This window comes from Malus domestica, chromosome 06 (assembly GCF_042453785.1).
Source record: "Malus domestica chromosome 06, GDT2T_hap1".
Taxonomy (NCBI): domain Eukaryota; kingdom Viridiplantae; phylum Streptophyta; class Magnoliopsida; order Rosales; family Rosaceae; genus Malus; species Malus domestica.
The window spans coordinates 6,094,859-6,166,947 of record NC_091666.1 but is presented as its reverse complement, the minus strand read 5'-3'; the positions used below and the strand labels follow the sequence as shown (position 1 = coordinate 6,166,947).

The following is a 72,089-nucleotide window of genomic DNA, read 5'->3' as shown; positions in this document are numbered from 1 at the left end:
TTCCACCAAATGTCCTTTTTCCTTGCAGGTTTTTGATTCCAAATATCAAAGAGAGTGAAAAAGACATTGTGGAAGCTCTTCCAAAGGTGCAAAGTGATATCCCAATTCTTGGTGCACCAAAACAAGTTCCCGATGGTATTGAAACGTTCAAAGAACCTTGCACACCAAGAAAAGGGATTCAAGAAAATGAAGTGGTTGAAGCATATCAAGAATACATCCAAGAGGCTGTGCATGAGACAATCAAGCCCAAAGCAGTTGAGTTTGATAACACGGGATAAGCCACAACCATCATAGTAAACCTGGCCAAGTTCAAAGTCCCGGAAATGTTCAAAGATGTGGTGTTTGTCATTGAGTTTGTGTCGGAAAAAGAAAGTAAGCCATCTTCTCCAATTTTAATTTTAATTTATACTAACATGTTTCTGATTTTGATGATTCAGGCACCCACTCTTGAATTCAAACCATTGCCGAATCATTTCAAGTATCACCTCCCATTAAAAGATAAATTCCATGCTTTGGAGCCGATGGGAGTTTAAAGGAAAGATTCGTCCGACTGCGGACGTTAAAACAAGCACTTCTTGGGAGGCAACCCAAGCATTCAACTTACACCCTTATCTTTACTGCTTTCATTTTGTTTTGTTTAGTTAGTTGTGTTATTTGGTTGATTTCTGTGAGTTTGTGTTATTTAGCTTAAGTGTGGGGGAAGGTTAAACAAAGTCTTTTTACATTAATTTACATATTAAAAAAAAAAAAAAACATAAAAGTAAAAATATTTTACAATGATGTGTAAACTAATAGCATTCATTGGTCAGGTGGTGCTTCAGTAGTCGGCGGAGCTTCAGCAGTCGGCGGGGCCACAGAAGGAGGAGGCAACAGAGGTTGATTCTTTGGAGCTTCAGCAGTCGGCGCAGCCCCAGAAGACGAAGGCAGATGCTGTTGGAACAAACCCACAAACCTCCGATGATCAAGTAAAATCTGACCATCAGTTTTCTGCATCTGGTCAATTTTCCTCTTCATGTTGGTGGCATAGCTGTGTGCGAGCTTGTGCAACTTTTTATTCTCATGCTTGAGCCCTCTAATCTCTTGCTTGAGACTCATCACTTCAGCCGCCAACGATTCAACTTGACGGGTTCGGGCAAATAGGCGTTGGGCCATGTTGGACACGGAACCTGCACACTGCACACTGAGAGCCAGAGACTCCTTGACAGCCAATTCATCAGACCGTCTTGAAAGCAGTCTGTTATCTTTAGGAGTGACAAGGTTCCGGGCCACCACCGCAGCTGTCATATCATTCTTCATCACCGAAGCCCCAACGGTAAGGGGACCAGTAGGGGATATGAAAGATGGGCGTCATATGTTGTCTGGTGAAGACGGAGCTGCCTCTTCACCAATGTTCAAGTCAAAACGACGATCGGAAGGGTCAGACATTTTTCAGAATGGTAAAGAAAGAAGAGATCGGACAGATTAAGATTTTGGAAGTGCAAGAAGGGAGTGTTTACAGGAGGGAGCTTAAGTGTGTTGTGGAACAAAATTAACGCCTCTATAAAAAGAAGAAATCAAAGAGGCGCTCCTCAGAAATCGAAAAGGCGTCCTCTCGCAAATCGAAGAGTCGGGACTCCTTTCTCAAAAGTCGGATTCTTTTCTCAAAAGAGGCGTTTCATTTCTTAAAAGTTGGGCTTGCTCAGAAACCACGAGCCGAACCCCGGATTTCAAAAGATCAATTTGTCCAGACGTGTCGTCACTCGTCACATGCAACTGGCAGCTTTGCGGAAATTACGGGCAGCTTTGTCAGAAAGCGCGTAATTTGTACTATTCATCCATCCACCGGCTGCCGACAATGAGTGAGGGAATAGTTTCGGTTGTGAAGAAAAGTCCTATAAGTATCTACCTTCGCCTTCCACAGCAAAGGCACACCCTCTCAGCACTTCTTCATCTCCGAGAATGTATTTCCAACACACCCTCTCGAGTCACTCAGTGTTCCTTATTCCTTGGGGTACCTCTGCAAACAACCCATCCAAAGCAAAAGTATTTCATATCATGAAGGTTGAAAGCAAGAGTATCTCATATCATGCTTTCTCCCTGTCCTTTTCCTTGTCTTTGTTTTACGACAAGGAGAAAGCAAGCAATCAGCCAGCACTTGGTATAAATCTTCCAATCTGGAGCCAACTGCCTGGAACCCCTTCCTGATTGCTTACCTAGCCTTGCTCTCGAGTACTCATCTTCATCATCTTATGCTTCCGTTTTGTCTACCACATCTACTTGGGGGACAAGTAAGGGAAGTGAAAATGATACCTCGAAGCATGTGGAGACAATTTGCCAATTCATCTTCAGCTAAGGACAAGGAGAAAGAAAGCAAGAGGTGGGCACTTGGAAAGATTGAAGAAAGAATCAGACCAACACAGCTACCTTGTGCCTGCCTGCCATATAGAAGAATCAAGCAGAGAAGAACTCAGCAAAAGGAGTGCGAGTTAAATCCAAGAACTCGAGAAGCTTCAACAACATTTGGAGGGCACCTTCGCTAAAGAGCAAAGCCTCGCCGTACAATATCATCAAATCATCACTTGCAAGTAAAAAGCTAAGTGTCACCCCGTTCAAGAGGAAAGCTGTGGAAAGTCAACAAGCACGACCAATGATCACTTATTAGTTATATTCATTGTCTTTTATCGTGATTTTCAATTTTTTGTTTGTTTTTTTTTTTTTTTTCATTTTCTTGCGTTACTTAACTGAATTATTTCTTTTCTTTGCAGGAACTTTTGGTTATTTCCACCCTTGAAGTTGATTGCAGAATTTTAGCTTGGGGGGTCATCGCTTGGTTTTACTGCAAACTAGGGAAGTTTTCAGTCCAATTGCTTTATTTTGTTTCTTATTATTTATTTATTTTATTTTTATTTGCATTATAGTGTTTTCTGACATTGGGGACAATGTCCAGTTTAAGTTTGGGGGTAAAGAGTATAAAAATGACCAAATTGAAATTTTTTTGTCTTCTGCCGTGCATTTTCTTCTCCCTTCACAACATGAATCATGATGATGTTTCAAACATCATCATGACCAATTGCTTTTTTTATTTCTTTTCTTATCTTCTGCCGTGCATTTTCTTCTCCCTTCACAACATGAATCATGATGATGTTTCAAACATCATCATGACTTATCATTATTATTATTTTTCTTTTTTAATTTAATTTAAAAGCTGATCTACACAGACAGTTTTGACGAATTTATTACATAAAATTTCACTTGTTCTATTTTTATTTTCTTTGCATAACAAATCCTATAAACACAAAAATAACGTAAATAGCTCAAAGATATAAGGAACTAACTAAGAAAAGACGAGTGAATTCGAAGTAAAAATATATATAAATATGATCCGATCAAATACCCCCACACTTAACTTTTGCTAGTCCTCGAGCAAAACAAAGAAAACAAGAACAAGAAGTAACAAGAAAAACATTAGCTTCCCCTTATGTGACCCTCATAGAATTTCATTCGAGAACACAAATCAACAAGAACCATAGCTGGCACCAAACAAGCTAATCCAAGTTCATCTTCCTTATTCAAATATTAGCAGTAATCTTTAAATCATCCTTGAAGTGTAGTGTGTGAGATAGCCATGCTAATGCAATTTCAAGTTTTTTTTATTTTTAAAATCATCATATGCAAACTAGCGACCTTCTCACGGGATATACACTCAATCACACATGTGTTTAGTTTTAATGTGTTTCGCTCAAAGAATCAAATGTGAAAGTTCTACCATAAGCTTGCATAAAGATCACTTCTCCACAGTCATAATTGCAAAACTTAAATCAAGAGGACTTTTATTGGATGTAATGAGGTTTAGGGAGAGGGTTATTGAAATGAAAGAATAGGTAAACACAAGTTCCAAGCTACATTGCAAGCAATTCTTTTGTTTAGATTTATAAGAACTCAATCTTTCCAGCGATTCTTCTAGCACCTCCAACCACACCCTTAACTGAAACTTGAAAAACTTTTTATTTTCTTTGTATACAATCTTTCTTTTTCTTTTCTTTTTTCTTCTCTTTTCTTTTTTTTTTTTTTAAATACAAACATGAAATACCCCCACACTTATTCTTTTGCCAAACACCTTCAAAGTACTTCACAAACATTTCTCATAAGACAATCTCACATTGCTCACTAGCTTGCTTGGAAAGGGTAAGGAAAAATGTTTCAGGTATAAGGGTAGACATATCTGGTGATAAGAAATAAAAGGCTCAACATACACGGCTCAAATTGGCAATCTAATGATATCATTTTTATTTGGGAAACATGGTTATTTGGGCCATAGTGGTAAACCTAATGCCTCTATCATTTCCAAGTTCATGCAATCAATGACAAACATTTCGAAAGATCGTTACGCAAGTTCTAGAGATGTATCTCACATAAGTTCATCACACATGAAAGAATAGAAGTGTATGAAAAATGCACACACTTTCAATCGGCTCAAAAACTCACATAGGATGTATATGGTCACTAAATTCACATATGAAGCTTTAAGTCATACTTTAGTTTCACATTAACAAGGCTATGTGCATTTGGTTTTTCAAAGATGGTCAAACATGTACAAAACTAACAAGAGAATTAGGAATTTCACAAAACACATGTTAACTAAGTTCTTGATGATCATGGTTCAAATACTAAACACATGGTAATTGCTACATCGGGTAAGGACTTTCTGAATGCAAATACTAAACACAAGCCTACCATCTCTACAAAATCTAGGTGGAAGGCCCCACAAAAGGTTCATACAAACTAAACTTTGATGGCTCTGGTGTGGAGTCCTCAGCTGTTGCGGGATTTATCATCAAAAACCACCAAGGATCTCCTTCTATTGCTGATACTCGTAAACTAGGTCCTAACACCATCATTATGGCACAATAGCGCTATGTGATACCCTTTTTTGGCTAGGTAGAGGAACATTAGAAAGATCGTGGTTGAAGGGGATTCAAAGATTGTCATTGATGTTACTTCAGGAAAGTGTGCAGTACATTGGCGTATTTGAACCATTATTGAAGACATCAAATGGCTTGCATCCGCCTTTGATTCAGTGGAATGGAACCATGTTTTTAGATAAGCAAATTTTACAGCAGACACCATTTCTGCAATAGGGAATAATATTAGTAGTATGTGTATTTAGACAATCTCCAACCTTTAGGATAAAGCTTAAAATTTAAGCTTTAAACCACCCCTCCCCCAGAAAATAAAATTTTGGGCCAAATTTCCCTCAAAATATAAGCCAGGATAGTACAATGGGCCCAGCGCAACATCAATTCACTCCCAAACACGCTACAAGCTCTACCAAAAGACAATCTTTCAGCATGGTTCCCATGGATTTAATAGCTTAGTCGACCACTATCACTCTTCCAACGACTCTTTTCTTGGATGGATGGTGGAGATGAACTGGCCGTTGGTTAATCCAACGGACCAATGTAAACCTTTTTAATTTTATTTTAATTACATTACATCAAACGGATAAGATCCAATATATACAAATCTAACAGTGAAAAAAAGATCCTCGACCCAAAAGTAAATCCAACGGCCAAAAGATCCTCCATTTTTAAGTTGTTTCATGTTTGGGACATCCTCAAGGATTGTCCGAGGTGGCAAACTAATGTAGATCAATAATAGGATAATTATTTGCTAATGAAGGCTCAAAGGTTAAGGTTGGTGATGATATTGATGAATTGGTGACCATATCTTCATCTATAACTAGACCGTAGGGACGAGATAAGCAAAATGAAGCAAAGAAAAAAGGTAAGATGCAAGATTCGATTGATGCCAAGCTTTGTTCTGAAGTTGAGAAAATAATTGAAAAGCATGATGATGCAATGGAAGAAAAGGTCTCCATGTGCTTACTCATGGAGAAGCAAATGGAAAAGGAAGATGAGAGGTTCGAGTTTGATGAAATGAAGGGCATCACCCACCCCCCACCCCCCAAGACACACACACACACACACACACACACACAAAACAAATATACTCGTAGGAGGAAGAAGTTCTTCCGTGATAAGCAAGATGAAATTCTCTAATGATCCAAATAATGATCTATCTAATGACTATTGCCCAAGTTAACCAAATCCCTATGAATATTAGTCTTAGTAATTATTGTAATTTTTATTTTCTAATGTCTATTGTTTTAATTATTGTGTTTTAATTTTAACGTAGTGTTTTAACTATCGTTTGTATTAGTAATTGTTGTAAGAATGGATTATGAATTTGTGTTTAAGAATTGGGTAAGTTGTGCGTTTTTTTCATTATTCATTGGAATTTTACAATTTTTAGGTTAAAATGTCTACAAAAAAAAAGAAAAGGATAATCTACATAAATTTTATTCCTAAAAAAGTTATTGGAAAAATAAAAAGGCTAATATCATTATTTAATAATCTTGGGCCAAAAGTTTAAGTCATAAGGTTTGGAGGAGAAAAGCAGTTTTTGGGTTATGACTTAAAATTTTCTGGTTCAGATACTTAGTACTACGGTCTAGTGGTATTTCTCTTCATTCGTAAGTGAGAAGTCTTCGGTTCAATTCTCGCCAAAAGCGAATTTGAACCATATGATTACTAGCCCATTATAAGGTTAAGCCTACTCCCTCTCCTTTAGTATAGATAAAATCATTTGTTAAAAAAAAAATTGTTGTTGACACACCCCGACCCGGAACTTCCCCCTGGAACTTTGAATTGAGCTGTGCTGGCCGACACCTAAAAGATGACGAAGCCATAAAGTGTAGTGATGTTAAAATGTGAATAAATTTAAACCTAAAAGTGCCTAAATACAAGAGTGCGTCGGTGAGCAGGAATGAACTCATTTCACATGTGACGTCAAAGCATAAGCAAAGTGCAGTATAGTGGATTGAGAATTATACCCTCGAAGATAACCACTTATACTGAGATTTTCCATGAATCCTCGTCGATACGAAAGCTCAGCTACTAAAACCTGGAGAGGCATAGAAGGGTGAGCGGGCACAAAAAGTAAGAATTTAGTAAAACCATTTGTCTTATGAACATACTAACCTCTTGCTGTAAAACAAGTATAGTTTCTCGAAAATCGTACTATGTATAAGTATGAAATCAAATGCACGTCCACAATAAATTTAGAAATATGCCACTGCAGAATATCTTAACGGCAATATGAATATAATCAAGTGCTCAACAAGCTATACTAGCACGCAAGTCGGAGTCACCTAATGTGACCTATACGACTGCACATATTGCTCATCCATTTATTGTAACACACGAGTCGGAGTCACCTAATGTGACTTGTACAATAGGGCTAGGTGTAATAATATACGCTCTAGTGCTATGATCACGTGAAGGTTAGTGCTATGCGCGTCACCTACAAGTCGGAGTTGCCTAATGTGACCTGTATAACAGGGCTAGCACCTACTTGGATCCAAGGCGAGCGTGCGGTACGAGGTGAACATCACGTGAAGGACTGGCCCTGGCTCGGGGCGGGAGCACTAACACTGGGTGTAGCAATGATGAGCCACTATATGAAAATAAGCATGCCATAACTTAAACATTCCAAACAATATAATAAACTCACCTGAACTAACTTGCGCGTCCCGTAGAATTACTTAGTATTTCACAAGAGCATAATATTTATGAGCAGGTAAAATGCATATGAATATGCCATGATCAAATATAAATCTCAACCAATATGGCATTATTTTAAAATTAAGTAAAACATGGCATAACATGCATAAATCAACTTAAAAGCATTTGTGGAATCTATACAATATATATATAAACAAAATGCCCACTCACCTAAAGTATGCGCTACAACTCCCTAGCATGAATATCGAGGCGTCACGAACGATCTTCGCCTAGGATAAATATCAAATCACGTCTCAGAATTTTTATCGATAGAACACATAACTTACATAAAACACATCCCCCAAGGACGTTCTAGAATTATTTGAAACCCATTGACCAAAAGTCAATCGTCGGTCAAAGGTTGGTGGTAGGGTCCATAAACCTACATAACTCGATCTGAAAAATCCACACCTTGGATTTTCGATCCGTAACTTCAAAAGATCCACATTATGCTTCTAGAACATCATACTAATGTTTCGTTATGATCCAACGGTTGGATCTCGGCCAATTACAAATTCAAGTGACGGTCAACGTTTTATTTTAGGAACTTACAAATCCAATTCGGGAAGATCCATTTGTCAGATTCCTAATCCATAAGTTCCCAAGATCCTCAATATTATGAATAATAACCTACTAAAGTTTGGTGATGATATAGTGGTCGGATCGTCGATTCAAATAATGACCAAGTGGCGGACCTTAGCGAAATTGTACCCAAACAATGGAATTTCATTAATTAGACTTCACATATGGAATTGGAGTATCAAATTTAGCCTAGAAAGTGCAGGTGGGTTCTCGGCCCATGTGCTGCTGCATGTGGTGGCCGGCCGTCCCGACTCATCGAAAAATTCAACTATTCTAAATATTCCCAAAATTTACTAGAATGAAGATCTCAATGAGTAGAGCAAGATTTATACCTGTGGCCAAGTCTAATTTGGCCAGGAAATGCTTCAAATCATCCTCAAACAGTCGGAAACCTTAGAAAGGGTGAGCTTCAATTTGCTATTGCCGGTGCTCCGCTGCCCCTACCATCAGTTGGGTCTTGTTCCTAGGTCCAAAAGGAGTCTAATGGTGGTAGAGATGGTGGTCGGAACTTGCAGAATCTGCGGTTCTTGTCGTGACCTTTTCAGAACACACGGGTTCCGTTCTATTCAAATTGAAGTTTAAACTTCTCGGGTCTGGGGTGGAAATCACATGAGGGATGACGAGAAGATGTTTATAGGTGGTGGCGGACTTCATCTGGCTGGAAAATCGCCTGAAATCAAGGTTGTTGTCGTCGGGTCAACAGTCGGGTCACACGGGTTGAAGAGGAACTTGGCCGGTTCCTCTCATTCTCTCCTTCCTCATTTCCCTTCCTTTCCCCTTTCTGATACGTCCCTCACTTCTCCATTCTTTTTTATTGGGCAGCAGCCCCCTCTGCTTTCTCCTCCAGTTGGGCAGCCTTTCTTCCTCTCTCATCTTCCTTTTTCTCACATTTCTCTCCTGCCACTATCTTCTTTTCTTTTCTGATTAGGCAGCAACCCATCATTTCTTTTCCTTAACCTTCCATTCACAGCCACACACGTGGCTCCCTAAGACAAGTCGCAAAATATCTCCCAAATATGAATTTATCAATTTGCCTTCAATACTCGAAGTTTCGTAAAATTTTAATCGCAACTCCGATTCTAATTCCACTTACACCTACGCGTTCATATCATCGAGTATGTCAAGAATACGATAAAAGAATATTTCGTACATCTCACTATATGTTGGTCAATGAAAGTCAATACCCTTACCTCTAGGGCATTTTCGTAAATTCACTCTTTTAAAATGAATAAAAACGTAAAAATTAGGGACGGGTTGTCATAGTTGTGGCCTATATTTAACTGATAGGGAGAGGAGGCTGGTGGCTCAGAGAAAATATAGAGAGAGATAGATGTGTTTGTAAGGTTGTGTAGAGGATGTGTTATTTTCCCTACGCAGTGCCTTTATTTATAGTAATAAGAGAAAGAAGAAATTCATCTCCTCCAAGGAATACAGGTTCTAATAGGAAAGAATAACTAGAATCAAATCTAATCTAGGATTTACACAATCACACTCCAATAAAAAGTTTATAACACTCCCCCTTGAGTGTGTAAATACTCAAGTAGATTCGACATCATGTAGAGGTTGAGGAAGTCAACTCATTGGCACTGATTATGGGAACACACTATTCTCAAATAAGGTAAGGACTTGCATAAGGAAGTAAGTCTCACAAATAAGTCTCACAAAAAACCCTATGGTTATGGTAAAAACTCGAGTAAGGATAAAATCCATAGTCTAAGGAAAAATGCGTGAGTAATGCAAAGTCAAATGAAACGTCTACGAGACGTCATCAGGGATGTGATCAACCCAAAGTAAACCTAATGGGAAAAATTCTTTTAATCATAGGGAAAAATAGTACATTAAGATTAACCAAGTGTACTTCAGGATACTCACCTTGAGTTTGACGCAAGAAGAGTGAATCGGTCCACAAATGTCCCCCTGAATCCTTTGTAGAAAAATAAGAGGATTCGAATGAATCTTGTCAGAAGAAGGCTTAATAATAAGCTTTCCTATAGGACAAGTTTGACATGCGATTCCTTGAATCGAACCTAAACTTTGGGTTAGTGGATGCCCATGTTAAGATTTGAGGATACGGCGTATTGCTGTTAGTCCAGGGTGTCCCAAACGATCATGCCAAAGTGTAATTTCGTGTGAGGTCCCAGAGGTAGGGCTGGCTACATAGTGGCTTTCTATAAGGCGTATGGTCGTAGTATACAGACCACTCGGGATACGCTCTATCTTCTCCAGAATACGCTTCTGGCCATATTCATAAGAAGTTATGCACATAAATTCTACTCCATATTCTACATAGGTTTCAGCGTGGTGATTATTACTTCTAATGTCCTTGAAACCGAACAACGTTCTTTCAAAACGTGGAGAATAGAGTTCTTTCGAAACATGGAGAATAGAGTGTTTCATCAGTGGTCAAAATTGTACGATTGAACAACATTATACGTGCCTTACTGTATCCTTCGATTAAGTTGGATGGGCTTGAGAGGGTTGTCAGAGGTGCATTCTTAGGTATGAAGTTAGTGAAATAGATGCATTCATGTAAAACAATGTGCGTGGTTGCACTATCTGCCAGATAACTAACTTTCCCACTAGTCATACCTAGAAATAAAAATTCATTTGAATCGGTCACATGCATAAAAGTTCTAAAAACAAATATCCATTCAAAATAATTTAAATATTCAAAGGTAGTAATTAATTAAAAACTTAATATCCAAAAAATAAAGCACCAACAAATAATCCAAACATAAAGGAAAATTGTTCAAAATTAAACAAAAAAACAAGGGGGGTTCGGCCACTTGGTGGAATTCGGCCCCATTGTCTAAATTTCAACTAAAAAATAGTTTATGTCTAAGATTCTAATCTTCCATAGGGAGTGGTATCTTCCTGAAAGTCAGAAACCTCCATCTTAGTACTCTCCGGTTCATCCACTTGCACAAAGTTTGATTCAAACTTCTTACGACGATAATGATATTCAGATATAACATTTTTGGGAGCTCGGAAAACACGGGACCAATGGTCCTTTGAAGCTTTGCCCTTATTCTTGAAGTTTGGGGCATTGTGAACGAGGTTAAGGCGTTTTTGGGCTCGATTTCCTCCCTTAGATGAGCCTTGGCTTTGTTGACCTTGACGGGTGGCTTTTGGCCACCCCTACCACGCTTATTTTGGTGTTTTGGACGTTTGTTTGTGCTAGAATGTACTTTAAGCACAACAGTCACCCCAGTAGGTCGAGCTTGGTGATTTTTCATTAACAGTTGATTCTGCTTTTCAGCAAGAAGTGAAACAGAGATCAAATCCAAAAACTTAGTGAACTTATGAGCTCTATATTGTTGATGTAGGACCAAGGTATAAAATATCGATGATATCGGAAATATCGGTAGTCCAAAAACACAGAAATTTCGATGGAAATATCGGGATATTATCGATATCGATAAAAATTGAATAAAAACCACGAAAATTGTAAGAAAAACTTGGTAATTTTTATTAAAACTTTGCAGGATGTTTATTTAGTCAATTATCTATTAGTTTATCATAAAAAATTGGAAGGAAATGCATTGCATGATGGATTTAACTGATTTAAGTTGATTATATAGCAAGCTGACAAACATTGTATGTGTAGAAAATATGTAGTAATTAATGAAAGAAGTTTAAACATACCATAATCATTTATATATAATGAATTAGTACAATATAAGAAAGACATGAAAAATATGTTATTTGTTTTACAAAAAAATAGTATATGTGACGTTAGAGTTTCAAGTATATAGCATGATCTGATCTTCAAAGAGACTTTCAAGGTCTCAAAGATGGATTTCCCAAATAAAACAATTTAATTTAAAAAAATAAAAAAATAAATATAAGATATTTTGAATGAAATTAGTGTTTAACATTTTCTTTAAACCACATGGTGACCCCTCCACCTCACCTCCCTCACATAACCCAAGGTCCCAAATTGAGACTCCCAATCCTATATCTGACATTTTCTTTTTCGTATCCCGTTCCTCCTTTCTCACTTCTTCTTCCTCTACTTTATTTTCTTCTTTTTCGTATCCCATAAGTCTCTCTCTCTCTCTCTCTCTCTCTTATTTCCTATCAGCCCGTGAAACTAAAAATCCCAGAAATCTTTTTCTTTCTCTCTCCCTCTCTCTCTCTCTCTCTCTTTCTCTCTTTTCCAGAAACCTCTAGCAAAGTAACCATGGCTATCTCTCTGCAACTCTCTGTCCCGGAGCACAGACCACCACACCCTCACCCGTCGAGCACCACAATGGCGCACACTCCGGTGAGCACCATCACCACCTGTGGATTGTTCCTCCTCCATTTCTCACCTTCCGGCGACCACCATCAGGCAAAGGGATCCATCAAACGGTTTGATTCAAACCCGAGTGGGTTTTGGGATCCGGAGAAAATGGATTTTTCATTTTCGACGACGGAGGTGCAAATCTTGGGTCTGAGCCTGGATTGCAGAGAGAGATCTGGGCAGCTGCGACGACACAGCCTTGGCTGCCTTTCCGACGACGAAGCCATGACGATTGTTTCGATAATATCGAATATATCGCGATATTATCGATAATATCGTGATATTTTGACGACAATTAGGAGGATACGTGGGAAAATATCGGTCTCTCTGAAAAACGATAATATCGGCGATATTTCACTGATATTATCAATATTTTAGTCATTGTGCAGGACAATATGAGTAGCAAAAAAGGTCGAATAGGTCTTTTCCAAGAGATCATTTTTGATCAAAGTCTCGTTACAGAACTTGAGAAGTGATCAGATTCGACAAACTTCAGAATTATATTCATTCACAGAATTAAAGTTTATAAAGCGTAAATGCTGCCAATCATGTCTTGCTTTAGGCAAGAATATGTCTTTTTGGTGATTAAAGCGATCGGCCAAAGTGACCTAGAGTGCTTGTGGATCCTCCTCAACAAGGTACTTGGTTTGTAGTACGTCATGAATGTCTTCAATCATAGCGGTGGCTTTCTTAGCTTCGCCAACCGGGTTTTTCGTCTCATCTTCAATGGATGTACGCAAATTCTTTGCAATGAGGTGGAGCTTCACATTTTGGACCCACTTGAGGTAGTTTCTTCCAGAGACCTCAAAAGCCGTAAAGTCGAGTTTGTTCAAATTCGACATGATCCTATCACAAAATAAATGGAGAAGAAATCAATCCATTCACATAAGAGTAGAACATTCAGGTTCTAATAGACATGTATTGGTTTAAATTAAAAAGCTTCGGGTTTTCATGGGTGATGTTTTTAAAGAAAACTTCAGGTTTTCAAACAAGGCATGTTTCTAGAAACTTCAGGTTTTGAAATATTTATGAACTTCAGGTTCATGTGTTCTTACAAACAAATGCAAATATATATACAAACAAACGCAAATATATATACAGAAATATGTAACAAGAAAATATGCAAATATAACTTTAGGTATATAATTATAATTGAATTAATTATTTAGACTTTTGGCCAAATTTAAAGTGTGGGTGAACAAAATATAAAACCCAACGTGCCTAAAAAATGGGCATTTAAAACTCGAGGCCCAAAATAATGGGCCAAAGCCTATAGGTGGGTTGAGTAGATTGATACCGTGCGGCCCATGCCTAAAAATTGGGCTGGGTATAAAGTAGGCCGAGCCAATAGAAAAGGTTGCATGCTTTTCTGGGTTGTAGGAGCAGGCTCAACCTTTTGGGCGAGGTCCAAGATGACCCGTGAAGGGCATGGATTCATTGCTTCGCAACGTTAGTGATCCCGGAGATGTGATCCAGTGCGTCAGCGTGCAGGCCTGAGAGCCCTACAGGGGTTAGGTTTTGTTGCGGTGAGGATACAGGGACACTAAAGCCTAATTTGGCTGGTGTTGCGAGTAGGTTTAAGGTGAACAAAAACTAGGCTTGGTTCACAGGCCCAAATTTTTTTATTTTTTATTTATTTTTTTGTTAATAGGCCATGAAGGGTCCAAGCCCAAAGGGTCGTGGGTAAGATCAAACACAGATCCCAACCGTGCTGGGTGTCCGCATCAGAGAAGATGCATGGTGCCACCACTTCTTGTGGTCGTGTCTGGGTTGGTATGACTCGGGGCGAGTCACGGTGGTTTTTAACGACCACGATTGTGAACGGAGATGGTTTAATCTCGACGTTTCAACAACCAAACCCTAGAAAAATTCAAATCAGATTTTCAAATAATTCCGATGAGATTCAAGTGAATCTTGGTCAAATTTTCGTCGGGGACGACTTCTGGTTGTCGAGGAGGGAGCCCTGGTGGCTAGGCATGGTTGTAGGCCATGTGTCACGACAATTCAAGGGGGTGACGCTGTCTAGGCGTCGGGTTTAGGGTTTGGGCCTGAAGCCGTGGCTCAAAGTTTAGGTTCTCGGCTCAGGGAAGGTAGCCTATCGACATGGATGGGTATTCAACGAAACCCTAAAATATTCTTTGTAATTTTTTCAATTCCAAATTAATTCAATGCATATTCATATAAATAATTTAATGCATGGACAATTATTTGATGCAATTCATGGCAATATCAAATTCACATAATTCAACAATTAAGGATATAATGCATATACAATTTATGCAGAATCTAAAATTCGAAAAATGTAAAGTTGGGTCATGCATTATGGTGAATGTTCATGCTATCAGGGCTGCAAAAATATCGAGATAAAAACCATTGTGTTGAAAGAACCTGATTGCATGATGATATTGATGAAATGGTTTGATACAAAAAACTTCCACATCAAATTCCTAAGCGCAGCGGTAGGAGTGTGCTGATAACGTGTTGTGACTTATATTTAACTGACAGAGAGAGGGGGTAGGCGGCACAGAGAAAATATAGAGAGAGATGTGTTTGTAGGGTTATGTAGAGAATGTGTTATTCCCCTTGCGCAGTGCCTTTATTTATAGTAATAAGAGAGAGATATGTTTGTAAGGTTATGTAGAGAATGTGTTATTTCTCTTGCGCAGTGTCTTTATTTATAGTAATAAGAGAGAGAAGAAATCATTCTCAGAAATACAAGTCTTAATAGGAAAAAAAAATAACTGAATCAAATCTAATGTAGGATTTATACAATCACACTTAAATAAGAAGTTTATAACATAATTATTATTTTTTGACTTAAATTTTTAAATTTTATCTCCAAGATGTCTTAAAATGAGATTATTCCATGCGATCAGGATCATTTCCTGAGCAAAAGGTGAGGATCCTCCTGATCAAGCTCATCAAGCCGTTGAAATTTCATCCAACGGTTACAAACAGGGACCCTTATAAAGTTATAATAATTATAGCCGTTGGATAAAATTTTAACAGCCTGATGAACTTGGTTAGGATGATCCCCACCTTTGCTCATGAGAGAATCCTGATCCATTCCCTGCAAGCCAAAAAAGAGCTCCTGTTTGGAAGTACAATGTCCTTTCTGATCCCAAATGTAGCACGAGTCAGTCACGAGCTAAGTATCAGTCTGTTGGCCAAACCGCCAAACCGAAACCAAGTGCCCCCCTATCTCGGAAAAAACAAAGCAAGTGCCCCCAAAGCGCAACAAAACCCCCAAAAAAAAAATAAAAAATATAACAGTATATATATGCTTCCATCAAGCTTCAGTGACGCAATCGAAGTACCGGATTCTTTCTTTCTTGTTCGTCTAATCTCTGAGAGAGAGAGAGAGAGAGAGAGAGAGAGAGAGAGAGTATTATGGCTCTGCCTCAGTCCGTGCGATGTTCATCTTCTACGGTAAACAGTAATTTTGTTCGATTTTAATCGTATTTAGTTATTTATTTCCGAGAAGAGAAGGGAATATAATTTATAATTCAGAAGAATTCTCTTTTAATTCTGAATGCAGGAAGGGGAAGAAGGAAGAGAGGAAGACCCACTTCATGTTAGTTTCCTTTCCTCCTTTTGCTTTTTATATTATCTGCATTTGGATATTACTAGCTGCTTTGAACCAAATGCAATTGCCTATGAGATTTTATGTTGGATGTAATACCACCCAAGTTATTAATCTAGTTTCCACCTGATGAACGCTATCTGCTATTCGAAACATTATACATTCAAGTCTGGATGCAATGCCGTATCGTCAAGCCCTGAAATTAGATCAAAAAGAGTAATTATTTACATGGACACTGAAAACGTACATGGTATGAATTTGTATGTGGTTTCTTCTGTGCATTAAGTTGTTTAAAGCTGGAAGTGGATGGAGACCGAGGAAAACCATTTGTAGTTTCTATAACTTCAGTTTGTCTTTCCTACTTCTCTTATTTTAGAATCATTTGAAGAGAATGTGGTTTATTATTGTTGTTATTTTGTTCCTATTACTATAATTTTTCTTTCGGGTCATTGAACGATTTGAGGGATCTATCCCTGCCCTCTCTTTCAGATTTTAGGACCTAAAACAGAATGTAGTTCAGTATACTCAGCTCTCCTCAATGCTCGGGCATAGAACTGGATTCTGTCATATGTAGATAGCATCTTACCTTTTTCTTATGGAAGAGGAGCACTTCATTTTTAAAGTGACATATTTGATCTCTCATGATGTTCGTACTTTATGGTGTTCCCAGAGTTCCATTGTGTTCTGATCATCTTTATGCATTCCTTATTCGTTTAGATATTTTTCTGATTGGCTGATCTTGGATTGAAATTGATTGCGTACTGCATTGGTATTTTATGGTCTTAAAGCTTATTATACCAGCAAACAGCTCCAATAATTCATTGTTGTTGATGTGAATGAAGTTATTGGACAAGCTAACGGATGATAAATCTAATAATTGGCTTTACCATTTTGGAGGATCATTAATTTGTGTAATCCTTCATTAGGAAATATTTAACAAATATAAAAGGGCTACCTAGGAAGGGTTGGAACGACAAGATGACCGTATATTTCGTGATCACCGATCAGTACTTGCTATTGTATTATGATTGTCTATATTACAAACCCAGACGCGGACACCAACAGATGGTTGGTCGTGACTATTTTTCTCTTGTACCTTACTAATTACAATTCCATCATGGAATCAATTAGCATGCCCCAGCATTTAGTTTAAACATGTGTGAAACAGATTGAGGGATGTTATAGTTCAGCATTCATATTGGCTGAACCGGTTACCTTTGAAGCAATCTACATTATGGTTTTGGCTTACAAATATCTGTCCAATTCTTAATATCTTATTGTATATACTTTCTACATGATTAACAGGGACAAATGATAAACAATCTTGCTAGTGCTGTGATGAAGAAGCTCATGAACTCAAACACCTCACAAACCCTCACACCTGAGCTAATGAGTCGTATAAAAAAAAGCCTTTCTCAAGCCTACCCTGTGTTTTTCACAGCCGATCACCCCACCTATGCTGTGGTACGACTCTTTTTCCATACTAATGCTTCTTGAGTAGATTTTTGCTGATTATTCCAAATTTTTTAACTTCAGAATTTTATATTTTTGTAGATGATACAGAAGGCAGTTGCTGAGTTGAATGAGGAAGGGGGTTCGACTGAAAAAGCAGTATCAAAATTTATCAGAGAGCATTTTGACTGTTTGCCATTGGCTCATGAAAGATTCTTGAGTCATCATTTGAAGAAACTTAGTGAGAGCGGAGAAATTATTAGTGCTTCAAAAAACTGTTATATGCTTCCGGCTCATAAAATTGATTCTTATTCTCGAAGGGAGCCTGTGGAGAAACCGAAGAGAAGTGAGCTGGGTAGGAGAATAATAAGAAGAAGAAATTATTTTGAGCCTGAAAATCTGGCAGTAGAACATGTTGAACTGACTGGACAACAGAGAGAACATGCACGGCAAAGTCAGGAACCACTTCAGAAAGAAGAGTTTAGTAAAGCGATTGATGATGAAGACGTTTTCCCAGAGAAACAAAATGAACTACAAGATGAATTGAATGGAAAAAATAGACAAGCGGAAATGCAAGAAGCTGCCATGGTAGTACAGAAATATAAAGTGACTGAAGAACAGGTTGAAGAGACCAAACAACAGAGAGAACATGGGCAACGTAGTCAAGAAACGAGTCTAGAAGAACAGCATAGTAAGGTGATTGACGATCAAGATGGATCTCCAGAAGAACAGCAAGATGAAGTGAATGGACAAAAAAGTAAAAACGAAATTCAAGAAGTTGCCGTGATTGTTGAAAAGCATACCAATTCAAAACAGAAAGCAACTGAGGAACAAGTAGAAATGACAGAAAAACAAAGGGAGCATGATATGCAAATTGGAGAACCCGATCGAGGAGAATATACTAAGTTGATTGACGACCAAAATGGATGCCTAGAGCTACAAACTGAACAGAATGAACTGAATGGACAACAAAGTCAAACTCAAATGCAAGAAGTTGCAATGACTTTTGAAAGGCAGAATAATGCAAACCAGATATGTAAAGTGGCTGAAGAATGGGTCGAGCTGACATGTGTTGAAGTGACTGAACAGAGATCACACAGGCAACAAAGTGAAGACACAGGTCTACTAGAACAGCATGGTGAGGTGATTGACGATCAAAGTGTATCTCCTTATGAACAGTGTGTTAAAGGGAATGGACAACAAAGTGAAAATCAAACGGAAGAAGTTCCAGTGATTGTTGAACAACAGAACACTGCAAAAGAGAAATATAAAGCAACTGAAGAACCAGTTGAAGTCACTGATAAACAGGGAGAACACAAGCAACAAAGTCCACAAGAACAGCATAATATGGTGATCGAAAGTCAAAATGGATCTTCGGATGACCTGCAAGATGAAGTGAATGGACAACAAACTCAAACCCATGTGCAAGAAATTGCAGTGATTGTTGAAAAGCAATGTATTGCGGAGCATGATGACAAAGTGAATGAAGATGAAGAATATCAATTGACTGAACAACATGGAGAACGTGGGCAGCAAAGTGAAGAAGAACAGCATAATAACGTGATTGGCTATCAAAATGGATCTCCAGAGAAACAAAATGAACAGCCAGATGATGCAGATGGACAGCAAAGTCGAATACAAATGCAAGAAATCGCAGTGACTTTTGAAAAGAAGATTGATACAGAACAGAACTATAAAGCGACTGAAGAAATAATTCGAGCACAAGAGGATGGACAAATTGAACAACAGTGCCAAAGTAAAGAACAGCAATGTGAGATGACCACGGGACGGTTACAGATTGAAGGTATTGAAAGAGAAATTCGGTTACTAGAAGAACAAGTTGAAATAATGGAAAAGCTGACTGCACCAGAACAGCAAATTGAAATTATTTCTGAACAAAATAAGCCACAAGAGCCAATTGACTTAATATCCCAGACCATTGATTCTTGGTTAGCCATTTTCGCTATGTATTCAATATTAGTTTTGTTATTGACTATTTTATAAGTGTCAATCTCATTTCATAAACAGCAATATGCAGGAGTTATCATCCAATAAGCAAGAGAAAGATGCAGCTATTGTGATCAATTCAAGCCCTCTTACAAGTCAAAAATTGCCCCACCATGGTTCATCACATTTGTCTGAGGTAAATGTTGAAAGTTGAAACTGTGTTGTAACGGAAATGGAATGTTGAAATGTGTATATAAATAATGCAATAATTTTCTCTTGATACAACTTACTTGCGCCTGCAATGTTGTGCTTTCGTATTATTATTTATTTTTTAGCAACAGGAGAATTGTTAATGGCATGTAAGGTTGAGGAAACGTTGTTAGAAGATCTGTCTAGCATAAGGGAGTCGTCAAACCCATAGTACTAGGAAACCTATTACAGACATAGAGGAAAGATCACTGTTAATTACTTAGTTCTTGTAGAAAGAGGGAATATATAGTTCGTGGCTTTTCAGCACGACAGAAATAGCAACATGATGGCCAAGGAGCAACAGTGATAATTTTTCTTTTTAAGCCCTACTTTTTTGAATGCCAAATATTAAAAATAAGCATACTTACAAATAAAATGGTACAAGCAATTTACGATCCAATTTGATGCATTCATGCAGGACGAGGAGCAGAAAGCAGAAAATGTGATTGAAGAAAACGCTGTTGAGATGGAATTGACAGAAATTGAGCAGTCATGTGAAAAGCAACAGGAAAAACAGGAGTGGTGTCAGCAAGGGCAACTGCTTCCTCGGCGTAAAAAACCATCTGAATCTGATTGTGGAGTGCCGAAGGCACCTACGTTTCAGGTAGCAGCCATGACATTTTCTCTTGGAACTGCATTCTTGGAGACTAGGACATATAAGTTAACAGTACACCACATTGTGATTATGGAATCTTTTATCAACTCATGTACAACATACATCCTAGTTGTTATGCATGCACCAAAAATAGTTGAATAGAATTTGAAAGATACCGACAAGTTATCCCTGGACTGGAACTTTTAATGTTAGTCTCATACATTCTTTCAGGATGGAGAGGAGCAGCAGGCAGAAAATGTCACGGAGCAATCCTATCGAGCACGACATCAGACAGAGGAGCAACAGAAGTTTAGGGGGCTGGGCCTTCAGGATCAAAGACCATCAGATCAACAAGGGGAAAATGCGTGTCAGGTAGCAGCAACTAGAAACCTCACAATTTCTAGCTAGTTAAATTTGGCATGAATTGGAGAAAGACCATGTAATTGTACATGTAATTGGACATGGAAAATTCTGAATATGCATGGAAAGGCTTTATATGGGATCTTTGATGGATAATTACAAATACAAACATCTTTTTATAAGTAAATAACACTCTTTACATGCATGTGTAATTGTGTATGCATGGGACAATCAATAAATGTTTTGTGACAGCAATTTCTGGCATTACCCAGGAACTTGAGCATGAGCAGCAGCCTAGGGAATGTATACAGGAAATGGGTGTGGAACTTGACTATTTGTCAGTTAAGATGTCATTTGAACCGCAGAAAAAGACAGATGAGCCAGGACAGCAGCGGCAATTGCGTCCGCGGCGCCAGAGGCAGTCCACGTCTGAAGTGTCAATCACACCAAACCTTCAAGAAGCTGAAAAGACTGAAGAGCTGAGGGCATCAGCAGAAAAAACAGGCCAAACACAGCAGCAGAGGCAACTGCGACCTCGAAGCAAAATGCTGTCCAAATCTGGACAAGCTGCGACTGGATCTAGGGTAGTTTTTTTACCTTCACAATCTCTGGATGAGGAGTGTATATCACTTTCAAACAGTGGAAGATCTCGAATGCAAAAATCAGGAGGGAAAAAATTATGTCAACAGAAGAATCAACATGAAAATCATTCTACCCAGCATAAGCGGTGCACACCAGAGCCAACAATAGATACCCTCGGTTCAATCCTCCTTTCCCAGAATACAGAGCTTCCAAACACTGAAGCATTTCAAGACCTAGGACCAACGGCTATTGATGCTTTATCTCAACCTATGGATCAAAAAACAAAGAAGTTGAAGTCCAAGCCAACAACAACAAAAGTTCTTGATGAGTTAGTTCTCACTTCCCAGCAGCTCGTGGAAGAACCTCATACTCCACAGCTCAAGCCAAGATCAGTGGTAGAATTTTCCCCAACTATAGTACAGCTGCAACAGCTGCGCCATATGAAACTACGCTCACACAGTCAAGGTGTTTCACAATCTGATCCGGCTGTATCCATGACAGAATCATCACCCTCACAGCACCAATGTGAGCAACCACAAGAGGAGCATCATGATGAGTTGCAGCAGCCGAAGCATCAAAAGAAGAATCCTCCTAGACCAAAGGAAACTGTGGACTCAACCATGAGGGTTTTGTTCCCAACAGCTGACCAGCAGCCGCAAAAGCAAGAAAGAGCGAGGCCTCATAAAAAAAAAACTGGCCACAGCTGCAACCGGCGATGAATCATCTCTGCCTGATAAATGTAAGAAGCAACTGGAACAACCCAAAAAACCAAAACAAGCGAGGCGTTGTATAGAAAAACTGGCTACAGCTGAAACCAGCGATGAATCCCTGCCTGATAAATGTCACAAACAGATGGAACAACCAGAAAAGGGAAAACAAGTTAGGCGTACTAAAGAAAAACTGGCTACATCTCCAACTGCCGATGAATCCCTGCCTGATAAATTTCAGAAGTAGCTGGATCACAACCAGAAAAAGCGAAAACAAGGGAGACCCAGTAAGTTGGGTACAAAAAGCACTGTATCAGGGATGAAATTGACCTTGAAGAACCGGCCATGTCAACAAAAGCATCGAGGGAGGGGAAGGCCTCGAAAAGTTACTGAAGGACCTAGGGAAGCAACATAGCAAGTGAAAATTTTGGTTTGCTTTTGTCACTAGCATTATAGTTCACTGGTTTCTATGATTCGTATGTTTTTATGGATTATGCAAGTGTCAGTGCTTTGTTTTTTCTAAATACATTACCAAAATGAACTCGTGATCCGTCTGCTTGCACTTCGATGTTTTGTCGTCTGTTACCATGCATGCTAACATTGATTGCTGAATTTAAGTAATGATTGAAATATTGCACAAAGAGCAGCGGTGATGGTAAAACTATTATATAACAAACCAGTGTTTTAAAAGATGAGCCCCAAGGCGTGCCTAGGCAGCTTTGGAGGCGGAGTGGGAGTGATAAAGCCTCTGCCTAGTGGGAGTGGGCGAGTTTTCGAGCGTTCAAATATTAGAGCTGAAATTTTAAGGTTCAGATCAGTTGTCAGATAGAGAATGCTGACATTTGAAGAAATGAAGCCGAATTTGAAGCTCAGATGACAATGGTGTTGTAGACTTGTATTTGGTGGTGGATTTTGATGGTGATGGTGGCAGAAATGTGTTACAGTATTTCATTTAATTTTGGAAGATAAAATCAAATTCATGAGAATTTGCGAGTCTTGTTCCTGTTTGCCACCTACAAAAAACATAAATGCATGCATCAATTTGTTTGCCACTTGGATTGAAAATTTAGACAAGCTAACTCCATCTATTTTTCCGTTTACGCGGTATTTAATTTTTGCAATAGTGAAATACCGTTAAAAAATTAGTCTTGATTTGACTTAGTAAGCAAAAAGGACATGAGTATACTACCGCGAGTCACTCATTACTAAAAGTGTTAATATAATAGAATCCAAACCAATGCAAATTGGGTAGGATTGGATCGAGTCGGAGTCTAAGCTCTCATTGGGTTGTATGCAATCTCATTTAAATTGAATATGTTTCGAGTCGAATCTTAAATTCTGATTAGTAATTATTAAAAAAAAACTAACAATTCGGCAACAAAACCGCCCATGCCCAGTTGTACAAGATAAGTCATTGATAAGATATTGAAAGTGTAATGACCTATTTTGGAATTTACGGAACGGAAGGGCATTTTTGTAATTTCCACCTTCGGTTGAAAGATATTTTGTTAATGTTGCTTTTGTGGGTCTTAAACCGTGTGCCATTGGGGCCCATTTCCTTTTTGGTTCCCCGGCCCTCTCCCCTTTCTTCCTTTTTGGACCCGTGCCCTTTCTCCCTCCTCACAACTCTCAAGTCCCTTTCATCACTCTCTCTCTCAAGTCTCTCTCTGTACTCACCTTTCCTCTCCGAGCCACTAACCCCCAAACAACCACGACAACACCACCACCATCATCCCCATTCCTTGCCTCATCTCCCTCTCCTTCTATGTGAAGCACAAAGACACTTATCAATGGCTAAGCACACCCACCACTCCGGCCAGTTCTTAATTTCTCTGACTAGGTAAGCCCCGAACCATCCAAATGACTAGTTTTGGACATTTTAGTTGTGTTTTTTACCCTTGTACCTGGTTTGGAGGAAGATAGATGCAGAAAACTACTCAGGGAAACTTCCCAAGTCCAGGAGAAGGACCCGTGGCTTCCAGCCCATCTTCTGGCCAACTCCGGCCACCTCTCGACCTCTCATTGGTACGAATCTCTTCCTTATTCCTTGGGCTTCATTTTGGTATTTTTCATGATAGGTTTTAGTTGGGTTTTGAGGTTGAATGGAGCTAGGAGAGCTCTGACCTTCTTCTTCCTCAAAACGGCCAACCCTACTTGGAAACAGGTTAAACCCGATCCGCAAAACCTAAGTCGGCCCAACTCGTTGGGCCATGGAACTCGACCCAATTGTCCATCCCAACTCAATAACCCAGAAACCCAAACTTAGTTGCCTAGGCCCAACCTTGCAACCCAAAACCCTCCGCTTAACCCAGCTGAACCGACCCATCCCATAACCCTGGCCAGCAGGTGGGCGCGCATGAGCGCCCTGTCTTGGCCTGCACGTGCAGCACACGCGCCTTCACTAGAGGTTCCACGGCGGCAGCTTCAGCGAATAGTGGCCCGTGGCCGTCCAGGCCACCGCCCCATGACGGTGCATGAGGGTACCCAAGGCCCTTGTAGGTTTTTCGACATCTTGAATTCGTTTCCAACATTTGTTTTCCCAAATTCAATCATTTTAGTATAGTTTTATTAATTGGTACCTTTATGTGCTTATGTGCAATTGCTTATGGTGTTTCTGTTATCTCTAGTTTGCATGGCTCTTTGACGGTAAAGTATATGTGAGTGGACCCCTTCTAAAATGCCTGATTTTACTTTTAGAAATGCATATATGAAAAGCATGATTTAATGGCTATGTTTTATGAAACGTTTATGAGTAAATTGGTTTCACGCTTAATGAATTATGATGCTTTATCGACTTTACGTTCTTTGTGGTATATATGATTGATGATTATATACATACTTATGAATGTGATTTTACGATATGACGTTTTAGTTACTAAGCTCTGTTTTGAGATATATATATATATATATATATGCTCTGATACCAAATAGGGGCAGAAACCTATCTACTGATGATGGTAGAAATTATGAGGACAGCAATCAAGACTACAATCATTATGATCATTGGGAGTGCAGATATCATACCAGATGTTATAAATAGATAGGAAGATGATAACAAATGATTGGTCGGTATTTACCTTATATTTGAGATACTCAATGAATTGATTGGAAGTAAGACATTTATGCCATTCAAAATCAATAGTTATGAAAATATTCTTCATAATGAAAATAATGAATTAATGATTTAGATATGGATTTGAAAATAATTTTATTTCAAATTGGAAACCAACTTACAACCAACTTACAATTTCGTCTACTGACGATTGACAAGAAAATAGAGGTGCTCGCAGGCATCCTTGATTGAAATATAAAATACAAGTCCTTGATAATTTTCTGGTTGTGGAATGGAGCTGAATAATGACTTATGTTCTTAAGAGAATTCGCAGAAATCTCAGCTATTTTTTCTCAGTCCCATTCTATGGAAAAATGAATTCTTCTTTTGTAGAGGGAAGTGAGATGATTGAGGCCGGGAATCCCGCTGCCCTCTGTCGAATCCATGTGCCAAATGCTATAAAGGCTGACGAATGATGATGTTTTTACTATGGATTCATGTTGTTGCTGGCTGAAATGATATATGAATAGTAAAAAAAAAGTGATTTTACTATTCATGAATAGTGTTGTGTCTGAATGATTGATGTTACTACTGATGTTGCTTTCTGTGATAAATCATATGGCTTTTACTGAGCAATTTACATGGGTAAAACCCTGAAATGATTACAAATTATTACATTTTCAAAATTCAAATTTCAAATGGGTCTTGGGAATTTGGGTAATCTGCCCACTTAACGGGTTGAGACGAAGCGTTTGATGAATCTGAATTTGTGTCTTCTTCTTCATTGTGCAACAAGGCTGCTTCTGCCATAAGCTTATCTACTAGTTCTTTAAGCTGTGATGATTTCTCTTTTTTCTTCGAACTTGTTGTTGAGAACCTGGATGATTTAGTTTTTCCTTTTAGGGAGGATGAAGGACTAATGTCTGATAATGATTGAGTATTTTCTGGGATTTCTGGCAATGCCTTTGTTGTTGTTGTTGTTGAAAATACCATTGGAACAGGTACAATGGGAAATTCTGATAAGACTAGAGTGTTAATTTTTTGATCATTGAATTTGTCCCACCATTTGACCTATCGGCAACAGTAAACTTGACCTGTTTCAACTTCATAGTTCCATTTCATGATCCAAGGGATCTTGTATTTTGCCATGAGCAACGAGAGAAGAGTGATCCTGTCGTCAAATCGGCTTCGATCAAATCTTTGTTGGAAACCAGATGATAAAACTTGCATGAGATCTTCGGGTAGTAAACTGGCTGTTAGGCCGTGTGCTGACCACCAATTAGGAAACCATGCTGGGAAGTTTAACCTGAAACTTATGTCAAATGTAATGAACCAAGAGTGACTAAAGTTAGATGTTTGGTGTAAGAATATGTTGGTCCATGCTTGAATGTAGTCAAAATAATTGTAATGATTGTTAGGAATGAGAACATTTTGGTTTGAAGTTGTTTGGTGTGATAGAGGGGGAATCCCCATTCTTGTTCGGTAAGAAATCTTCTAATATGGAGAGAATGGTAGAGTATTTTATTTTGATGGGTGGTACTGTAAATAGGTTTAATAGAAATGCTTTTTGTCTCACTGAGAATTGCTTGGTAGTATTTAAGGGCTTTGCAATATTCAGTTGGTACGTTATGGAAATTTGGAGGTAAGATTGTTTTGGCTATTTTCTCTAGGGTTTGTTTTTTGTCAATATGGTTAGGGATGCTGAAAAGGTATTCCTTTGGGTTTTTCTTGACATAGGGGAATATTTTAGCAAAACTAGGTGTTCTAGGTGTTGAAGGTGATGGCATTGATAAGTATGGGTCATATGGACTAGCTAAAGCCTTTTGGTAATTTGGTCGGAAATGTCCTACAGTTGATCCTAAGGAAGTAAATCTGTTGGTAATGGCTAGGGCCGATGAGGAATCGGGAATATATTCCTGTTTTATTGGTGGTAGAGGTGGAAGAGTGGTTGGAAGCCTTCTTTGGCTACTTCTGTTTCCTGACATTCCTCCCCTGTAGAAATTCTCTTGTTAAAAAAATCTGGGATGCCATTATGGTTGCCTTTGATGTACACAATGTCAACATAAAAAATACTTAATATGGCTTGCCATCATGCAAACATCTGTTTGGATGCAATATTTTGAATATCTTTTTGTAAAACATGTTTTGCAGATTTGCAATTGACATGGACTAAAATTTTTTTATTTAATAAATCATCTTGAAATTTGTTAATGAATAATACAATAGATAGTATCTCTTTCTTAATAGTACTATAATTAGTTTGTGCAGGATTCCATACTCCTGAACAGAAACATACAATTTGTTCAGGAGATTCGGAAGAAGTTTGTTGCTTGAGGATACCTCCATAATCGATATTACATGCATCAATTTCAACTATTTTAAATGAGTTGAGAGTTGGAATGCCAAGATAGGGCAATGTCTTAACATGAGTTTTGATTTATTTGACTATGGAAGTATGAATGGTAGACCATGTTGGAGGATTATCTTTGAGGCGATCAAACAATAGCTTACACTGCTGAGGAAGATGAGGATAGAATTTTGAAACATAATTTAATGATCCAAGGAATCTTTGTAACTGGGGTTTGTCAGTAATCTGATCTAGGAATTTATCAGCAAATTAAATGACTTTATCAATAGGTTGAATGGTAGATTGGTGAATATTGTATCCTAAAAACCTAACATTAGTCTGAAACAGTTTGATCTTAGAAGTAGAAACAACTAATCCATTGGACTTGATAATTCTAGCAAACAAATGCAAATGTTTCCAATGTTCATCTATTGACTTCGAGTAAATAAGCACATTATCAATATAAACAATCGAAAAATGGCTATATTGATTAAAAATCTCATTCATAATATTTTGAAATTCACTTGGTACATTCTTAAGGCCGAAAGGTATTACATTTCATTCATAATGTCCAAAAGGAGTTACAAAAGTTGTTATGTATTTATCAGATTCATGTATTTGAATTTGCCAAAAACTTGATTTCATATCAAATTTTGAACAAATAACTGCTTGAGAAAGCCTTTTTTATCAAATCTCTTTTGTTGGGGATTGGATACCGAATCCATTCCAAAACTTCATTCAAAGGTTTGTAGTTAATAACTAATATGAGAGTTCCTCTTTCTAATCATGCGTTCTTTTGAACATAAAATGCAGGGCATGACCATGGTGACTTACTTTTCCTAATAATACATTTATTAAAAAGTTCTTGGATCTCTGTTTTGCAGAATTCCATGACTTCTTGACACATTTGAATCGGTCTAGCCTTGGTTGGAATTTTTGATTCATTAAACTCCTTGGTGTAAAGAAGTTTAACAATGTGTTGTTTACGGTGCCAAAAGGCATTGGGAATGTCAGAACAAGCTTCATTAATAAGTTTCTTTTGAAAATTATTTATAGTTTCTAGCAAAGATTTATTTGTTAGCTGTTCTTCAATTCGTTTGTGATTAATTTATTCTTCTAAGAAATTAATGTGTTGTGACTTATTAGTAATGATACTAATGGTTTTTGAAATATTATTTTTCTGTAAATGTCTTAATTTTTTGAGGTCTGTTTCCAAACAAAACTCAAACGTGACCGTTTGCCTTAAGACTCTGGTGGTAATCCTATTGTGATGAACCTTAAAATGATATATAAGTGATAAAAAAGGGAGACCTAATATGACTGGATTTGAAATATTTTTTATTAAAACAAATGGGGTTTTAAAACAAATGTTATTTTAGCAAACATATGCTTTAGGTATTTCATCATTTAATTGCATTGGTGATTGGTTTGCAGCACTAAGTATTTCTGTTGACTTATGAAAATACTTAGCAGGTATTAAAGCTTCTTAAATACAATTCAAGTCTGCACCCGAATCTATCAAAGCAATTGTTTCTAATTGAAAATCTTCGATTATTATCTTAATTTTAGAATACCATTTCTGGATTCTTATCTTGTCTAAAAGACTTAAAACTAAATTTTCTGTGGATTTTTCTTCAGACTGGGAGCTTGAATCAGAACCGGAGGAAGGACTGTTAGGTTCTTCTTCGTGAGAGTTTGTTAACAAATATGTTTGAACTCTACTAAGTTGTGTTCAGACTTCTAGGTTTTCGGACTTTAGAAACCTAATTTCGTCTTTGATTTTATTTACTTCTCTTTGGAGATCTTTGATTGTAACCTCTTTCTTAGTTCTATAAAACGTTTCCAAGGTTGTGCTAAGAGAGATTTTTGGAGTTGATTGGGTTTGGCTAGTGCCAGGTTCGTCTAAAGAAACTAACTTCTTTAGTTTCTTGAGATAGAAAGATTTAAGTTCAGGGTCATCGACCTTACTTATTAATTCGATCAGAAGATCTTCTTGTTCTTCTTCTTTATTAAGGACTGAGATTTTGTTGCAGCAAGCATCAGTACATCCGACCTTGATGTTTGGAGATGAGCTATTGCTCGAGGAATTGTTATCAAAAGAAGATACTTCCAAATCATCTTCTGATTGACTATGGTCTGTGTCTCTAAGTTCTAAGACTTGGATTAATTGAAGTTTCTCTTCCTCAGAGATCTTCAATTGGTTAATAGCTTTCTTAATGCGACATTTGTTGTCATAATGGCCAAATTTGTAGCATTTTCCTTTTTGGCTTTGGTCTTTGGTTTGAAATTTCTTAGAAGATTTCTTCTTCCATTTGTAATGGTTGGGTTTTTCGTAAAATTCATTTCTTTCAAAATTCTTGTTTTTGTATTTGTTATATTTGGGATGTCTTCTACTAGAGTATTTGGTTGGTACCTGTTGTAGGTATCTGACATTTTCTTTTTATTAGAGGGAGCAATAGGAGGTAGTTCATATTGTTCACAGAACATTCCTAACTTATACTTAGCGATGGATTTATCTTTGTTAACTTGTTTTGAAATTTTCATATCTATACACATTTTCAAGTCTTCCTTCTGGATAATATTAATTATATTTCCATAAGTAAGGTTATGATATGGTATAATACCATCTTCATTTACTAAAACATTTCTGATTTTATGTGCAAAAAGATTTGGTAATCCATTGATAAATTTTTCTTTCCAAAATGGTTGATTACTGTCTTCTCTGAGCATGACTCTAGACATGAACACATCTTTGTACCATCTAAAGTCGCTTAGAGTTGGACATCTCAGATTGTTGAGTTGATCATAGATCCTAGAGGTGACATTATTAGGTGTTCCTATGAAGTGTTCTATAATTGTGAAAAGTAATCTGTTAACTGCGTCTGGGACACCTTGTCCAATGTGTTCATAAAAAATAGGTAATCCTTTTTCGTCTCTTTTAACAAAGTTTTTTATTTCATTCTTGGACTGTTCAGTGAGATGTTTCTCCCACCAGGAATGGAGCATTCCTGTAAATCTAGTTACCAAGAGGTCGACAACTTGTGTTTGACTGAGATTATGACTGGTGATATAGCTATTAGCTACCATAGAGATGCGTTGAAGCTTGTTTAAGAGTTCTTGTTCTGGTAAACCATCTATATTTCATTCATAGAGTTTATCAGAAGAGACAAAAAATTGATTTTGGATATTTCTTTCTTCAAATTGATTATCTGGAAGTGTTGATCTGGGATACCAATTCTTGGTAAGAGATGTTGGATTGACTCATCGATTTATAACTCTTTTGAGTTCAAGATTTTGAAAGGTTTGTTCAACTTTTTGGATAGAATCTAAATCACTTTCGGACTGAGGGGATGATGAAGATATTTCTGATTGAGTTTTATCAGGGTGATTTATGACATGAACTATTTTTTCTTTCTTTAATTCTAATAACATTTGGTCAATTTTTTGGCTTGTAGAAATGGATTTCTAGGCGACTACCGTAGAAGAAGACTTTGGGAAATTAACCAGGGGTTTTTCCCTGATTATGGATTTTGGTTGGGAAAGTTTGTCAATTTTAGTTTCAATTTTATCTAATTGTTTTCCAATTGTGTGAAGACTCTGGTTAGTGAAATTATTTTGTTCAATGACGGGTTTTACTCTTGCATCTTCTTTGGGAAGCTTAAAATGAGTAGCTGGGATCTACGTATTGGCAGTTGTGATAAGAATTGTTTCTTGTGGAGGATTACTAGAGAAGACAATAGTTTTGTCTTCTTTAAGCCAATTTTCTTTAGTTATTACTTTCAGTTTTTTATAAGACGCATAGTACTTCTCAACATGTTCGAAGAAAAATACTTCAAATCTATGGGTTTCCATAAATTCATTCCATGAATGATAAATTTCTAGTTTTTCTTCTTGTGTATATTTATTTCTGAATTTATTGTATTATGCATTAGCAAATTTCAAGATGATTTATTAAATAAATTTTTTTTAGTCCGTGTCGATTGCAAATCTGCAAAACATGTTTTACAAAAAGATGTTCAAAATATTGCATCCAAACAGATTTTTGCACGATGGCAAGTCATATTAAGTATTTTTGATTTTGACATTGAGTACATCAAAGGCAGCCATAATGGCATCCCAGATTTTTTAACAAGAGAATTTATGCAGGGGAGGAATGTTAGGAAACAGCAGTAGCCAGAGAAGGCTTCCAGCCACTCTTCCACCTCCACCACCAATAAAATAGGAATCTATTCCCGATTCCTCATCGACCCTAGCCATTATCAATAGATTTACTCCCTTAGGATCAACTGTAGGACATTTTTGACCAAATTACCAAAAGGCTTTAGCCAGTCCATATGACCCATACTCATCAATGCCATCACCTTCAACACCCAGAACACCTAGCTTTGCTAAAACATCCCTCTAAGTCAAGAAAAACCCAATGGAATACCTTTTCAGCATCCCTAACCATATTGACAAAAAACAAACCCTAAAGAAAATAGCCAAAACAATCTTACCTCCAATTTCCATCATGTACTAACTGAATCTTTCAAAACCCTTAAATACTACCAAGCAATTCTCATTGAGACAGAAAGCATTGCTATTAAACCTATTTACAGTACCACCCATCAAAACAAAATACTCTACCATTCTCTCCATATTAGAAGATTTCTTACTGAACAAGAATGGGGATTCCCCCTCTATCACACCAAACAACTTCAAACCAAAATGTTCTCATTGCTAACAACCATTACAATTATTTTGACTACATCTAAGCATGGACCAACATATTCTTACACCAAACATCTGACTTTAGTCACTTTTGGTTCATTACATTTGACAAAAGTTTTAGGTTAAACTTCCCAACATAGATTCCTAATTGGTGGTCAGCACACGACCCAACAGCCAGCTTACTACCCGAAGATCTCATGCAAGTTATATCATCTGGTTTCCAGCAAAGATTTGATCGAAGCCGATTTGACTATAAGATCACTCTTCTCCCGTTGCTCATGGCAAAATACAAGGTCCCTTGGATCATGAAATGGAACTATGAAGTTGAAACAAGTCAAGTTTACCGTTGCCGATGGGTCAAATGGTGGGACAAATTCGATTATCAAATAATTATCACTCTAGTCTCATCAGAATTTCTCATTGTACCTGTTCCAATGGTATCTTCAACAACAACAACAAAGGCATTGCCAGAAATCCCAGAAAATACTAATCATTATCAGACATTAGTCTTTCATCCTCCCTCAAAGAAAAAACTAAATGATCCAGGTCCTCATAAACAACAAGTTCGAAGAAAAAAAGAGAAATACTCACAGCTTAAGGAACTAGCAGATAAGCTTATGGCAGAAGCAGCCTTGCTGCACAATGAAGAAGAAGACACAAATTCAGACTCATCAGACGCTTTGTCTCAACCCTTTAAATGGGCAGATTACCCAGATTCCCAAGACCCATTTGAAATGTGAAATTTGAAAATGTAATAATTTGTAATCATTTCAGGGTTTTATCCATGTAAATTGCTCAGTAAAAACCATGTGATTTATCACATAAAGCAACATCAGCAGTAGCAGCAATCATTCAGACACAACACTATTCATAAATAGTAAAATCACTTTTTACTATTCATCTATCATTTCAGCCAGCAGCAACATGAATCCACAGTGAAAACATCATCATTCGCTAGCATTTACAGCCTTTGGCACATGCATTCGACAAAGGGCAGGGGATTCCTAGCCTCAATCATCTCACTTCCCTCTACAAAAGAATAATTCATTTTTCTGTAGAAGGGGACTGGAAAAAATAGTTGAGATTTCTACGAATTCTCTCAAGAACAGAAGTCATTATTCAGCTCCATTCCACAATTTGTATTTTATATTTCAATCAAGGATGCCTGTGAGCACCTCTGTTTTCCTTATCAATCGTCAGTAGACGAAATTGTAAGTTGGTTTCCAATTTGAAATACAATTATTTTCAAATCCATATCTAAATCATTAATTTTAATTCATTATTTTCATTATGAAGAATGTTTTCATAACTACTTATTTTGAATGGCATAAATGTCTTACTTGTAGTCAATTCATTAAGTATCTCAAATTTAAGGTAAATACCGACCAATCATTTGTTATCTTCTTCCTATCTGTTTATAACATCTAGTATGATATATGCACTCCCAATGATCATAATGACTGTAGTCTTGATTGTTGTCCTCATAATTTCTACCATCATCAGTAGATAGGTGAATCAGTATGGCTACCGTAAACAACACATTGTTAAACTTCCTTACACCAAGGAGTTTAATGAATCAAAAATTCCAACCAAGGCTAGACCGATTCAAATGAGTCAAGAAGTAATGGAATTCTGCAAAACAGAGATCCAAGAACTTCTTAATAAAGGTATTATTAGGAAAAGTAAGTTACCATGGTCATGCCCTGCATTTTATGTTCAAAGGAACGCAGAATTAGAAAGAGAAACTCCCAGATTAGTTATTAATTACAAACCTTTTAATGAATTTTTGGAATGGATTCGTATCCAATCCCCAACAAAAGAGAGATATATATTAGAAATATTATGTTAATATTTTTATGTGTTAACTTAGTGGTTATTCATATGAATTGTCTATGAGTGAATGAAATCATTAATTGGCTTTGGTCGGGTGATGAAGGGCCTACGGGCAAATGATACTACCTACAGATGAATGATATTTTTATATGGCTTCGGTCGGGCATAGGCTGGTGGCTTTGACCGGGAGATATTTATATTGGCTTTGGTCAGGAGATGTAGTGCCTTCGGGCGAATGAAGATTTATGTGTATATATATATATATATGCCTTGTGCTACTATTACTACTAAGCACCATATATACGATATATGTTTTATGAAAGGTTTTATGGCCTGCTAGGGATTTCGGAAAACCTATTACATATTATACTATTGAGTTTTCATAAACCTTGGGGGTTAGTACGTTGATGAATAATTGTTTCAGTATTACTTATATATCAACTTGGTCCACTCATATTTTTGTTTTGCGCCCCCTCAAGACTTAGAATCAAGGCGTACAATCCTGGTGTCAAGGCACTCCTGCATCGGCATCTTTGAGTGCTCTTGATGTAGGACCCATTCCTTTGCTTATCAATTTTATATTTTTCCTTTTTAGTGTCTCGGATTAGTTGTATGCTTTGAACACGTTCCACAATTGCATACTCATTATACTTAAATTTACAAGTTTTATTTATGTAGGTTAATTATTTCTAGTTCTCATGCATCATAATATGGCTTCGTCACCTTCGGGTGTCGACCAGCACGTGCCTACTCTGGTGTTTAGAGGATATTAGGGTTGGGCATGTCAATTTGGTATCAGAGCGTGGTTTGTTCAGATTATACTTAGGATCTTTTGTTTTTATAGCAGTGTGCCGGTCATGACGTCATTTGGATGCCATGACTTCCGAATTTGGTGTCTTTCGGCGCAGTTGTGCAAACCTTTCTTTGTTTGAGTTATCACCTTCTAGTTGAAGTACAAGAATTCGTGTCGGGATTGTTCCTCATCAATGACGAAATGGATTGTTGGACGACTTTCAACATCGGACCGATACTCTGCAACATGCGTTCGCTAGAAATTGCGGGCATAATAGGTTTTACATTGAAGTGGCATGAATTAGAAATCTCAATAAAAGAAAGTCTGGTTAAGACCAACTGAAGATCTGAGATGGCAATGCCACTCTGCAACATGTGTTCCTTAGGAATTGTGGGTAAAGTCAGATCTACATATGAGTGTTTGGAAATAGAAAATTTTTAATAGTATGAGTTGGTTAAGACCAACTGGAGACCCGGAAAGGTGATGCAACTCTACGACATACGTTCCCTAGGAATTGCGGGCAAAGTCGTATCTACATAGAAGTGTGGTGAAACGGAAAAGTCTAAGTGCTTTGAATTTGAAAGATCTAAATCGGTGATGTTACTCTGCGACATGCATTCCCTAGGAATGGTGGGCAAAGTCATATCTATTTGGAAATTGTTCGAGACATTCGACGTTCGTGTTGGAGAGAGCGAGTAAGCGCTAGTTGTTGTGAAGTTTAGTAAGTGTTAGTTTGGTGGGATCGAATCAGTGTCCTCCAACTCGTTCCTGCTGAGAAAATTTGTGTGGATCCTTAGAACAATTCTTGGTGATTGTTTTATTGATAACCTTCTCGCGTACTCCAACCACAAGGTCAAGTTCACTAAACATTGATAGTCAGCTGTACGTCAAATTCTTCAAACGTTGTTTTGTTTAGATTAGATACTTTCCTTGGGAGACTCATTTGCAGCAGACGTTTTTCTCATCAATTTCCAAAAGGGTTGTGAGCGTTAGAAATTAAGAATCCTCTCAGGGTGTTATGAAATACGAAATATCCTTAGTTTTGTCTATTTCTTTCAGCAATTCTTAACTATTCCTTGAGCTTTGCCCTATTTCCTTTTTAGCTAAGAAACCAGTCAATTTTGTTGCGATGCTGATGGTGAACGAAGTTTCTAACAACGGGGTATTGTCTCATTTGATTGTAGTTCTTACACTTTTCGAATTCTACGGTGGTGTATTATTAAATGTTTGGCTGCACTTTGATGTAGCATGACCGAGTAACACATGTTCCTTTTGACGTTTGGAACCGCATAATGTGAACCATCTTATTTTTAACCTAGAGCTGATAACGATCCTCCATGCTATGAAATCTGGTGTCGTTTTCTCTACAACGAGAAATGTTGCGTCCTTTTTTACCGAAAAAAGATGTAGTTTATTTGCACACAGAAATAGTTGAGTTGGCGATAGAAGAGGTGGATGGAACTCATCAGTGAATTAATTGTACCTTTGAGTACCATCGTGGTCAGGCAATTGTTGTAGCTAATGCTCTTAGTAAAAAAAATCTCATGGACAGCTTACCTTCATCTGAGCTATCCATATCCCACTATCGCTTTCTCTTCGAATAATTTATTTTACTTTGGCGTTCGTCCCATGGTGAGTATTGTCGGCTCACATTTCAGCGTATGCCATGCATGCTTGCAGTACCGAATGGTACCACTGGGTTCATCCACTTTATTACAGGTATTGTATGCATGGTTTATCGCTGAATATGTGAGGGAATATCTAATTTACTGATCAGTGAAAACAATAAGATGGAAACCATCGGGCTTATCTCAAATTCTTTCTATTCATGTTTAGAGATAAGAAGAAATTCCCATGGTTGTCCTTCTTGGGTTGTTAAGGACCCACTAGGGATGAGAACAGAAGTGGGTGAGTGTCACCATAGATTTCCTGTACAAACCACCTGGTACACGTGTAAACTATAATGACGTTTCAGTATATGATGGTCAACTCACTCAGCATATTATCTACAGTCCGCGAAGACTATACTTTTGACCACTTGGTAGAATTTTTCATCCTAAACTTTATTTGACTGATGCCTCAATTTACATCGGTTGCGACTGTAATCCCATATTCACCTCATGGTCCTAGAAAGTATTTTAGTCAACTTTGGGTTCGTGTTTACCCTAAAACACCTATATCATTTCCAAACTAGAGAGACTATTTCGGAGAACCACTTAGATCTGAAAGTTTTAGCCGGAACCATCAAGCATTCAATCACCCATTAACATCCTGTCGAGTGAATCATTACCACTGGTGTTTGTATATCCCTAAGTTTATCGTTATAACAAGTTGTGAAAGTTGGAATGGGGAAAAAGTTCGAGTTTCCATTTATCATATTACTTTAGACAACCACTCGAGTTGAGTCCACATTCAACCATCTCGACTTGCCACCACATAATCAAGTTAGGTACTTACACATATTCTTGCATCAAAGCTACGCATTCACTCCAGTTGCCTTATACTTTAGATTTCTTGGACTTGTTTTGACCCTTAAATTCATGGATGTTCACTTAGCCTTCTCGATATAGCTGTTCGCTAAATCCGAGAGAATTTTTTTTCAATAAATTAGCTTGTGCAGGCATTGTGAATTACACTGTTCTGGTTCTCGATGTATCATCACTTTTGTACATCATCGTGATGTGCATTTCACTTCTAAGTTTTGTGAAGTTTTCGTGAAGGCCTTGAGTACTAAGTTGTTTGTCATGTATCACATTTTTATTCGTTGACTGTTGGACAGTCTGAACGAACTATCTAGACCTTGGAAGACGTGTTGTGTTCTTTTGATTTGTGGTTTCTGAATAATTATATTTTGCACCAATCTTTTTGGAGTAGTTACAACAATAGTTTTTATTTATAGTTTGAGTGTGGCACTATTTGAGACTTCGTATGATTGATTCTATTGGCAGGACTGGTTTGACAGTAGAGTTTTGCGAATTGGTTTTTGGATGTTTGATTTTACGATTTGAGAAACTATGTGCTTGTGTTGTTGTCGCCTTGGTGGTTGGACAAATTGGTATGTTTACACCCTTAGAAAATTACTACTTGCTTATCGAGAGAACAATGTGTTGTCGATATCGCTAATGGCCAACTGTAATATCGATCACTTATTCGTTGGGTTCGTTAAGCAAGTGGGTAGGTAGACCAGTATACAATAGTTGTTACTATTTAGTTATTGTTGGGGCTCGACCCAAAGACACACACCTGTTCTCGGAGTATGTGACGTTATGAATGCTTGGGCTAGACCCACTCTCATTTTTTATTTTGATCTTCAGTACAAGTATTTTGATTACCTTATATTAGTTACACATTGTATTTTTTACGTTACAAATGTTTGGTTGAGTCATTTCCACTTTTACTACTAAGTTCGGAACGAGTTTTTTGACCTTTATGTTAATACATATCTATTTTGACGTTATCATATTATACGTACATACTTTTGACCTTATGTTATTATATATTTTTGACATTATACCCTTATAAAGTATGTTTCTACTTTTATACTAATGGGGGAAGAACGTATGAACCTGGAAGCATCCAAATGGAACCATTGCAACCCGCTCGCGACGGTGTGGCATATTCTCTTTGATGCAACCGCTCTGACATGATTTCTTCTTATATTTATATTCTTCTTCCTATCTTCGAGTATTTACTTTTAGTAAGTTATTTCAAATTTCGAGATGAAATTTTCTTAATGGGGGTAGATTGTAACGACCCATCTCGGAATTTACGAAATGGAAGGGTATTTTCATAATTTCCACCTTGGGTTGAAAGATATTTTTTTAATGTTGCTTTCATGGGTTTTAAACCGTGTGCCATTAGGGCCCATTTCCTTTTTGGTTCCCCGGCCTTCTCCCCTTTCTTCCTTTTTGAACCTGTGCCCTTTCTTCTTCATCACAACTCTCAAGTCCCTCTCATCTCTCCCTTTCATAAGTCTTTCTCTTTACATTCACCTCTCATCTTCGAGCCATTGACACCCAAACAACCACGACAACGACGGTAACACCACCACCATCACCCTCACTATTTGCCTTATCTCTCTCCCCTTCTCTATGAAGCACAGAGACACCTATCAATGGCTGAGCACACCCACCATGTCGGCCAGTTCTTGGTTTCTCCGACTAGGTAAGCCCCTGACCATCCAAATGACTAGTTTTTTATGCAGAAATCTACTCAGGGAAACTTTCCCAAGTTTCGGGGAAGGACTCGTAGCTTCCAGGCCATTTTCCGACCAACTCTGACCACCTCTCAACCTCTCATTGGTACAAATCTCTTCCTTGTTCCTTGGGCTTCATTTTGGTATTTTGCATGATAGGTTTTAGTTGGGTTTTGAATCTAAACGAAGCGGGGAGAGCTTCGGCCTTCTTCTTCCTTGAAACAGCCAACCCGACCTGGAAACGGGTCAAACCTGATCCATAAAACCTAAGCCGGCCTAATTGTCCAACCCAACCCAATAGCCGAGAAACCCAAACCCAGTTGCCTAGGCACAACCTTGGGCCCAAAACCCTCGGCCTAACCCAGCTGAACCGGCCCATCCTAAAAGCCTAGCCAACGCGTGGGTCTGCACGTGGGCTTACGTGTGAGTGCCTATCTTAGCTCCACGTGCCTCCATTGGAGGTACTATGCTCCGCCGCCGTCCACGATGGCCCCAACGACTTTTTCGGCCAACTTTTTTATGACCCAAATTGGCGCATGGCCGTTCAGGCTGCAGCCTCGCAGCGTGTGGGGATACCCGAGGTCCCCCTTTTGGTTTTTCAACGTTCTAAATCTGTTTCTAACGTCCATTTTCTCAAATTCAACTGTTTTAGTATAGTTTTATTAATTGGTACCTTTACGTGCTTAGGTGCAATTGTTTATGGTGTTTCCGTCCTCTCTAGTTTGCACGACTCTTCGATGGCGAAGTATCTATGAGTGGACCCATTCTAAAATGCATGATTTTACTATTAGAAATGTATACATGAAAAGCATGATTTAATTGCTAGTTGTATGGAACGTTTATGAGTAAATTGGTTTCACGCTTTATGAATTATGATGCATTATGATGCTTTATCAACTTTACGTTCTTTGTGGTATATATGATTGATGATTATATACAAGCTTCAGCCGAGAGATGTAGTGCCTTCAGGCGAATGAAGATTTATATATATATATATATATATATATATATGCCTTGTGCTACTACTACTAAGCACCCTATATACAATATATGTTTTATGAAAGGTTTTATGGCATGCTAGGGTTTTCGGAAAACCTATTACATATTATACTATTGAGTTTTTATAAACTTTGGGGGTTAGTACGTTGATGAATAACTATTTTAGTATCACTTATATATCAACTGGGACCCACTCATGTTTTTGTTTTGCGCCCTCTCGGGACTTAGAATCGAGGCGTACAATCCCAGCATCAAGGCATTCCCGCATCGGCATCTTCGAGTCCTCTCGTTGTGGGACCCATTCCTTTGCTCATTCAATTTTATATTTTTCCTTTTTAGTGTCTCAAATTAGTTGTATGCTCTGAACACGTTCCACAATTGCATACTCATTATAATTAAATTTACAAGTTTTATTTATGTCGGTTAATTGTTTCTAGTTCTCATGTATCATAATATGGCTTCATCACCTTCGAGTGTCAACCAACATGTGCATTCCCTGGTATTTGAAGGATACCAAGGTTGTGCGTGCCAGAAAGTCTGAATATTTTTGGAATTGCGATAGCCATTCTGTTCATTTCGTTGAGATGAACAAGACATATTATGTCATAACTTGTTCTGATACATGTAGCCCCAATACATCGAAGCTTATTGTCTATGGGCAAAGAAATACAGTTTCAACATAAAACAACAAAAACTAGAGCAAACATATAATAACGGATTCTAAATTGTAACCAAACGTTCCTTATTAGATAAATGACGGTGCAACATTATTTTATATTACAAATGTTACATTGGAAATGACTTATCCTTTGTAACATAATTTAATGGTCGGTTGTATTCAGGGAAATTTATTCAATTTTAAAAGGGAACTTTAATGAAAAGTTCTTGTACAGTTTACTTTAACGAAAAACCATATTTTTACATTAAAAAATCAATTCTGATATTATTCATTTTACCTTTTATTTTATCTTTATCATTAAAACTCAAAATTTTCAAACATTTTTCATAGATTTTTTATTTTAAAATCGTTTAGGTCCTATCTCTCTCTCTCTCTCTCTCTCTCTCTCTCTCTCTCTCTCTCTCTCCAAGTCCCGAGCTTCGTATGTGTCCTGTTCTGTGCATCTCTCAGTGGAAACCAGGCTTACAGTAGTCTACTTTACTCATTCCAATACTGAACTAACTTTCCACGTTTTGTTTTGTTTTCTTTCCCGAGTTTCAGCAAAGGATCCCTTAAAAAGCGAGTGAAATGAATCAGCCATTATTGTTGTCTTCCTGGGTTTTCTGGTCTCGCAACAAAACAAAACATGGCCCTCTCTTCTTCCTTTTCCCTCCCTTCCATTTCCAAGGTATTCTTCTTTTATTTCTCTTATAGTTTCTTTGTAGGTTATAGATTTGTGCTAGTTTTTGATGAATTTATGATCCACTCGAAATGGGTAATCTCTAGTTTGGCATATAGGTTGAAAAGTTGTGTTTTTTTCTTTGGATTTGCAGTTTGGGTGCAGCAGAGATTGTTTCTCTTGGCCTTAATAACTCTTCTTCTTTTGTTGCTGCGTATATAATTTCCAAATGGTATATATAAATTATATAGAAAATTAGAAATCAAAGCAATTTTTGTCATAGTTTAGAGCTCAGAGGGCTCATGAAAGTAAAATGCTGTGTGAACTTGATGGGTTACTTTGCTCGAGTAATTTTTATTGTGCTTCTGCTGCTGTCCCTACTTGTAATGTCGAAGAATTATTGACCGATTCATAACGTGTTTAGTTACTCTGTATAATCTTGTGATTTGGGAACTTCTCTTACAATTGAACTTCCGTTTCTTGTAGATTGACCACGCTAAGAAGACGTTGAGACCTCGGAGTAATGATAGAAGCAAACAAATGTTCGATTTTCCACTCACAAGTAGTAAAACTGAACTGTTTGGTCATCAGCTTGTGACAGTGGGAGCTCACTTACACAAGAGCTGGAGTTTTTTGGGAGGTTCGAGAGTTACTATGAGACCAAGGCATGAGAGTATCGTTCCACTTCGAAAAATCTCTCAAGTATACACGTCATGTGATCCCCTCTGCCACTTTATTTCCTTTTAGTCATGTATATTAACATCATTTTACGTGGCTCATTAAATTTTTGCATATCTTGCGAAGTTCGAAAGTAGTTTTATGCATGTTAGTAACTTGTTTATTACTTCAGACATTTCTTCTAGTAACAGATTCCTAACACAGAGGTATTTGAGTTACAAATTTAGGATAAAGATTCGCAAGTATCTCATGCTATGCCTAAGTCAAACAAAACTATGAAAATTGAAAAGTCTGTAGCATGTTTCGGGTGAAGCCGTTGATATACCCCATATGTGCAGAACAATGTAGGGATATGAACAAAAAAGCTGTAACTTAGAGACCACCAGGTTTTAGCTGCTGAATGGTTTTTTAAGATCACTGTGAATGTCCTGCTTGCCAAACTGACTCGATCAAAGTCAACCAAACATTAGAAACACTTGCTAGATAACTTTTTCTGCCAATGTTCTTGTCACTTCTCGTTCTATTGTTTTGGCTGTTGGGTACATATGGTATTAACATTTTCGCCCTACCTTTTAAGTTTATTGTTCTCTCTTTCGGAAACTCCTGTAATAATTTCTATAAATAGTTACTAATAGCAGTGTCATATGGTGCATGTAAGTTTGATAACTTCTGGAATTGAAAAATCTTTTAGCCATTTCATGTTCTTGTGATCCAGACGTTTGCTGTCACGCCCCTCATGTTACTGTGAGGACAAGGGGATGGGAGTGCTGGAGGTAGGCTTAGTTTCAAATATTACTGATAAAATAAGTTTGATGTTCTTTTTGTTTTACAGGGTTGGCAAGTTCTCAAATTGCTAGCACTGCCTTTACTTTCGGAACAGCCTCAGTTCTCCCATTCTATGCCCTCATGGTTCTGGCACCTAAAGCTGAACTAGTATGTTTCTGTATTTATTTCGGTCCTCTGATTTCCATTCAATGTATCAGTTTTCGTTCAACGTGTAGATTAATTATCATAGTTGTCGTATATATTTGAAAGCTGTCAGTCGTGTGTGTGTTTTTTCCCTCAAATCGTTACATCTCTTTTCCTGAAATACATGGTTGTACTGATGGCATATTTCATCTCAAATTGAGTCTTTATTACTCAAATTTTCCTCAATCTCTTTTCTCGGTAGGTTGAGAACCCCTTTTTTTCATGGTTTGCTGAACTTAAACTGATGCACCTAATTATTTCTACTCACGTAAAACACAGACGAAAATTTCCATGGAAAGTAGTATACCGTATATCGTGCTGGGAGTTCTCTATGCCTATCTACTATACCTCTCTTGGACTCCTGAAACTCTACAGTTGATTTTTGCAAGTAAATACTGGCTTCCTGAGGTATGTATTAGCACATATACATTCAGTTCTGATACGTTATGAAAATGTCTTCATACGAAACTCTTCTTTTTCTGCCTATCTACTATATGTGCAGCTGCCGGGTATTGGAAGGATGTTCTTGAATGAGATGACATTAGCTTCTGCTTGGATTCACTTGTTGGTTGTGGATCTCTTTGCTGCAAGGTAGCTCTTTTCCTTTCACTTTGCTGTGTCTGTGTCTGTGAGTTTCTCGGTTCTAACACTCGCGCGTTCATTTTTCCAGGCAGGTTTTTCGTGATGGACTGGACAACAAAATTGAGACGCGACATTCAGTTTCTCTTTGCCTCTTTTTCTGTCCCGTTGGAATCGTTACTCATGTCATTACCAAAGCACTGACTAAAAATGCTGGAAGTTCCAGCACACGTAATATGCATTGAAAATTGAAACTTTTCCGCAAGAATCAGGATTTTTCGGAAGTTGAAAAGAAAACCCTGATTTGAATGATTGAACGCATGAAGATTCTTATGTTCGTCGGCAATTTACAAATATGTTGTTCTCGTTGAAAGCACATATATCATACTATCTTTGATCAAATACGTTGACAAGTTTTTTTTTTTTTTGTTTTTGGTGGTTTACATCACTAACAGGCGGATCTATGTATTATTACTTTTGATTTCACAAGGAGAGCTAAAATTCTACCATGCTCCAGAATTTTCGGCTGTTAGATTCTGGTCATTAGATTATTGACCACGGATCTAATGAAAGTAACACAACAAGCATACACTAATGAAAGTAACGTAACATGCTTACACTAATGAAAGTAACATAACATGCATACAGCAAAATGGGCTTCCTTGGTGAATCATAATGAAAGTCGTGAACAGACAGATGGGGAAATATAGAGTTTCTAACTTACTAAGGTCTAAGAATATATGGCCGGGGTGGTGGTGGTAGCGGCGGACATTGCTCCGGTGGTGGCAAGAAATGAATGGGAACATTAGGTTTCGGGTGCGGTGGCGGTGGAGACCACTCCGGTCGTGGTAGGAAATGAAATGGAACATTAGATTTCGGTGACGGGGGCGGGGATCTCCTGTAGGCTCTTCTTGATACTATAAATTCACCCATGGGAAGGCCAGAAAAACCTTGAGGAGCGGCCGTCGCGGTTGCCATGTAACTGGACTGCGACATTACTACTAGCAGTTGCAGAAGTAGTAGTCCATGAATGAACAAGAAGGTAAGAAAACTTGGATTGACAAGCCTTTTTGGGCTTCCCTGTTTCCGACTTGGAGTTGGGAGGAGAGTCATGACTCGTAGGGGATTGATGTTTCTTTGGATAAATAAGTATTAATTTTCCTATTGTTTGCTTCTTTCAAAAAATAATATTATTATAATACATATACTCCCTATCTCTAATATAAGTGTGTCACAGATACAATGATAAAATTCACCTCAAACCGGAATTATCACCCCGAATTTCAAACCCATTCTTTGTATATAAAGCCAAAGAGATGGCAGCAGAATTGCTACCCCGAATTTCAAATGACACTCTACTTTAAAATTATCTAAATTACAAAAAAAGAATTCAAACTTAAATCCAAAGTAATGGAGCACACTGCTCTAACCAACTTAGCTAAGCTCTTTATGTATATGTATAGGACAAGTTGAGTAATATGTCACACCCTTTTTTCTTTTTTTCTCGTCATCTTATTCTTTCCACTGAAGCTTCTACTAATCAAACTTTAATCCTTGGATTTGTTTCTTGTGAAACAAGTTAATTAATTTTGATCATTTTACTTGCTAGCTTTGCCAATACCAACCCCACTCTTCGTAATCTCACAATTGCTCTCACGTGCTACTCTCCAAAGCACTGGTGAAGACACCAAAGGATTTGTAATAGGTAGTTTATATAAGATAGAAACGATGTTGTTTTGATGGAAAACATCAGCGTTTCGCACCGTACGATTTAACTGGACGGCTAATATGGGGTACAGAAAAAGTTCCGGAGAGAATCCGAGTCCCTCATAATTTATATTAAGTCGAGTAATTTGGATGCATCTATGTATTGACAGTAATGTAAAAAGCTGCAAGTACTTTTTGCCATTTCATGTTCTTGTGATCCATACGTTTGCTGTCACGCCCCTCATGTTAGTGCAAGGATAAGGGATGGAAGGGCTGGAGGTAAGCTTAGTTTCAAATATTTCTGATAAAATTGCTAGCACTGCTTTTACTTTCGGAACAACTGCAGTTCTCCCGTTCTATGCCCTCATGGTTCTGGCTCCTAAAGCTGAACTAGTATGTTTCTGTATTTACTTCAGTCCTCTGATTCTCATTCAATGTATCAATTTTCGTTCAACTTGTAGGTTAATTATCATAATTGTCGTATATATTTGAAAGTTTATATGAACGTATTCACTATTCAGTTCTGTGTGTTTTTTTCCCCAAATTGTTACATCTCTTTCCCGAAATACATGGATGTACTGATGGCATATTTCATCTCAAATTGAGTCTTTACGACTTTAAATTTCCTCGATCTGTTATATCGGTAGGTTGAAAATTCCCTCTTTTTTTCATGGTTTACTGAACTTAAACCGATGTACCTAATTATTTCAACTCATGGAAATGCGGATGAAAATTTCCATTGAAAGTAGCATCCCGTATATCGTGCTGGGAATTCTCTATGCCTATCTTCTATACCTCTATTGGACTCCTGAAACGCTACAGTTGATTTTTGCAAGTAAATACTGGCTTCCTGAGGTATGTATTAGCACATATACATTCAGTTCTGATAAGTTAGGAAAATGTCGTTATACGAAACTCTTTTTTTTTTCTGCCTATCTACTATATGTGCAGCTGCCTGGTATAGGAAAGATGTTTTCGAATGAGATGGCATTAGCTTCTGCTTGGATTCACTTGTTGGTGGTGGATCTATTTGCTGCACGGCAGCTGTTTTCCTCTCACTTTGCTGTGTCTGTGTCCGTGAGTTTCTCGGTTCTAACACGCGTATTCATTTTTCCAGGCAGGTTTTTCTCGATGGACTGGACAACGAAATTGAGACGCGACATTCAGTTTCTCTTTGCCTCTTTTTCTGTCCCGTTGGAATCGTTACTCATAATGCCAAAGCACTGACTAAAAGTGCTGGAAATTCCGGCACACGTAATATGCATTGACAATTGAAATTGTTCCGCAACAATCAGGTTTTTGCGGAAGTTGAAAAGAAAACCCTGATTTGAATGAATGAACGGATGAAGATTCTTATGTTCGTCGGCACGCAATTTACAAATATGTTGTTCTCCTTGAAAGCACAGATCTCATACTATCTTTGATCAAATACATTGACAAGTCATTCATTTTTTGTGGTTTGCAACATTAAAAGGCGGATGTATATATTATTATTACTTTTGATTTCATGAGGGGAGCAAAAATTCTACTATGCTCCGATCTATCATACGCCTGAATTTTCGACTGTGAGATCTTGATTATTGGATTCTTGACCATGGAAATACGGATGTAACATAACATGCATACAGAAAAATGGACATTGCATGATGAACCATGAACAGGCAGATGGGGAAATATAGAGTTTCTAAGAATATATGGCTGTTGGTGGCGGATATCTTGTATACTCTTCTTGATACTACTGTAAATTCATCCGTGTGAAGGCCAGAAAAATCTTGAGGGGTGGCCATCGGGGTCGCCATGTAACTGGACTGCGACATTACTACTAACAGATGTAGTAGTAGTGGTAGTCCATGAATGAACAAGAAGGTAAGAAAACTTGAAATGGCAAGCATTTTTGTGCTTCCCTATTTCCGACAGAGAGTTGGGAGGAGAGTCATAACTCATAAGAGATTGATGTTTCTTGACTGCTCTATCTCTAGTACGAGTGGGTCAAAGTGGGTCACAGATTCGGATAAGGATCCTCCCCAGAATCCGAATGTGAGGATCTTAGGAATCAAGTAATCTTGACCATACACAACAAATCAAACGGTTATAAATCCATATTCTTATTTTATTTATAGGGGTGTGCTATCCACACACCCCTTTTTACTTCTCACACACTTCTTGTTAATTTCTCTCATTTAATCTTCTTTAATTCAATCGATCTAACGGTCGCAAATTTCGAGTGTGTATGAAGTAAAAAAAGGTGTGCGGATAGCATATTTCTTTTTACTTCTCACACACCCCTTGTTAATTTCTGTTATTTGATCTTCTTTAATTCAATCGATCTGACAGTTGCAAATTAAGAGTGTGTGTATGAAGTAAAAAAGAGCGTGCGGATAGCACACCCCTATTTATATTTTAACAAAAATTGGGTCCCACCAACCCCCTAACTTTCTCCTCTTCGATCTGGAGTATGATTCTTTCTCCTTCTAATTTACCCCTCATTCATTTCCTTCCTATTTAAATGGTTACGATTAAGCCACATCAACATCTTGTTTTGATTTCTAGGTGAAGTGCCGATTTAGTCTCTGAACTATCACCTTGGTGAAAATTAGGTCTTTGAATTATTTTTTTGGTAACTTAAGTCCCTAAATTCATTAAAAACTGCTAATTTCATCCCTACTATTATATTCAAAGCTATTTTATCCAATTTTTGGTCAACTTAAGTCACTTCATACACTTTAGAATGTAATACCGTCTTTTTCTCGCCTATATGCCCATAAATTTCATATAGGTTGCGAATCTTATGTCTAATTTACTCTCCAAAGTTAACTCTGTTTGTACCATACTTGACTAATCCCGAAACTACTGAGCACCGGTCAACATTATACCGTCAAAGACCCAAAAGAGTTTCCCTCCAACCAGGAGGCCAATCACAGCACAACACGTGTCGACATCAGAAGCCAATCATAGCGCGACATGTGTTAACATCAGAAGCCAATCACAACACGACATATGTCAATGTCAGAATGAAACTAGAAACTCTCTTTTATAAATAGAGATCATTCTCTCACAATATTTCCTAATGTCATTTGTACTAAATCATTCACTTGTCCTCACTAAAGGAGAGCTTGAACCTATGTACTTGTGTAAACCCTTCACAATTAATGAGAACTCCTCTACTCCGTGGACGTAGCCAATCTGGGTGAACAACGTACATCTTGTGTTTGCTTCCCTGTCTCTATCCATTTACATACTTATCCACACTAGCGACCGGAGCAATCTAGCAAAGGTCCCAAACTTAACATTTTCTATTGTATCAAAGTCCTCACTGATTTTGTGCATCAACATTTGGCGCCGTCTGTGGGAACGACACTTATTCCCACTCTTTTCAGCTTTGTCAAGGTGGTTTCCACCATTCGTACACTCTCTTTTGACTAGGCATCCCTCTCCAACATGGGGAGTGAAGGAAGCCACAGCACACAGAATGACACCCCTCTTGCACCTAGTGCGAAGCAACGAAAGAATGAAGGAAAGAAGGTTGTTCTTCAAGCTAAAGTTGATGAGCTAGAAGCTCAAAACAACAAGATAGCGATGAAGAATGAGGTCCTCCAGGAGCAGTATGAGAAGCTCCTTGAGACGCTCCACGAAACTAGGCATACTCAAACACGCGAACTCGTTGCCCCTGTGGACATCAACCATCATCTGGGTGGCCCCCAACACGGAAGGTCACTTTCCTTCGACATGGGTATCCCTGATGAGGAGCGAGCTAATCATTAAAACATTGATCAACATGAGATTTCTCTCAACCCAGCTGCTTCGACCCGAAGCAGGAAAAGTGGAGGAAGACACCTCCTTACAAAAGGAGTGGAAGGATCGAAAGCCGTCTTTCGCGACTGTCAAGATTTCCTAAAGCAACATCAAGACAATCCCATCCATGTAAGCTCGAAGATCAATGACCTAAGGGTCTCTGAAAGACCCGATCCCCTCCCATGTCCCAGGCCAGCTACCAATTTGGGGAAGGGGCAACAAGTCCTAGAGAAACATGAAGGTATAGGGGACTCAGAAATGTTCCGACAGACATACCTTGGAAGTCAGTACGGCGAGTCAAGGGAAAAATCACATGCTCTTGATCAAACCTTCATACTTCCAATAGGAGATGGAGATTTACGAAAGAAGGCTCCAGTGGTACATGACTCCACTCAGGACCCTCTTGTCCTACAACTTCTTAAGGAAGTAAACAAGTTGAAGGCCGAACGACAATCTGAGATACCTGATTGGAACCAACCTAGGCCTGGCCCTCTTACAAGGAGGATCCTCGACACCCCTTCCAAGCAAAGACAAAGTAGAAGTTTGGCTTGCAACTCTATATTGGAAAAGAGGACCCGATTGAACACCTTAATCTTTTTTAGTCCACTATGGCATACCGGATGCACACCGACGAAGAACGATGTCTTCTCTTCCCCTCTACCCTCTCTGGTGGAGCTCTAAACTGGTATAGTCATCTTCCACCTGAGACAATAGACTCATTTGAAGAATTGAGGAAACTGTTTGTTTCTCAACACATTTTCCAGACCGATCGCTTGCACTCTACGGATGACTTGTACACTATTCACCATAAGCCAGACGAGTCACTACGTATGTATGATAGCCGCTTCAGCCATGAGTATTCCCGTTGTGCCGAGGCAGACGACAAGACTGCCCTCAAAGCCTTCACAGCAGGCCTACATGACACTTCAAGTACATGATCAATGCCAACACTTGGAAGCCTTACTCTGAAGTGATGGCACGGGCTTGCAACCATGCCTCCGCCGAGGCAATGACATATCAAGGGAAACCCCCCACAGCCACCCCTTATCAGCAAGTAGGGAGTCGAAGCCAGATCCAACCAAATGAGAAGACCTCGACCTTCCAAACGGCAGCGGTGCCTCCTCCTGCCTTACCTAATACTTTGCCAAGTCAACAGACATATCAATCTCAAGGCAAAAAGAAAGATTTACATCCTCACCAGTCTCATTTTAGTAAAAGGAGTAAGGGACACTACCGCAATAACCAAGGGTATCGTTATGATAATCCCCGACCCCAGACAGTTAACACAGTGGGTCAAGCACATGTCAAGACAGCCCCTACCCCGAGTTATGAGGCATACACACCTTTGAACCCCACATGCGTGGCCATTTACCCCAGCATAGCACACTTGATACCGAAACCAAAGCCGAGGCACCCGGATTACAAGTCCACGAAGAACACGGGCACATTTTGCTGCTACCACGAGCATAACGACCATGACGGCGAGAAGTGTATCACCCTTAATGATCATGTTGAAGATTTGGCACGTGAAGGAAAAATTGATCAATTCCTCCTTCACCCTCCAAGGGGTAACCGTAACCAACGCCCGGTGAATGTGATATATTCCATAAGTGGTGGCATACCCATATCTAAATCTTCCAACAGGGCCATGAAAAATAGTGAACGAGCTTTAAGGTCTGGCCACCAAGTGTTTCACGTGGAAGACATTAGGAGAGGTAAGTATCAAAAGCCTAACTAGGATCCAATATGTTTCTACCCTGAGGAAGAAAGAGGTATCATATACCCTCACAATGACCCACTGATCGTGGAAACTCACATGGCCAACTTTGAAGTACGACGAATCCTGGTTGACACGGGGGCTTCAGTCAATATCATGTTTGCTGAAGCTCTCAGGGCACTTAATGTAGCTGAACACTTGCTCGATCGCTCGATTTTCCGTCTAATAAGCTTCTCCGGTGATATCGTGCAACCTTTGGGGAGCATACACTTACCTTTCACCATTGGTACAGGCCCTTACGCAGCTACCATTACCACTAACTTCCTGGTGGTTGATTGCCCAACGACATACAATGTCATCTTCGGACGCACGGGCATCAATGATCTCAAGGCCATGGTATCTACACATATGTTGTTGATGAAATTTCCAACCCCCTATGGCAATGGTTACATCAGATGAGATCAACTTAGTGCACAATCATGTTACAACACTTCGGTCAAGCAACAGCACCTACCTGTGCCCAAGGAAACCCTTTCTATACATGACCAAGTCATAAATATCAGCCTAGACGAAGCCAACTTGGATCTTCATGGTGGTAACAGTCAACCCCGACGATCCTCGAGATGACTCTTTCACCCAGCACGCACAACCCGCTGAAGAGTTGGAGAATGTCTCTATCTCAAAAGATTAGCCGGATCGCATGGTGAAGATTGACACCACCTTGTCACCACCCATTCAGTTGGCATTGATCTCGTTTTTGCAAGAGAACACTGAGGTCTTCGCCTAGTCATTCGAGGACATGCCAGGCATCTCTCCCGATATCATCTGCCATCGCTTAAGTATTGACCCCAAAACCAAGCCAGTGAGACAGAAGCGAAGATCTTATGACGCTGAACTGTACGAGGCAATGAAGGCAGAAGTTGAAAAACTCAAAGACATAGGCTTCATTCGCGAAGTCAGTTATCCAACGTGGGTAGCAAATGTTGTCCTTGTTAAGAAGAATCCGACCAAGGAAAGTCTCCTGCTCCAACAGGTCTTGTGGAGAATGTGTGTCGATTACACCGACCTAAATAAAGGATGCTCGAAGGATAACTTTCCCCTTCCTCTCATAGACAGACTTATAGACTCTACGTCAGGGTGTGAACTCCTAAGCTTCATAGAAGCTTACTCAGGATACAACCAAATCCTCATGAACCCTCCGGACCAAGAACACACAGCCTTCACTACTAACAGGGGACTATATTGCTATAAAGTTATGCCCTTCGGCCTAAAGAATGCAGGAGCGACTTATCAAAGACTGGTCAATTCAATGTTCGCCGAACAGATTGGGAAGAGCAGGGAAGTTTACGTTGATGATATTCTAGTCAAGAGCAAACATGCTGACCAACACATCACCAACCTATCTGAAACTTTCACCATTCTGAAAAGGTATCGAATGAGGTTGAACCCTAACAAATGTGCCTTCGGCGTAGGCTTTGGCAAATTATTAGGCCTCATGATAAGCCAACGAGGCATTAAGGCTAATCCCGAGAAGATCAAAGCAATCCTCAACATGAAGGAACCGATAACTTCAAAAGACATCCAGAGCCTTACTGGCAAAGTGGCAGCCTTAACTAGGTTCATCTCTAAGGCCACAGACATATGTGCTCCTTTCTTCAAAGCACTTAAGGGAAGTAAGAAGTACATTACATGGACTGATAAATGTTCTAAGGCATTCAAGAACCTCAAAGACTACATGAGTAAAACCCCTTTGCTCTCCAAACCTGAGGTTGGTGACACTCTCATTATCGATTTGTCGGTATCGGCTTCAGCAGTAAGTTCCGTTCTCATTCGAAATGATGGTAATGTCGAACGGCCTGTCTACTACGCTAGCAAGGCCTTACAAGATGCAGAGACACGATACTCCAACATTGAGATATTGGCTCTAACATTGGTCATGTCTGCTCGAAAACTTCGCCCTTACTTCCAAGCACACTTCATCATCGTGCTTACCAATCATCATCTTCGACAGATACTCCAAAGTCCTGACACTTCTGGGCGAATGATCAAATGGGCGATAGCATTGGGTGAGTTTGACATCTCCTACCAACCAACGCCAGCTGAGAAGGGCCAAGCAGTGACAGACTTCATCACCAACTTCACATATCATGTTGACATTGTTTCTACGCCTAAAGAAGTGATTTTATTACCCTCGGAAACTCAGAAAATATAACCAACACCCCTAGCATGGAGTCTATATGTTGATGGCTTGTCCAACAAACAAGGTTGTGGAACAGGACTAGTCCTTACGACCCCTGACAAAGTGGCGATGGAGTATGCTCTTCGTTTCAAATTCAAGGCGTTGAACAATGAGGCCGAATATGAAGCCCTCCTAGCAGGCTTACGTTTGGCCAAACACCTTGGGGTTAAACAAATTAATATCTTCAGTGACTCCCAATTGGTTAACCAGGTAACCAACAACTTTGACGCTAAGGATAGCTCCATGGCAGCATATCTGGCACAAACACAATTGTTGCTTAAGCACTTCCACTACCAGATCACCCAAATTCCTCGAGCGGCAAACAGTCATGCAGATGCTTTGGCTCGCCTCGCCTCAGCGGTGGAAGACAAGATTGGGAGAAAAATTTAGGTCAAATTGTTGGCAGCACCAAACACTATGGCTGCGGAAGTGTACAACTTACAACAGGGGGATAGTTGGATTACCCTGATTTATAGATTCCTTGCTCATGGCACCCTTCCAAATGACAAAGTCCAAGCTAAGCAGATTCGATACAAGGCTACCCGTTACTCGATCATTAATGACCAACTCTACAAGCAGGGTTTTAACCTACCATACCTAAAATGCCTTACGCCAGCAGGGGCGAAAACTGTCCTTCGGGAAATACATGAAGGAGTCTGTGGAGATCATGTTGGATCTCGACACACAAGGCTTTTCACCAAGGATATTACTGGCCAACACTCTACCAAATGCTATCAGAATATCCCGCACATGTGATAAGTGTCAACATTACGCAACTATTCCTCACTCCCCTCTCGAGCCGCTCACTCCTATGATCAGCCCTTGGCCCTTCGCCTAATGGGGACTTGATTTGATCGGCCCAATGCCTGCCGGAAAGGCCAAGGTTCGCTATGCAATCATTTCAGTTGACTACTTCACAAAGTGGGCCGAAGTAGAACCCTTGGCAACCATTACTGAGGCAAAAATAAAAGACTTCGTATGGAAGAACATCTTTTGCAGATTCGGCATTCCCAATGCAATAGTCACTGACAACGGGTGACAGTTCAACAACAATAAGTTCAAGATGTTCTGCTCTAAGTTCAACATCAACTTATGTTTTGCCTCCCCAGCTCATCCCCAGTCTAATGGACAAGTTGAAGCCATCAATAAAATAATCAAGCGAACTTTGAAAACCAGCTTGGACAAGGCTAAAGGTTGTTGGCCAGAATTTGTACCCCAAGTTCTTTGGTCATACCGCACTTCGTATCGGACATCAACAGGAGAAACCCCATTCTCACTTGCCTTTGGTGCAGAGGCAGTTGTCCCAGTTGAGCTTGAGCAAGCAACGTTCCGAGTCCAGAACTACGTGCAAAGCAAAAATGACATACAACTTACCCTCAACTTAGATCTAGTCGAGGAACACAGAAACCAGGCTCACTTGAGGAATGTCGCCTACAAGTAGTGCATCTACAACTACTATGACTCCAGGGTCAAACCTCGTTCTTTCAAAGTGAGGGACTGGGTATTGAAGAAAAAATTACTCTGTGACAGAGTCCCGAGTGAAGGAACACTTAGTCCAAACTGGGATGGACCGTTTGAAGTTGTTGGCATCAGTCGCCCTAGCTCCTACAAGCTTAGAAGCTCCGATGGCAAGACTCTTGGCCATCCATGGAACCCTGATCACTTGAAGTACTATTACAAGTAAACTCACATTGTACAAGTGTTAAGCTTCAGTCGTCCGACATCCTATGTAACGAAGACTATTTGTCATGAATTCAATAAAGAGGTGATTTAAACAACTCGATCCTAATCCTCTTACATTTCTAGCAATGAAACACTTGGGTTCAAAGCTTCAACATGAATGCTTCCAACATGAAACAAATTCTAAGTATATGTCAACAAGACTATACAAATAAATGAACAGCTTCACAGTATATTCGTTCAATCATACATTCCAACACATTCATACATAAGCTAACTGTGCTTTGAAAGGGTTCAACATACTTTGTGTCATTCGACACTTACTAAAATGTGCTTAGACACCTTGCCCTTATTCTCACCAACCAGGTGATGAAATGTGAAGAAGGAACTCATCTTCATGCCACCAACCAGGTGATGAAATGTACAACCCGTACTCTAATATCATTTGGCAACTTGCCACTCATGCCATCAACCAAGTGAAAAAGAAACTCATCTTCATGCCACCAACCAGGTGATGAAATGTACAACCCGTACTCTCCTTCATGCCACCAACAAGGTGATGAAATGTACAACCCGTACTATAATATCATTTGGCAACTTGCCACTCATGCCACCAACCAGGTGAAGAAGGAACTTATCTTTATGCCACCAACTAGGTGATGAAATGTACAACCCATACTCTAATATCATTTGGCAACTTGCCATTCATGCCACCAATTAGGTGATGAAATGTACAACCCGTACTCTCCTTCATGCCACCAATCAGGTGATGAAATGTACAACCCGTACTCTAATATCATTTGGCAACTTACCACTCATTCCACCAACCAGGTGAAGAAGGAACTCATCTTCATGCCACCAACCTGGTGATGAAATGTACAACCCATACTCTCCCTCATGTCACCAACCAGGTGGTGAAATGTACAACCCGTACTCTAATATCATTTGGAAACTTGCTATTCATGCCACCAACCAGGGGAAGAAAGAACTCATCCTCGTGCCACCAACCAGGTGATGAAATGTGATGAAAGATGATGAAAGAACTCACATTCGTACCACCAACCAAGTGATGAAAGCAACTCACCATTCATTCCACCTACCAGAAGACGAGTGGTACAACTTGTACGTGTGAACTCCTAGCATTCACAAATAATCAAAAATCCTCAAGCTTGACAACTTAACTAGGCGAGCACTTATGCCCAACAAGAGTTATAGTCACCAACAAAGCCTTATTGCAAGCCAACAACAACTTTAGTGCATGGCATACGAAGATTAAGCTATTCAGCCCTCTTGCATCTGTTTCAAACATTTCCCCACTGTAACAATGCAACACTACAACTCGTAAAAAGCTTCACACACTCTTGATCAAGACAGTGTGAAGACAACAAGAGCTTCATCAATGGAGGGCAACCACAATTCTCAAAAGCTTCACACACTATTGATCAAGACAATGTAAAGCAAAACCAATTTATGGTGCCAACAAGAGCTTCATCAAAGGAGGGCAACCACAATTCTCAAAAGCTTCACACACTCTTGATCAAGACAGTGTGAAGACAACAAGAGCTTCATCAATGGAGGGCAACCACAATTCTCAAAAGCTTCACACACTATTGATCAAGACAATGTAAAGCAAAACCAATTTATGGTGCCAACAAGAGCTTCATCAAAGGAGGGCAACCACAATTCTCAAAAGCTTCACACACTCTTGATCAAGACAGTGTGAAGCAAAACCAATTTATGGTGCCAACAAGAGCTTCATCAATGGAGGGCAACCACAATTCTCAAAAGCTTCACACAGTCTTGATCAAGACAGTGTGAAGCAAAACCAATTTATGGTGCCAATAAAAGCTTCATCAAATGAGTTCAACCACAATTCTCAAAAACTTCACACACTCTTGATCATGACAGTGTGAAGCAAAACCAATTTATGGTGCCAACAAAAGCTTCATCAATGGAGGGCAACTACAATTCTCAAACCTTCGAAGCAAATTCAAGACTGTTCAAAGCAAATTCAATTTATATGGTTCATCCAAACCTTCGACTACTACAAGGTGTGGCTTGCATCACAATCTCTTGCTCAATAGTGTGGAAGCAAAATTTGTATATGTTGTCTCTCCCACATTTTCAAATTCAACAAAAGCTTCAACTCCAAAGCTTCACCAACAAAAGCTTCATCAATGGAGGACAACTACAAATTCTCAAAAGCCTCACACTATCTTGATCAAGATAGTGTGAAGCAAAATCAATTCATGGTACCCAACAAAAGCTTCAACTCCAAAGCTCAAGACTGTTCAAAGCAAATTCAAGACTGTTCAAAGCAAATTCAATTTATATGGTTCATCCAAACCTTCGACTACTACAAGGTGTGGCTTGCATCACAATCTCTTGCTCAATAGTGTGGAAGCAAAATTTGTATATGTTGTCTCTCCCACATTTTCAAATTCAACAAAAGCTTCAACTCCAAAGCTTCACCAACAAAAGCTTCATCAATGGAGGACAACTACAAATTCTCAAAAGCCTCACACTATCTTGATCAAGATAGTGTGAAGCAAAATCAATTCATGGTACCCAACAAAAGCTTCAACTCCAAAGCTTCACCTACAAAGCTTCAACTCCAAAGCTTCACCTACAAAAGCTTCAACACAAAAGCTTCACCCACAAAAGCTTCAACACAAAAGCTTCACCAACAAAAGCTTCATCAATGGAGGACAACTACAAATTCTCAAAAGCTTCACACTATCTTGATCAAGATAGTGTGAAGCAAAATCAATTCATGGTACCCAACAAAAACTTCAACTCCAAAGCTTCACCTACAAAGCTTCAACTCCAAAGCTTCACCTACAAAGCTTCAACACAAAAGCTTTACCCACAAAAGCTTCAACACAAAAGCTTTACCCACAAAAGCTTCAACACAAAAGCTTCACCCACAAAAGCTTCACCTACAAAAGCTTGACCCACAAAAGCTTGACCTACAAAAGCTTCACCTACAAAAGCTTGACCCACAAAAGCTTCACCCACAAAAGCTTCACCCACAAAAGCTTCACCCACAAAAGCTTCACTTACAAAAGCTTGACCCACAAAAGCTTGACCTACAAAGCTTCAACACAAAAGCTTCACCTACAAAGCTTCACCTACAAAAGCTTCACACTATCTTGATCAAGATAGTGTGAAGCAAAATCAATTCATGGTGCCCAACAAAGCTTCAACCTCAAAGCTTCACCTACAAAGCTTTAAAAAAAAAATATATATATATATATATATATATATATTTCAGAAATTCAAAAATTCGAAAATTCGAAAATTCAAAAATTCGAAAATTCAAAAATTCGAAAATTCAAAAATTCGAAAAGAAAAAAAAAATTGCCTAGGCTTCCTTTTCTTTGGGCCTAACAACTTTCATAACAAATATATATGAAGAAGGAGTTTTAGGCTACCACTTAGAAAGGAAATGCCTCATTCGTCAACTCCCTCGACCGGAAACTTAGGGGACTCCTACCATATGCTACTGCACCTTGATACTCGGAAGTCTCACGACCACTCAGTGACTTGGATTTTTCAAGTCTCTAAACGAGAAGTTTTCCTCACTCGGGAAATTAAGGGAGCACTACCTCAACCTACATGCTTCACTCACAAAGTTTCAAGATACAAGCTTTAACAAAAGGAAAAATTCAAAGAACTTCGTGAACAAGGCCTTGGTGTATTTAACACAATACGTTGGAATGAAGCAAAGCTTGTTTATTGATATCTCCGATAAGTTACAAATATGTACATATACATGAATCAAAATAAACAAACAAGAGGGAGCCTTCACAAAGGTTGCTCAGGAAAAGTCTCAGCAGTCGACAGAGCCCCAGAAAGAAGAGGCACCAGAGGGTGATTATTCGGAGCCTCAGTACTAGGCAGAACCCCAGAAGGAGGAGGCACCGAAGGTTGATCATTTGGAGCTTCATTACGCGGTACAGCCCCAGAAGATGAAAGTAATAAATGCCTTTGGAACAAACCCACAAACCTCTGATGATCAAATAAAATCTGCCATCAGATTCCTGCAGCTGGTCGAGTTCATCTTCATGTTTGTAGCATAGTCATGGAGCCTGTGCAACTATTTATTCTCATGCTTGAGCCCTCTGATCTCCTGTTTGAGACTTATCACTTCAGCCACCAATGATTCAACTTGGCGGGTTCAAGCAAATAAGCGTTGGGCCATATTAGACACAGAACCTGCACACTGAACACTGAGAGCCAGAGAATCCTTAACAGCCAACTCATCAGACCGTTTGGAAAGTAGTCTGTTATCTTTGGGAGTGATAAGGTTCCTGGCCACCACCGCAGCGGTCATATCATTCTTCATCACAGAGTCCTCAACGGTAAGAGGACCAGTAGGGGATAAGAATAATGGGCGCCATATGTTGTCTTGAGAAGGCATGGCTGCCTCTTCACCAAAGTTCAAGTCAAAACGACGGTCAGATGGGCCAGACATTATCAGAAATGATGAAGGAGAAATAAGGTGCAATAAATCTCTAAAGTAAGGGGAAAATTTCTACAAGCATTAACTTTCTAAATGTACTTCTTGCACACAATTGGTGCCCTTATAAAAGAAAGGGCAACAGGGCCGTTGGTTCAAAAATGGAAGAGGCATCACTCTCTGGATTCCGAAGAGGCATATCTTTCCATACTCAACATCAGCTCATCGGGTATCACAGATAACTTTGCCAAAGATCTCTGACAAAGTTTAGACACATAAATTTTGAAGGTCCAACTACCCTAACCCACAAGGGTAAAGGAACAGCACCACTGCTTGATAACTAGAAAGTCCCAATGTGTGTCAACATCCGTGCTCCGTGGCAAAGCAAACTGGCAAAAATGCCCAACCTTTACTCACATTCGAGAAAACACTCCCAACAAGATTGCTTGCTCAAAAATCGAAGAGGCACCGCTCTCCGAATCTCGAGAGCCGGACTCCCAACAAGATTACTTTCTCAAAAATCAAAGAGACACTGCTCTCTGATTCTCAAGATTCAGACTCCCAACAGGATTGCTTTCACAAAAATCGAAGATGCACCGTTCTCCGAATCTTGAGAGCCAGACTCCCAACAGGATTATGTGTTCAAAAATTGAAGAGGCACCGCCGTCCGAATCTCGAGAGCCAAACTCCCAACAAGATTACTTTCTCAAAAATCAAAGAGACACTGCTCTCCGAATCTCAAGAGTCAGACTCCCAACAGGATTGCTTTCTTAAAAATCGAAGAGGCACCGCTCTTCGAATCTCGAGAGCCAGACTCCCAATAGGATTACGTGCTCAAAAATTGAAAAGACACCACCCTCCGAATCTTGAGAGCCAGACTCCCAACGGGTTTACTTTCTTAAAAATCGAAAAGACACTGCTCTCCGAATCTCAAGAGTCAGACTCCCAACAGGATTGCTTTCTCAAAAATCGAAGGGGCACCGTTCTCTAAATCTCGAGAGCCAGATCCCCAACAGGATTGCTTGTTCGAAAATCGAAGAGGCACCGCTCTCCGAACTTCAAGAGCCAGATTTCCTTGGATAAAGCTTGTCTGCAATCTTCACACGCAACACCAGTTTCCAGATACCACAGACCACTTTTTCAAAGTGCTCTGACAAAGTTAAAACACGTGAAACTTGCAGCTCCCACTACATTGATATGACCCAGAAGGGTAAAGGAATAGCAATACTACTTGTTGTTAGGGAGACTCCTATATATGTCGACCTCCATCCTCCACAGCCAGGCAAACCTGCAAATAAAAAAATGCTAAACTTTTCTTCACATCCGAGATGGCACTCTCAGCAGAGTCTCTCGAAATAATCAGCTTATTTTCCTCCCGATAATACCTCTACAAACAAGCCACACCAGAGCAAGAGTATCTCATATCATCAGGGTTAAAAGCAAGAGTATCCCATATCATGCTTTTTCCCTGTCTTTTCCTTTGGTCTTATTCTTACCTGCAAGACAAACAGAAAGAGAGCAATCAATCAACACTTGGAATCAAGCTTCCAGTCAGGAATTGACTGCCTGGAACCCCTTACCTGATTACTTACTTGGCATTGCTCTCGAGTACTCATCTTCAACATCTTATGCTTCCAAAGAAGATACCACATCTGCCTGAGGAACAGATAGGGCAAGTGAGAAGGATACAAGGAAGCATGTAGAGATAAGCGTAACAGAACACGTGCCGATACATCCACTACTTTGTCAACAGCAAAAGTATCCCATATCATCAGGGTCGAACGTACTCTAGATTTGATGGACTTGTTTTGACCCTCAAATTCTTGAGTCGGCCTTATACTCTGGAGGAAACCAGAAAGCCCTCCAGCCCAGTTCAAGAATAAGCTTGTGGAAAGTTACTTCTTCAAAAGTAAAAGTATCTCATATCATCTCTTCTCCATTTGCTTCTCCTTATCCTTGTTACTGTTTACGACACAAGGAGAAAGAGAACAATCAACCGGAAGCCGAAGTCGAACCTCCAATCCAGGTTGCTTGCTTGGAAGTCTGATTGCTTACTCATCGTAAGGCTCGAGGTTCAAGCTTACTCATCTGCTGTTTATGGAGATGAACGAAAGCCACACAGCCAAACACATGAGGTGGTTGATTTGGAACTGCAGAAGCATCAACATGTGAGGAGAGAGCCTGAAGAGGCGTCTGAAAATCAACAGATCGGGATGGAACGCGATTAATGAGATACGCAGTTGAGGTGAAAGCTTCTCCCCAATAGGATAACGAGAGACGCCCCTCGAGTAAGGAAGCACGGACAACCTCCAGAAGTTGACGGCTTTTTCGCTCTGCAACTCCATGTTGTTATGGAGTGTATGGACATGTCGTTTAATGAACAATACCATGATGATCCAGAAAGGCACGAAGGTCAGAGTTCATATACTCGCCACCATTATCACTCATGAGAACCTGTATTTGTGACTTATACTGTACTTGCACCATTTTGTGAAATTGCTGGAATAAGGAAGGAACTTCACTTTTTGACTTCATCAAACAAACCCAAGTCATACGTGTGCAATCATCAACAAAAGTAACGAACCAATAAGCACCACCAAATGTAGCAGTTTTAGATGGTCCCCACACATCAGAATGAATTATCATAAACGGAACATAACTTTTTGTCAAACTGGACGGAAATGAAGTACGATGACTTTTAGCTAGTTCACAAACACCACATTTAAAGCTAGAAACGTCATTCTTAATAAATAGGCTAGGAAACAACCTTTGTAAATAACCGAAAGAAGCATGTCCAAGTCGACGATGCCACAACCAAACATCTGAAGCTTTATTCCGCTCCCCTTGAGATCCTCCACAATAAAAGCATGAGTCAACATCTGGGTACTGTTCAATGTCAGCTCCAAGTAGTAAAACCTCCCTTTTCTGATACCATAACCAATCGTCTTGCAAGTCCGAATATCCTTAAAAACACAAAAAGAAGGCCAAAAAATAACAAGACAATGTAGGGCAACGGTTATTTGAGCAACAGATAATAAATTATAATCAAGTGAAGGAACAACAAGCACAGTATCAAGATTATGGGTATCTGAAAGGGAGACAGCACCTTCCCCAATAATGGGGGCAGAATTACCATTGGCAATACTGACAACAGTTTTGGTGGATGGTTTTAGGGTTTGTACCTGTCTAAAATCACAAGTCATATGTTCAGTAGCACCGGAATCAATTATCCATGTATTATTCGTAACAGATGCAAAAACCTTTAAAGCCTTACCATCGTTAACTGTATGTTGAGAATGTACTTTAGTTTCAACAATTAATGCACGCGGCTTATTACACCGGGGATCACGAGTCTTGTCCCAATTAACAAGATAGCCAATAAGTTCGAAACAATGATTTGCGGAATGTCCTCTCCAACCACAATAAGGACAATTGCTGGATGAATGATAGCAAGAAGCACGGGTCCAAGATTTCATCGCGAGCCATTTTAATTGTAGCATGTGGGCCACAAAAAAAAAAAATAAACTGCAATTCAAAAAACAAAAAACAAAAATACAAACTGCAACTCAAAAAAAAAAACAATAATTTTCCCTTTTTTTCTTTTTCTTTTTTTCCTGTTTTTTCCTTTTTTTTTTCTTTTTCTTTTCTTCTTTTTCTTTTTTCTATTTCTTTTTTCTTTTTCTTTTCTTCTTTTTCTTTTTTCTTTTCCTTTTCTTCTTTTCCAACAAAGCAATGCTTCTGCGTTTTCTCCCTTTTTAATTGTTTCCTTTCTTCAATCCGCTCAAATACAAAGGGATTGCAGCGGATGGGATTTGTGCAAGCAAACAAAAACTTGCAGCAAATGGTTCGTGGACTGGTGCGATGGTGGGTGCGAGCAAGTTCAGTGGCGGATCTGGTTGGTTCAGGCAAGGTTGGGTTCGGATTTTGGATTGCAGCATGCGACAACCAACAGTGGCAAATATGTAGATCTGAGTTCTGGGCTTCAACACAATACGTATAGACTCCGGTGCGACGAAGCAAACGAACAAAAGGGATCGATCCAATAACGACACCGTCGCTCGTTGGTTATACGGCGCACAGCACAACTGGCGGTGCGGCTAATGATCGGACGGCGCGCTACACAATCTGGCGCGCGGCGTGGTGATCTGGATTCTGCACACAGCAGCGGGGTTTTTTTTTCTTCCTTAACCTAGGCTCTGGTGCCAAGAAGAGAATGCTCTTTTGGAATAATTGTATATATTATTCATCTCTCAATGAGGGATTTATAAGATGTTACAATCCTATCAATAAGGGAAGAAATAATTTACATAAAAACATATTAAAGTAAGAATCCCAAGATTACAAGAATATACACAAAAAGTCAACACTCCCAGCAGAGAAGCTTGCGCATGAGAGGTTCTGGGTCCTGTGGGTAGGAAGAGAGGTTGCAACGACAACAAGTACGGGGAGGTGTTTTCCGGTGTCTGGTGAACAGAGAAGAAAGGATGAAAGAGAAACAAGGCTCGTGAGTTGTGCGTGCAAACTGGAAAAAAGGAATGATTCAAACTTAAATACAATGTGGAATGCGCTGCTCTAACCAAGCTAAGCTCATTTATGTATGTATGGGGCAAGTTATTCTTTTCACTTAAGCTTCTACCAATCAACCATTAATCCTTGGATTTGTTTCTTGTAAAACAAGTTAATTAATTTTGATCATTTTACATGCAACCTCTCCCAATACCAATCCCACTCTTAGTAATCTCACAATTGCTCTCACGAAGGGTTTTGTTAATAGGCAGTTCATACAAGATAGAAACGATAATGTTTTGGTGGAAAACATTAGCGTTTCTCACCGAAGGATCTAACCGGACGGCTAAGATGGGGGATAGAGAAAAAGTTCGAGAGAGAGTCCGAGTGCCTCATAATTTATATTAGTCAAATAATTTGGATACAACTGTAACGTAAAAAGTTGTAGATAACAACAGTATGTATGATACCGAAAGACGTTCGTAAACTAATAAAACAGAATGAAAAACAAGAAACAGAGGTCCATTTATACAGTTCTCTCGATTGATGGTGATCTCGGCCGCATGACGATATGAGCCATTCGACTACTATGAAAACCGAAAAAGAAAAACAAACAGCAATCTTGGGGAGACACTGCATTTTATTTTTATGCCACAAAGAGGTACAAGCAATTTGAAGCAAAAACGGGGTTAATCTGGGACGCGTCACTAAACGTCTACAATTGCTGAACGTGGTTAGTAATTTCTTCTGGGCAAGATTGGGCTTGTAAAAGCTCCAAACGTTGGTAAGGATGAGTAAACTGCAATATGTAATCTTCATCTGTAAAAAAATTAGCACATTTATTAAACAAGCGCACCATCTGACTGCTGAGGAAAACATTGTCTACGTTCAACAGAAATCTGAATCCCACTACTTCAGCTACGAAAAGCTATTATAAGATGCCACTGAATTCCTGTAAATACGATCAGTTTTATAGAATATATAACAAACTCATTTCGTAGTGATGTGTTACCGTTATAAATATAGTTGTAATGAGAGAGAAAGGAAGAACAGAAAGAACAAAACCTAGAAACAAAATTAAAATCGCTTTCAGTTTTCATTTTTCGTTACCATCTATGTTTTCTTCATCTTCTCTCACATTTCCTTCTCCAATCTCTTTCTTCAATTAAGAAAGGGAGTAGAGAATCATATTCTCTTTTATACTTTTTCTAATTGAATGGGAAACAAATGAAGCTGAAGGAAAAATGGAGACAAAGATTTAAAACTCACTATCTTTTACGGTCCCATAGAGCCAGCATAATACCTCATCAGCAAATGCCAAGCAAACTCCTCCCTGCCAACCAGATTCATTAGAAGTGACAACCAGTTTCATTAATAGTGACAGATAGAACATTTATTCAGCACAACCATGATCGATAAACTTCACAAATACTAAGGTCGATAAATCAATTTTTTTTCAGTGTGACGGGTAGGAAGGTGGTTGGTTGTATGCTCAGAAACCATTTGCATCACAGAAAACAAAATTTACCTGCCAGTAGTTCTTCATTTTCACTCTTTGCGTTATATCTTTGGTTCTTAGTCTCTCTGTGCGAACAAGTTGACCTGCATCATTCCTGTAAAAAGGGAATATATATATTTATATATAAATTGTGTAGAGCAGCAAATGAAAGAGCTACCACAAAAACTCTTCCACGAACAAGCAACTGCACAGTGGAATATATAATGCACGTATTTCTATGAATTTAAGTCATTTATGTCAACTATATAAATTACCATTCTTTTGCACCTTTTAATACGCATAAGCTATCTATGCCATTTTGAAAGATAAGCAAACTTTGATGTATACAGTTAATGGTCTACCCGGTAAGAAAGTGAAAGGCTTAAGTAGCAATTTGGAAAGTAAAAGGCTTAAGCAGCAATTTGGATTACCTAAACCCAATGACAATATAGGGAACACCTGCTAAGAATGATTGAATCTGCACCAAATATAAGAGAAATGTTAACTCATTTACAATTACAGATTTTACAGAAGCCGGACGAAAATATAAAAGACAGGTTCACTCCTTTACGAAAAAAAAAAAACAGATGCTTTGAAATATAAATAGGAAAAGGACTAGAGACAATGACAACCAATTCCTTGAGAAAACTAGATAATAAGACTGAAGTACAATCTAAATTCTGCCATTTTGCATGTCAATCTCTAACAAAAGCTATTGAAGACCCTGTGTGTTTTTAGGTAAGAAAACAGTAATGTACCCAAAACTTGAGGAGCTTCTCTTTCTCAAATTCATACTCTATTTTATGGTTGTCCAACTGCACAATTGAATGAGAAACTTACGGTCAGTTACATAAGAAAGCTCAGAGAAGAAAAAGAGTTGCATGTACAGGAGAGTGAAGAAAAACAAATGTCAACCTCACGGCTTGTCTTTAATTCCACATAAAACCTCCTTCCATCATCAGTTGAGTCACAGCAATCCATTTCAGCACCCATAAGAATGCGATGAGCCCCTAATTTTGTTTTGATCACAGAACAGTATTCAACATTGGCATCAACATGATGTATCCCTCCATCGCCTCTTCCTGGATCTTCAGTGGCAAGACTCTCAAAACAATACCCCCAGTAACACCTGAGTTGAACGGATAACATTGCATAAAGCACGCCTGAAAATGAAAATAAGCAATAATAGAAAGATGCATATCTAGGCATGCTTAGCCCTCTTGAACCAGTTAGATGAAGAACAACAAAATATCAGTTACAATTAGCTGCTAAGGTATCAATTAAAACACCAATATATCTCCCACAATCTAGATGACAGGAAGCATTTATGCCCAACTTCAATGAAGTAAATTATATACCTTATGAAATCACTTCTGCATCTACTCTAAATTACATCTCATTACTATATTAAATTCAAGAATAGCAACACGTTGAGCTTTGACAATCCTTATCAAATCTCCCGTTCTTTCATAATGAAAACTCGAAATAGTTGGCTGTTAATCCATCCTTCAGGTACAACTTGAGAAGAAGGGTTTGAAAACATTGATATTCATTAATAAATCTATTTCTTAAGCAGAAGAATTCCATTGATTAAAGCAAGGAGCAATTCCAATAACTCTATTAAACATACAAGGGAAGCAATTCCAAATGCTCCAAGAACATAGTCATTACCATCCTAGAAAGACCATACGAATTTCTAAAGAATAAATGAAAGTCCAGTACCTTCTTCGATCCAACTCAGTCTGTGGCCTTTCAGGTAGTTTATGCACATCAAGATAGACAACCCCATTCCTTTTATGCACTCCCATCTCCCAAGGATCCCTTTTATTATAAAAAGTGGCCAATATCTACATAAATAAAAATTAAATTAAATTAAAATAAAAATAAAAATAAAAAATAAAAACCAAGAGAAGCATATGAAATACAACAAAACACCTGTTAGCTAGTCCAACAAATACCACAGCTTAAAATATTACACTAATAACCAATTAGCTGAAGTACTCTACAGCATTGTGTCTCTAGTATGTTTCTTGAAGTATTGCCCCTTTCTTCATTTATTTGTACCACTAAGCGTGCATAAAGATAATTATAATTCAGTAACTTGAGTATCCATTAAAAAGAAGTCATCAGAGGCCTGCAGCTGCTCATTAGATTGGTTTAAGCATTCAACTGCTAGAATCTATACCCTCTTATCCAAAATCACTACACATCTACACACCATATGATAACTAATCCATGGTTCATCAATGATATCCATTCAAACTAATATAGGAAATTATCTTCAGAACAAAATACGGAAGGGGACTAAGAGATACCTTATTAAGATTGTTGCGATAAGTCTGTCAAAGACAAAAAGATGTCAAACAAATTAGTAGTTAATAACCCATATGGAAAAATTATAAATGAGAAAACTATAAGTGTAATACGCTTCGCACCACAAAATGAATGTTTTGAAGTGGAATATTCTTGTCTCTTATGCAGCCGAGAAGGTCACCAAAACCTTGAGAGCCCAAATCTGGTTCAGACAAGTAAAAAAACACATAAACTCTCTGGCAAAGATCAGATCTCGTATGCAAAAAACCACAAAGAAACATATAAACTAACTCCAATACACATCTTATAAATCTAAAAAAAAAACTTATTTTGACACAAATCATACCTTTCTTCGCAATAAAAGTATCATAACCTTCATTCAGATCTCTTCCAATTTCTTCAGTAATAAGACGCTTGAAAAGCCTCTAATGTGGATGACAGAACAACATGAATTAGTTAGTGATCAGTGTGCACTGCATATACAAGAGAAACCTACCAAAAGAATGGACCATTCAGAAAGTACGCTACAGTATGCTTACCAAACTGGTCTCGTCAAAGCTGACATCTCCACCTTCTACCCGACTATAGCAAGCAAGCTCACAGGGCTATTGGGTAAAATTATTAAATTAGTGAAGAGAAAAAACAACTAACGTACACATAATGCACCAGTCAATTGACAAGGACGACTTATGAACATGTGGATTAAATCCCTGATCAACAAGTAAATTTACCAAAATGACACGGATATATATGACTAATGCTGCTTGCATCAGTTAAACCAAAAGCCAATGTAACACTTTAAAGAAATTATTTTATACAAAGGGAATAAACTAAGTCGTCCAAAATTTGGACTGTCCAGCTATATCAGTAAAAATATAAGATCTGTATTTTGTGATATTTATCTGTGCACCCTTGATAAGTCAACCTTAAAAGCACTTGACTTGAAATGAGAGAGAAAAGGTAGCATAGAAATGAATGATTACTAGACATACTTCCTGAAATGCAACGGCCTTTCTTGACAGTGTTTCTCCACTCTTTGAAAGTAGTCTTAGTTCCGAGACAAAACGTTCATCGCGATAACCATTTGAGCCATCATATCCAAAATTTTGCCTCTGCTGAAAAGGTCCACCTCGACCAAGGATGCCTGCACCTCTATCATTTGGACGTCCAGATGGCCAACGACCACGCCCTGAATTCCCTCTACCCTGATTATTCGTATTGCGTATGACAGGCAATACTGCCAAGAAAATGTTTGGTTAGTATGGGGTTTCAACGTACAGCAATCCAAAGGGAGTATCAAACTAAGCATTTTAGCTGAAACGTCAAAAGCTCATATCTTAGTAACAAGTTCAACCTACAAGTATCTAAACATTAACCCCTCCCAGCATATGCAACGCTTCAAGACGAAGGAACGCTAGTAGAAACAAAATTACAGTCACAAAACCCAAAAAGAAAATTACTAAAACAAATTACAGAAACAAATAAAAACCAGAAAGAAAAAAAAGTGCGCGGGAAACAAATATGTAAAACACCAATCAAAGAAGGCCAATTGGGTAAGCCAGAAAACCCATCAATGAAACTTAATAAGCAACCAAATCAGAAAAATGCAAGATACCCATCAAAGAAATTCACTTGGGCAAAGCTGCAAGCCTACAAATGTCATGAATTTAACCCAATAAGCAACAAAATCACCAAAATGCTGAGTACCCATTTCTCAACACAACAAAAACACCAAAAAATACTATACCAAAGCACATATAAAAGGCCATGAAAAAGGTAATTACCAGGAATAGGGAAAGGACTAGTAGCAGGGGTTTTACAGTAATCTTCATTGTCAGAGCCAAACAGATCCTTGTCGTCCTCCCCAAAATAACCCATATTGCTATACTCATTGTCGTCGGTGGCGGCATTTGAATAATCAGCCTCTTCGCCATTCTCTACCTCTTCTTCCCCACCGCCAGCGCCGCCGCCACTGCTTGCGCTCGGGCTATTCCCGCTGCTGGACTCGCCTCCTTCGTTGGATGAAGAAGAAGCCGATGAGGATGAAGATGAGGACGAAGACGACGATGAGGAGGAGGACGGTGAGGATGAACGGGCCCCATCTTGTTTATTACCGTCGTCGTCGTCGTCGTAGTCTGGCCCGAAGATATTTTTGTGGTGTTCTGAAAAATCCATCCGGTGGGGTGGGGGGTGGGGGGGGGGGGGGGGGGAGCGAGCTGGAAACTGGATGTGGGAGAAACTGGATGTGGGAGACTGAGTTCGTGTGCAAGGTAACTCGGTTTTCAGTAGGGACGAGAGGGTGGGGTATTCCGAGTCCACCCGGTGAGCGGGCTCAAAACTTAACTTCTAATTGTATTTGGAAAATTACATTTAAACACTTAATTATGTGACATAACAAACTCCTACTTTATTTTTTTTAACATCACAATGTCATACATTAATTATGAATTCGTTATAATATCAGACTTTTGTTACATAATTTGTTAAATTGATTGTAAGTGATGACGTGCCAAATATAAAGTTTACATTTTTAGTACAAATGTCGATGCAAATTCATAACACCTCATAACTTGAAGATCAATTCAAATATAAAATACAACTCAAATTGAATTTAGCAAGTTTACGATCTAGTAGCTGTAAGATCAGTGCTTAACCTCTCACTAAACCTGTTACACAAACCAAGAGGGCTACAAGTCACTAAGCCTTAATTCTGAAAGAGAAAACAGCTACCTATATAACATGTGACTTCAAATCAACCAATTCACAGTCCAATTGCAAACTATGTGTCTTCAACTCAAGAGAAATGTGCATAAAGCCACTAAGACAAACCGAAAAATAAACGAAAAGCATGCCATGACAAGTCATCAAGGGAACTTCAAAGGTGAAAATTTTCAACCTAATAAAAAATATCAATAAAGACTGGAAATCAACATTTAGAGTCATTTGTTAAGGTACCAATAACCCATGTCACAATAAGTGAGAAAACCAGTGTAAAATCATGCTCCTCTTGATCATACAAAAGCATGAGATTATCCACAACCAAATACAAAAATTTTAACTTCTATAGTTTCAACATTTCATCTTCAAATTCCGGAGTGTCATTTTCTTCCTTTTTCTATTGTCTTGGCGACCTAAATGAGGATTGACTGGATGGATATTATGAAAAGTTGCAAATGAATCATTTGATGTCCTTTCAATTGACACACATCCTCCTTTCAAACATAATTGGAAAAGTTTCTCCACCTTTGGATCCATCTCATAACTTAATGAGAGATTGGGGGTCTAAGATGAACTCTTAAAAAACAGCCTTGCCTTCAAGCATGCTCACAACTACAGACATGGTAGCCTAAGCTTTGAAGTGGAATTACAGCAATGGAGAGCCACATTGATTGTAGTCATCGTCTCTTCATTGTTGAATTTCGAGCCTAACTTTAGATCCATTAGGTTCATCAAATTTCCTTTCAATTTGAGAACATGTGCCTACAAAACATGAAAGGAACAAAAGAAAAATAACTTATGTATCTTAAAAAATAACATGAATTTTCAATAAAGAAGAATATAAAAAAGCTTTCTATCTAGTGGTAAACAACATCAACAAAATCACAATTAAAGTCCAATTAAAAAGTTACTCGATCAAGAATATAAAATCCTTATGCATTTGTCTACTGAGTTGAGTTCTTCTTCCCACTAATAATCTATAGTAGAATAATGCTAAAGCTGTAAACATCTACTTTATCAGTCAGATGGGCCCAAATTGCATATTTTGGTGTCATGTTTCATTTGTAAAGTCATGAAATCACAACATCAATACAATAGTTACAAAAATACATCATAATATAACTATATTGTAAGATTAAATATAACAAGTTAAAACATAGGGACTCACAAAGTTCTAGCTATATAGGTGCTTATATGTGTTTTATCATCTTTGGCAAGTTTGGTCAATCCAGAGTCTGATATCTTTGGGTTAAGATGTCTATCAAGCAACACATTAGTAGTCTTGATATCTCTATGAATAATCTTCATGCTTGATTCCTTATGAAGGTAACCAAAGATTTTGCAATACCAACATATATCTTATGTCTCATTGGCCAAGCCAACTTCAACCAACTTTCTTTTACCCTTTTAGTTTGTTAAGTTAATCAAAATCAATCACAATTTGTGAATAAAATATCTTATACCATATGCATGGACCAAAGGAAATGTAGGCATACAAAAGTGATATTTACCAAACAAAGCATAAGAAACGTTATTACTTTCCATAAACTCATAGACAAGATATATTTGACTTCCTTCAATACAACATCCATATAGGTTTACAAGATGAGAGTATTGCAAAGCAGAAATCATGCCTTTCTCATTCACAAATTCACGATTTCCTTGCTTTGATTTTGAAGAAATCTGCTTAACAACTATCATGGTTCCATCTGCTAGGATGCATGCATTTGACTAAGATAGTTAAAACAAATCTATTCACTAGGGAGAAATTAACCATAATTAGGACTATTATTAATCAAATTAGGAAAGAAATTATTGGTTTTGAAAAATATGTTATAAACAAAACCATCTTTGAGCTAGAAATTGAATATGAGAGACTGAGTTCGTGTGAAAGATGACTTAGTTTTCAGTTGGGACGAGAAGGAGAGGTATTAGGAGTCCACCCAGTGAGCGGCCTCAAAACCTAACTTTTAAATTTCTTTTTGGGAAATTACATTTTACCACCTCAATTATGTGACATAA

At 38.6% G+C, this 72,089-nt stretch overlaps 3 protein-coding genes across 4 annotated transcripts; 2 read left to right on the top strand and 1 right to left on the bottom strand.

Moving 5' to 3' along the window:
* Positions 1-15,645: 15,645 nt before the first annotated feature.
* LOC103420200 (uncharacterized) lies at positions 15,646-22,505 on the top strand. Of its 2 annotated transcripts, XM_029104503.2 has the most exons (8): positions 15,646-15,897; positions 16,007-16,042; positions 17,357-17,515; positions 17,606-19,452; positions 19,532-19,646; positions 20,118-20,303; positions 20,526-20,666; positions 20,927-22,505. In XM_029104503.2, exons 1-8 carry the CDS (start codon positions 15,859-15,861, stop codon positions 21,953-21,955), a joined length of 3,552 nt encoding a protein of 1,183 aa, XP_028960336.2. In that variant the 5' UTR covers positions 15,646-15,858; the 3' UTR covers positions 21,956-22,505. The 2 variants fall into 2 exon arrangements, with proteins under 2 accessions (XP_028960336.2, XP_028960337.2); XM_029104504.2 differs by lacking the exon at positions 20,526-20,666.
* Positions 22,506-40,930: 18,425 nt separating this feature from the next.
* Positions 40,931-43,837, top strand: LOC103409476 (protein ABA DEFICIENT 4, chloroplastic-like). The gene is made up of 6 exons (XM_008348294.4): positions 40,931-41,218; positions 41,696-41,924; positions 42,720-42,820; positions 43,136-43,264; positions 43,359-43,447; positions 43,527-43,837. The coding sequence occupies exons 1-6, from the start codon at positions 41,177-41,179 to the stop codon at positions 43,678-43,680; spliced, it is 744 nt and encodes a 247-aa protein (XP_008346516.3). The 5' UTR covers positions 40,931-41,176; the 3' UTR covers positions 43,681-43,837.
* Positions 43,838-64,000: 20,163 nt separating this feature from the next.
* Positions 64,001-69,717, bottom strand: LOC103437037 (NAD-capped RNA hydrolase DXO1-like). Its single transcript, XM_029104502.2, has 13 exons — positions 69,134-69,717; positions 68,342-68,586; positions 67,889-67,954; positions 67,696-67,774; positions 67,472-67,551; positions 67,352-67,375; positions 66,759-66,883; positions 65,952-66,165; positions 65,795-65,851; positions 65,468-65,514; positions 65,067-65,151; positions 64,808-64,871; positions 64,001-64,357 (listed from the first exon to the last, which is right to left on the bottom strand). Exons 1-13 carry the CDS (start codon positions 69,522-69,524, stop codon positions 64,254-64,256), a joined length of 1,581 nt encoding a protein of 526 aa, XP_028960335.1. The 5' UTR covers positions 69,525-69,717; the 3' UTR covers positions 64,001-64,253.
* Between the last annotated feature and the right edge of the window lie 2,372 nt (positions 69,718-72,089).

What these genes read in the sequence shown, in the direction of transcription:
- LOC103420200 (XM_029104503.2), top strand. Translation starts at nt 15,859, where the DNA reads ATGGCTCTGCCTCAGTCCGTGCGATGTTCATCTTCTACG. An exon ending in TGCGATGTTCATCTTCTACG is followed by an intron (nt 15,898 to 16,006) that starts GTAAACAGTAAT and finishes TTCTGAATGCAG; the next exon opens with GAAGGGGAAGAAGGAAGAGA. An exon ending in TCCCAGACCATTGATTCTTG is followed by an intron (nt 19,453 to 19,531) that starts GTTAGCCATTTT and finishes TTTCATAAACAG; the next exon opens with CAATATGCAGGAGTTATCAT.
- LOC103409476 (XM_008348294.4), top strand. Translation starts at nt 41,177, where the DNA reads ATGGCCCTCTCTTCTTCCTTTTCCCTCCCTTCCATTTCCAAG. An exon ending in GTAAATACTGGCTTCCTGAG is followed by an intron (nt 43,265 to 43,358) that starts GTATGTATTAGC and finishes CTATATGTGCAG; the next exon opens with CTGCCGGGTATTGGAAGGAT. An exon ending in GTGGATCTCTTTGCTGCAAG is followed by an intron (nt 43,448 to 43,526) that starts GTAGCTCTTTTC and finishes TCATTTTTCCAG; the next exon opens with GCAGGTTTTTCGTGATGGAC.
- LOC103437037 (XM_029104502.2), bottom strand. Translation starts at nt 69,524, where the DNA reads ATGGATTTTTCAGAACACCACAAAAATATCTTCGGGCCAGACTACGAC. An exon ending in ATCGCAACAATCTTAATAAG is followed by an intron (nt 66,884 to 67,351) that starts GTATCTCTTAGT and finishes TTATTTATGTAG; the next exon opens with ATATTGGCCACTTTTTATAA. An exon ending in ACTGAGTTGGATCGAAGAAG is followed by an intron (nt 66,166 to 66,758) that starts GTACTGGACTTT and finishes CGTTCAACTCAG; the next exon opens with GTGTTACTGGGGGTATTGTT.